Consider the following 62,428-nt stretch of genomic DNA (forward strand, 5'->3'; position numbering starts at 1 on the left):
AGAACCCTTTCCTAATTGGAAAGAAAACACAACAAACACACAGTAAAATAAAAGAAGTAATAAAAACAAAAGAGCCTATCAGTAAAATCACATCATGTGAACTGCATGGCTATCAGGAAAGATCGTAATGTCATTATTGAATGTCAAGGTGAGGGTAATGTTGATACAAATAAATTAGAATAGAATCTAAAGAAAAATACTAGGACAGAAAATTATACAGTCACATCTATTAATGACATTTAGTCACTGGTAAATGTATAGATAGTCTAGAGAAAAATTTGTCATCAACTTCTTGTTGATGACATTGTTAATGCAGGAGACCTGGGTTGGATCCCTGGGTTGGGAAGGTCCCCTGGAGAAGGGAATGGCAACCCAATCCAGTATTCTTGCCTGAAGAATCCCAAGGACAGAGGAGTCTGGTGGGCTACAGTCCAGGGGATCACAAAGAGTCTGGCAGAACTAAGCGTCTAACACATACACACACTCATGTTACTCATGTTACACTCATGTTACTCCTGTGTCTCAGAATTTTTTACAGCAGCTAACCTTAGAGATTAAGGACACAGGGTCAAGCATACTTGTGCATAGTTCTGCTCCCTGCTCAGGAGAAGACCCTGTGGTCCTAGCAATTTCTTGAGAGATCCAGATGTTTTCAAAAGCAAGGAAGCAGTAGCCAAAACAAGGTGATAGTCTAAAAGGCAGCATTAAAAGGGCCTTTGGGAGAGCATCAGGAACATCAAGTCAGGATCTGGAACAAAGTAAAAATTCCAGGCAGGGTTAGGGTTTTGTTCTCTCCCACGGTCTGATTTAAGCCCCTGGAGTGGTCATGAGGGGCTTCCCAGGTGGCACTAGTGGTAAAGAACCCGCCTGCCAATGCAGGAGACGTAAGAGACACGGGCATCTTCCCTGGGTCGGGAAGATCCCCTGGAGGAGGGCATGGCAACCCACTCCAGTATTCTTGTCTGGAAAATCCCATGGACAGAGGAGCCTGGCGGGCTACAGTTCATGGGATCGCAAAGAGTCTAGCACGACTGGAGCAACTTAGTACACAGTGGTCATCAGACAGACTGGAAATCACATATCATGCTCACCCTCAAACAATCTAAAACTTAGACACCATCCAAATAGGTCTAGATTCATGACGTGGGGATAGGGAATGTTTCAGAAACAGCCAGACCATCCAAAGGCAGAACAAAAAAATGTAAGGCATGTCCTCAAAGCAGGCCAGACTGATTCAGGGACAAATAAGTCAATTTGGCAAATAACATTAATGTTCTCATAGATGTTTTCCTGGCTGAAATATGTATGCAAATCAATTTAACAGTGGAAAGTTAAAGGAGGAAATGGAGATTATCCACAATCAGAGTAAATAAAAAGGCTTCACAAAGATGAACAAATTATAATAAGAAATAAACCCCTGAGGAAATGTGAATAATTTCTTGTGTAAGAGGGCTTCTCTCATAGCTTAGTAGGTAAAGAATCTGCCTGCAATGCAGTAGGCCTGGGTTTGATCCCTGGGTCATGAAGATCGCCTGGAGAAGTAAATGGCAACCCAAAAATATGTGTTCCACTTGCCAATGACATGAAAACATGATAGTCGTAGCAAAAGTAATGCAAATATCACTGCAAAGTGGGTTCCCTTTAGCTTCATGGTGTAAAATTCCACGTGGGCTTTACCCAGAGGAAAACAGAGCTTTCTTTTCTCTTGCTAGGATAAATTTCACCCTTCTACCTCAGAACCACTTTTCAGAGTCCTAGGCTGCTTCTTATTTCTTCCAGCTTCCTCTCCTCTCCCTTCTTCCTTCTTTTGACGTCTCAACCTATAAAAGTAGGGACTCCCAGATGGGAGTGTTTGGGGCAGACTCCATTCTTAGGCAAGGGCCTGGATCTTTTCAAAGCTGTTTTCATGGCCCTTCAAAACCACTGAAAGCTCACCGGGATCCAAAAGCTCACGTTAAACGGCTTACCTGGAAAGCCAATAGCAATGGGTGAGAGGGGGACACAGCGGGAAGTGGGTGGCCCCAAGCCAGAGAGGAAGTTTAGCAGGGGATCAGGTTCGTTTGGTTTTTTTTTTTTCAAGTTTAGGGCTTTAATCACATTCCAAGATAGCACCCTACAAGCAAGATGGTGGGAACTCATTAAACTCCTGTTGTTGTTCAGTTGCTCAGTTGTATCCAACTCTTTATGACCCCATGGACTGCAGCACGCCAGGCTTCCCTGTCCTTCACTGTCTCCCAGAGCTTGCTCGAACTCATGTCCATTGAGTCGGTGATGCCATCCAACCATCTCGCCCTCTGTCATCCCCTTCTCCTCCTGCATTCAATATTTTCCAGCATCAGGGTCTTTTTCCAATGAGTCAGCTCTTCGCATCAGGTGGCCAAAGGATTGAAGCTTCATCTTCAGCATCAGTTCTTCCAATGAATATTTAGGATTGACTGGTTTGATCTCCTGACTAGCCCTCAAAGCCACAGATGGAGACCTAATTGCACATTAACTGTAGAATCAGAATTCTAAGTTGGCCCCCAGATCCCTGTCCCATGGTGTTCACAGCCCGTAAAACTCCTCTCCCTTCAGTGTGGGGAGACCTGTTAATATGATAGGATCGGCTTTCTCTTGCTTAGGTTCCACTGTCTGACAAAGCTAGTGAAACAGCACTCCCTTGCTCACATTACATTACACATACCTTCTAGCAGCAGACTGGAGAGAGTTGTCTCCAGGTGACTTTTTATTTCAAGAGTAAATGCTTTTTTTTTTAATTTTTAAAATGTTGTGTTGGTTTCTGCCAGACAATAATGGGAATCAGCTGTAATTATACATAAAAAAAGCTGAGCTCCAAAGAATTGATGCTTTTGAACTGTGGTATTGGAGAAGACTCTTGAGAGTCCCTTGGACTGCAAGGAGATCCAACCAGTCCATCCTAAAGGAAATCAGTCCTGAATATTCATTGGAGGGACTGATACTGAAGCTGAAACTCCAATACTTTGGCCACGTGATGTGAAGAGCTGACTCATTTGAAAAGACCCTGATGCTGGGATTGAAGGCAGGAGGAGAAGGGGACGACAGAGCATGAGACGGTTGGATGGCATCACCGACTCCATGGACATGAGTTTGAGTAGGCTCCGGGAGTTGGTGATGGACAGGGAGGCCTGGCGTGCTGCAGTCCATGGGGTCGCAAAGAGTCGGCACGACTGAGAGACTGAACTGAACTGAACTGATCCCATCCCTCCAGGTCATCACAGGGCGGCAGGCTGGGCTCCCTATGCTACACAGCACCTTCTCACCAGCAATTCATATTACACTTGAGAGTGTATATATGTTGATGTTACTTTATCCATTCATCCTAGTCTCTCCCTCCCCCACTCTGTCCACAAGTCCTTTCTCTACATCCACATCTCCATTCAGGAGGGGATCTTTTATGAAGGAAGAGAAAAAGGCATCAGTGTACCTAGCAGAAATAAATCAGGTTAAATTAGTAAGTGTAAAAGAAACTGCGCAGAACAGCCACACTCTGTAGTGAGAGATAAGAGGTGGGAAAAGGAAGAGGTAAAAAGGAGAACTGGGGAATGCTTTGCATCTGTGACTTCAAAAGTCAGAGGAGGACCTCCCTGGTGGCTGAGACTCTGCGTGCCCAATGCAGGGGGTCCCGGTTCGATCCACACATGCCCACTGCCACTGGCCCTGGTGCCCATCCCCCTTCATTTTGCAGTGGCTTTCTGGTAAGAATAAAACACATTTCAAAGAAGAAAACAGTAATGTAGGTCTAGACTCTGTGCAGGCTAATTGGCTCCATCTTGGATGGGGAGGGCTTTGTACAAGAGAGGAGTCTGCAAGAGTTTGTGCTTTGGGCAAAGAATGAACAGAAGGACTCTGATTTGTGTATGGAAGGGAGAAGTTGGACTTCTGGGGGTTACTGACTTGTTGCTCCTCCCGCTGGTCAACCAGGGAATAAACCGAGTAAACACATCCATATCCCCTCCCAGTTCTACCTGGAAGGCATCATCATCTGGAAACGGTGAATGATCATTCTTTCAGGGTCCTGGGTAATTGCCTTGGGTCAGAAGCAATCCCTACAGGCTGCTGTTAGATTGCACTTTATTCATTAGAAGTTAGCTTGAAGCGATTAGCAAAGAAATAAATGGAAAAAAAGTTAACACTGGCTTCCACAAATTCAAATAAACAACCCAAATTGGGAAGTTTTCTCCACTGTGGCAGGAACGTAGGTTCCCTCTATCTTGTGGTTCTTACCACGTGGAGCCTTGATCTCATGGTCCAAGATGACAGCATCTCCCTTCCAAGCAGCAAGATGAACAAAGGTTCTCAAAATGGGCTGCACAATATTTCCACTTGCACCCGCTGGGCTACATACAGTTTAGTCACAGGTCATACCCAACTGTGAAGGAAGTTGCAAAACGTAGTGTTTATTCCAGTCAGCTAGATGCTGAGCTAAAAATTGAGAGTTCTGTTACCACAGAAGAAGTGAAGTGAGGTGAAGTGAAGTTGCTCAGTCGTGTCCAACTCTTTGCGACCCCATGGACTGTAGCCCACCAGGCTCCTCAGTCCATGGGGTTTTCCAGTCATGAATACTGGAGTGGGTTGCCGTTTCCTTCTCCCCACGGAAGAAGGGGAGCACAAATATTAGGAGAAAATTAGTGATCAGTGCCTTCCTGTCCCTGGCCTTAACATCAACCAGATGGAACGGGGAAGGGAGAACAGGGAATAAACGTAGAGCAGCACAGGTACTGATTTTAGAAACATCACTGCCCAGGTCATTCGAGTTTTGGTCTAATGTATATTTTAATTTAAACAGAAACATCAGTGCCCAGATGGTTAGAGGGGTCCAATGGATATGTTAATTTTAATGACTTAATGCAGACCAAGAACTGACCTTTGAGAAGAAAGGTGTCTCCTGGATGGCCACTGCTACAGCTGCTGGAGAGGAGCAGGAGATTAAACGAGAGGACAGTGGGAAGGTGCGGGAACCTGAGAAGACAGGCCTAGGGCTCCCAGGAGAAGGAGAGGAACTGAGGCGGAGGAGGGAAGGCACACAGACGTCAAAAGCAGCCAGCGTCTCCACGACTGTACCACACTTGGAGTGTCTGATGCCTGGTTAATTTCAAGCTTCACTTCAGGCATTCTTACCTCCCAGAAACAGGCCTCATCTTTGAGAAACGCCAACAAGGATATCATTCTGAAAACAGAAGAGCAAGCCCAGCTTGAAGGAGGCCACCACGGCAGGAGTCTAAGGTGGTGTTCCTATGGCCTCAAACAGCCATGGACCACACACCACACTAGCTCTTGCTCCTGTTTCTACCAATAATGTGCTGTAATCGTCCAGTAAGTCTCCTGGAACCTCTAAACTACCTTTTCCTATTAACGTAAGTAGGAATAATATTCCTGCCCTCTAGCCGTCTCTTAAGAGTCATGGAAAGCGTGAAGAACTGTAAGTGCCTTGGAGAAACACAATTTGTCTATTACATAATTATAATATGCAATAGGTAATCTATAATAATACCTATAACTATACATTAAATAATATAGCAATTATATCATATATCATATAAATAATATATAGTATATAGTATAATATAGCATATGCTAATTATATAATCACACAATATGATTATCATAGTCATATTATGGTAAGTATTGCCACATAATATAATAACATTATTACATAATATAATGTATACTTTTAGATAATTATATAATTTCATAATATATTTATAATAATAAAATAATATGTACTTATGTGACTATATAACTATACAATACAGTATATAGTATATTATATATAACATTTCTATCTAAAAATAGGAAAGTTTAAGAAATCTATATTACTATTTATAATACAGATTTAGATACATATACAATATAAAATAGTCTCATACAATTTACACAGCTTCAACTATGAACTAGAGGTGTGATGGAAAACCTGGAGGTGGAAAAGCAAACTTGCAGGAGCCACTCGCCGACCCTGGATCACCCATGCACCCTCCAGCCGCCGGGAGGCAGCTTTCACAGCCTCCTTCACCGTCCACGCACTCCGGCCCCAAGGCGGACTCTCCGTAGCTCACCCCTGCACGTGCATGCTTTCTGAAGAAAGCCCTAAGCCACTGAAATAAGCTTCCTGCAAAAGGAAGCGCTCGTACAGGGCGCTTTGCAGAGGGAGACCAGCGGTGGAAGAAACCACGCGGGCAGGTTCCGCTGAAAGCCCGTGGCCCGGGTTGCTTCCCCGCCGCTCCGTCCTCCCACCTGCTTCCTCTCCCTCGGCATCCGGGTCCACGACTGTGCTGAGCGATCCAGTACCCCCGAGCTGGCCACGGCCACGGCCTCCGGGAGACCCGGCGCGCCCTGCTTGCCCCTCGCCCCGTCCGCCCAAGGCGTGTGCGCCCACCCTGCGCTGGCCCCCTCTCCCGTCCCGCACGGCCCCGCGTGGGTGCTCCCTCACCCGGTCCCGCTGGGCTGACCCCGCTCGCTGAGACGGCCACTCACTCCTCGCCGTGAACACGGCTCGGCGGCCGGAAGGGCGGCGAGGCCGGGCTATCACGTGCGGGTCTTAACGCAAGACCGCGTTCAGCAGCCGCTGGGTCCCTTCTTCCGGGAGCCGAGGACCCTCGCGCCTCCGCCTTCCCCTGCCGCCCTCTCCTCGGGACCTCCTCGGGGTCTCCAGGTCGCCTTCAACCACCTGGGTCAGAGCCAAGGCCAGCACAGGCTGGCCACGCGGCCAGGGACGCGGTGGAGGAGGTCACGGAGCGGACGCGACTGCGCTGACCCCTGAGCCAGTGGGCAAGTGGAGGCGGGCGTTTGAGATTCTGCCCAATGGTGGATGCTGGGATCCACTCCTCTTGCAGCTGCCCCACGTAAGCCTCTGGGTAAGTTTATCAAACCCACCGCCTACCAGTCCGCCTCTTTCTTGGTCTCTCCTTGCCCTCTGTATTCAGGTCCAGTCTCAGATTCCACCCAGGGAACTCTTGAGATTTTCAACCAACAGGACTGCAATGCCCTGGAGTCATCATTTCTCCCTCTGCCTTCCTCCAGCCTCACATACTCCCCAAACTGAATCCTACAAGGCCCTTCTCTGGTGTCAGAACCCCAGGACCCACACTTCCGGGGGAGGAAGGACCCCTGCAGCAGATGCTTTACAAGAAGGGAGGGAAACGTGCACGGGCATCTGGAAGCATCAAGCCTGACCCCCTCCTGCTTCCCTCACCACATCCTCCTTCCTAGGACCAGCAGCCACCTACCCCTCAGAATCCCCAAGTGTGCCAGACCTTCGGTTGCAAATTACAGATTCTTATTTAAACCTCCTAAGTGAGTAGCAGCTGTACATCCTGAACTTTAGAGAAGGTGGTGGCGTGTTGCCTCCAGAAGCTTACAATCCATTTAGAGAGGGGAGAGTGAGCCGAGTAAAACAGAACCAGAACGAACAGCGTAAGGGCTATGACAGGGCAGAATGGCATGTAAGTCAGTTTCTTCAGCACACAGCACAGCACCTGAAAAACTTATTTAAAACGTATTAAAACGTTTATTTAGAAAAAATAAAAAGCAAATCCAAACCATTAAAAAGAAAAAAAAAAAAAAAACAACTTTGTTAGTAGGTCTGGAATAGGCTTGTGGTCTTTATTTTAAAAAATCCCAGGTGATTTTGATGCTAAGAGGCCAAAGATACAGTTCAGTGATATAGCACAATAGATACCATAGATTAGTTAGCGGTTTACTACGAAAACTGTTAACATTGAAAACTCTGTTTTCTCTACTAGCCAGTTCTGTTACTGTACCATTCACCACTCTAAGCAAAACCAATTACTCCATTTCAAAAAGAAAAATCAAAAACTATAGGAGAAGTGCCGTACTATGTGGAAAATCTCAAACACATTCCTTGACTTACAAAAGCAATCAAAAGAAATAAAAAAGCTCATTTTGTATCTCTGAGCATCAGGCAAAAAAAAAATACATATTCACCTTTTCTTTGGAGGAATTACTAAATTTCATTGCTGTGGGTTGAATGAGGTATCTGGGGCAACTGATGTAAAACTCAAATATTGTTTGCTTAGTCAGGCGTTAGACTCTGAAAGCATCAGTACCAGCCCCATCCTTACCATGTTTTCCTGTGACTTCAACACTTTACCAGCGGGATCCAGCTCAGAATCACTAGAAGGGCAAAGTATTCTGATAAAAGAAAACCATAATTTGATTTCATCTGTATTTCCAGGTCAAACAGGATCTTAATAAATGTTCTTTACTATAGGAGTAACAAAAAACTTTACTGTCAGTTGCCCAAATTATTTTTCCTGTAACTGAAAGACATGTGAAAAGAAAAGGAAAAACTTACTTCTTTTAGGGAGATTCGGATGAATTTTTCCATTGATCCAGAGGTAGAGGAGATTTCTAATTTCTTATAGTCTTGATCAATCTGCTCTGCCTTCAGAGCCATCAACCAGCCAGAAAGGAGGCCAAACTGCTGCCCACACCACCCAGCAAACTCTCCTTCAAGCTCTTACCAATCCCACCTGCTAGAATAGAACTGTGCAATTCAAAGATGGACGAGACTGTGGTCATCCATCTTTTCACCTTTTACCAGCCTCTATTTTACAGGTAAAGAAACAGAGGCCCAGAGATTCATGGTTGCAGAGCTAAGGCCACCTCTCCTGGAAGTGGGAGGGGCCCTCAATCGCCTGGAAGCCCAAACTTGGTTGCTCCAGTGTTCCCCCTTTTGGAAAGAGGGAGGGCTATAGAAATGGGAGTGGGTTCCTCTTGCCACCTAGTCTTGTGTGTTTTGAAATCATCCATTAATCCACTTGGCAGCCTCGCGATGACAATACATTTAGCCCTGCTGGTGGTCCAGCAATACTTCGTCACTAGAGGGGATGGGGCTAAATGACTTGCAGTGAATGGGATGACTCCCCAGGGAGACAGAGGATGTCAGGAAGGAAACCTTCGCTCATGGGGTCGCCATCTCCCTGCACAGAACCTGGAGCTAAAGAAAGGACTCAGGAGAGCACCTGCCCAAGCAAGGGAGTAGATCGAGCTTAGGTTGCAGGCTTTCTCTGTCATGTTGGTTCAGTTCAGTTCAGTTCAGTTCAGTCGCTCAGTGGTGTTCAACTCTGCGACCCCAGGAATCGCAGCACGCCAGGCCTCCCTGTCCATCGCCAACTCCCGGAGTTTACTCAAACTCATGTCCATGGAGTCAGTGATGCCATCCAGCCATCTCATCCTCTGTCGCCCCCTTCTTCTCTGGCCCCCAATCCCTCCCAGCATCAGGGTCTTTTCCAATGAGTCAACTCTTCGCATGAGGTGGCCAAAGTACTGAAGTTTCAGCTTCAGCATCAGTCCTTCCAATGAACACCCAGGACTGATCTCCTTTAGGATGGACTAGGTGGATCTCCCTGCAGCTCAAGGGACTCTCAAGAGTCTTCTCCAACACCACAGTTCAAAAGCATCAATTCTTTGGCGTTCAGCCTTCTTCACAGTGCAACTCTCACATCCATAAATGACCACTGGAAAAACCATAGCCTTGACTAGGCAGACCTTTCTTAGCAAAGTAATGTCTCTGCTTTTTAATATGCTATCTAGGTTAGTCATAACTTTCCTTCCAAAGAGTAAGTGTCTTAATTTTATGGCTGCAGTCACCATCTGCAGTGATTTTGGAGCCCCCAAAAATAAAGTCTGACACTGTTTTCACTGTTTCCCCATCTATTTCCCATGAAGTGATGGGACCGGATGCCATAATCTTAGTTTTCTGAATGTTGAGCTTTAAGCCAACTTTTCACCCTCCTCTTGCACTTTCATCAAGAGTCTTTTTAGTTCCTCTTCACTTTCTGCCATAAGGGTGGTGTCATCTGCATATCTGAGGTTAGTAGAAGCCTGCAAAAAAGGAGGTGATTGGGGAAGGCTCTATTTACACCTTAAAAGTCTGGCAGGCCTGTGTTCTTCTGAGCTCAGGGAAGATGTTCAGCGCCCAGTAGCCTAGAGCCAGCCTGGGAGGTAGGGTGCTGGCAGAGCCAGGAACGGTTGCTGGGCTGCCTCGCCTCCGGGTTCCAGTGCCAGCCGGGTGGACAGGCAAGGAGGAGGAGGCCATTTCCGGCTGACTCACCTCCTACATCCTGCACAGGTGCTCTCCCTCCCCTCTGCCCTCCTCCACACCCACCCTTTTCCTGGTTTGGATTCAGGTGCTCTCCCTCCCCTCTGCCCTCCTCCACACCCACCCTTTTCCTGGTTTGGATTCAAACCTTAGCAACTAGCTCCAGCAGCTAACAACACCTGCTCACTCAAAAACCTGGCGCACCGTCAAGGGACCAGCACAGAATCTACTAGCTTGACACCATCCCTTCCAGCGAAGCCAAGATGCTGGAGGGAAAGAGAGAGGACACGGCTCAGAGCACTGGCCCCTGGCCACGTGGCCGTCTCAGAAGCTCACATTTGCATCGGCTTCTTTGGGCCCTAACACCAGACCCGGTCAGCAGAGTGCCCAGAAAACAGGTGGCATGCGTGCACAGCCTCTGGCGCATGTGCTAAACGCCCACCGCCTATGCAGCGACCCCTTCCTGGCAGGTTTCTTGGCACCTTCCAGCCCTTCCTGAGCCAGAGGCTCCCAGGAGCTGGCTTCCACCATCCAGGATCCATCACTCACCCCCACAGGAACTGGGCGCTGCCTTTTCTAGGTCATGAAAGCCTCTGCCTACACCTCCCTACCCACAGCTCCTTCCAGGTCACAGAGACACCAGGTCCAGGACAGACCCAGGTCATGGAGGCCTCCAGGAGGAAAATCGTCATCCCCGGCCCCTGAGCAGCAAATAGAAGATTCTGGAAACTTCTGGAACACAGGTCTCCAGGTCTAACCACGTACTGGTCCCACCCTGGACCAGTCAAATGATGCCCTATTTTCACAAAGGTCTTCTCACACCTGGAAGTTTGACTTGTTGTTGTTGTGTTGAAATGGCTACTGACTGTTAGCTTTCAAATTTCAAATCACTGGAACTTTCTGAGCATGAGGTTGTTGACTGAAAAAATACAAAAATACATGCATCCTAAAAGTTGAGAGTTATAAAATATGTTTTATTTGGTGGAAATTTTTAGTCTAGGAGGCAGCATCTCATGAAACCCTGAGAGAACTACTCTGGGGCAGGGGGCCATGGGGGTGGATGTTGAAGAGCCAGGATATGTAGAAGTTTTGCAATGAAGGGCAGGTATTCTGAACATCAAAAAGTGTTGCTGTAAATTAAAGAACACCAAATATCTCAAATTAAGGAATATAGGGCTTGTCTCTGTGTGGAAAAATACAAGAGTTAGGGCTTTTCTATGTGCAGAGAAATACAAGAGTCTTGGCTCACTGAAATCCTTCCTTTGATATGCACTCCAGTTATCGGGGCCAGTTCCTTGTGTTTTTCACATCCTGAACTTCCTCAGGCCTCACTGTAGGGAGTGGCTGCAGTTTGAGGGCTGCTAGATGGAGGTATTCTTTCTTTGCTGAGTTCCCTCAGGGCTCACCAGCTCACCTTCCCTGGGGACTGCCAACTGCTGATGACTGTGACATCCTTTATTTACTGATATGACAGAAAATATTCCATCTTTCAAAGTCAAGTGCCTAACCTCAAGGCATCTATGTTCTCACAAGAGAATTCAGGTGAGCAGGTGTAGGTAATGTATGTGTAGCCAGTTTGTACAGCTCCATGACATGAAAGACATTAAAAGTGCCAGTTTCTATATTTTAGTCAGGTGAAATCCATTAAGATTGTCCTTTCCAAAAGTGATGAAGACTCTAGTGTCTGTCATTTCAGAAGGTTCTTTCCATCTCCCATGAGCATAAGAAATCATGGCGCTTATGATTAAAAAAAATAAATAAAACAGGCAGCTTCTGCTTATCACGCCAGGACACAGACGCTGCCTTGTTCCTTATCCAGGCTACATGCTGGGTGTGTTCAGTGGCAAGCACGTTTACCCTCCTTCGTGCCAATTCAACCATGAGGGAGAGTCCTCACTCAGCCCAGCAGCCACAGCTTTTGTATGTCTTTCCACCTCTGAGCTATTGAATTCAAGTGAGCTCAGCTCTTCCCACTTTATGAAACTCACAAGCCTATTTCCAGCCCAGGGGGACTTAGCTACTGCCTCCCCATCCTTCCAGGCCTCAGTTCAACAGCTGTTCCTGGCGTTCTACAGCCCACAGCCCAGTCACAGCTTCTTCATAGCACAGATCAGTATCTGAAACCACTTGATTTATGGACTTTGTGTTGATTTTCTGTGTTCTTTGGAAGAACATAAACTCCCTGAGAGCCAAATCCTACTTTCTGGTATGTATCCAATGCCTGGGCTCTCCAGGTGGTTCAGCGGTAAAGGGCCCATCAGCCAATGCAGGAGACGTGAGTTTGAGCCCTGGGTGGGGAAAATCCCCTGGAACTGGAAATGGCAACCCACTCCAGTATAATTGCCAGGAGAATCCCATGGATAGAGGAGCCTGGCAGGCTGAAGTCCATGGGGTCACAGAAGAATCGGACATGACTGAGCAACTAAAACAAGAACAATCCATTGCCTAGAAAAGTGCCTGGCACATGTCAGTGACAGATATCTGTTGAATGAATAATGGAATATGCCAGGTCTCCATTCTCCTCCTTTCCTTATACCATCCGTCCAACATTCTTCTGCCAACAGACCCCTCCCCTAATGGATCTAGGTCTTCAAAAACAACATAACTCAGGAGTAGAAAATGGAAGTGTTTTTCGTTCTTTCTAGCTCACTCCACAACAGAAGGAAACAAGTTATTAATTTTCCAATTACTATCACACACATGTATACACAGATGTATCGTTAATGTCAGGATTATTTTAAGGAAATAGTTGATTATAGTCTGAGTTGGACCACATCACAAAACTGATCTCAATTCAGTGATTTTTCAGAATGATGATTTGGGCTTAGTTTAAGGTTGTTTGTGCTTTTGCTTGGTACTCAACCACCCAATGAGCAGTGAAGTGAATATATACAAGAACAAAGCTATAGATGAGTAGACTACTTCCTCAATTCAGTTCAGTCGCTCAGTCATGTCTGACTCTTTGTGACCCCATGGACTGCAGCATGCCAGGCCTCCCTGTCCATCACCAACTCCCAAAGTTTACTCAAACTCACGTCCATTGAGTCGGTGATGCCATCCACCCATCTCATCCTCTGTCATCCCCTTCTCTTCCCACCTTGAATCTTCCCCAGCATCAGGGTCTTTTCTAGTGAGTCAGTTCTTCACATCAGGTGGCGAAAGTATTGGAGTTTCAGCTTCAACATCAGCCCCTCCAATGAATATTCAGGACTGATTTCCTTTAAGATGGACTAGTTGGATCTCCTTGCAGTCCAAGGGACTCTCAAGAGTCTTCTCAAACACCACAGTTCAAAAGCATCAATTCTTCGGCGCTCAGCTTTCTTTATAATCTAACTCTCACATCCACACATGACTACTGGAAAAACCATAGCCTTGACTAGATGGATCTTTGTTGGCAAAGTGATGTCTCTGCTTTTTAATATGCTGTCTAGGATGATGACTACTTCCTGATTGCTCCTAATTCCACATGGAGAGGCTCCCAGAATTGAGTGGTTTCATCAGATCAAGTAGAGTAAGGAATCCACCAAACTGGAAGAGCCCAGAATCTCAGGTTGTCCACTTTCATAGGAACTTCCTAAGCCATATGAGCAACTCCTGGCTGCACAGAGGGACATACTGTCTGCTATCTCCAACAGAACCAGTGGGCCAGCTTCAGGTGTGGAGAACTAGGCTTGGTCACCACCCTCCATAGAAATTATGGTAGAAGATAGCTTAGTGTCATCAAAAAATAATAATAAATTATTGGGTTGAGTCTTCTTGTTTAGTCGCTAAGTCATGCCTGACTCTTTGCAACACCATGACCTGTAGCCCGCCAGGCCCTCCTGTCCATGGAATTTCCCAAGGAAGAATACTGGAGTGGGTTGCCATTACTTCTCCAGTAGTTTAAACAAGGAGAGTATTGTACCATGGAAGACAGAAAGAAGAGGCTTTCAAGCCTATGAAATGGTTTTCTTTAAAGACTTGGAGGAGTCGAAATTGATCGTGCAGAGGGGAGTAACCCACAAAAGCAAGCCTGCCTCAACAGCCGGCTGTAGGCAGGGTTTACATTGAGAGACTAGAGCCACCTGGTGGAGAATATTGAAAGCAACCAAGAAAAAGAAATGAAATCCACTAAAGGTAGTTAAGCAGAAAAGGAACTTGCTGAAGGATATTTAGACAGCCATGAGAATTCCTGGGAGGGGTAGAAAGCCAGCCAATGAAGCTAGGCGAGCAGGAACAACACCCAACCACATTGCAGAAACTTCTAGCCAGCCACCTTTGCTGTCTTGCTCGGTCTATGGCTCTCGACGCTAAATGTTCTAAAGCTCCACCATTGCTTCCCCCAAGAAACCAGCCATCTGTCACCATGCTAGTCAAAAGAGTAATTTCACCACGTAGTTGAACTCCTATGCACTCACCAAAACCCATGACCAGATTATATTTCTGTTGCTGCTAGGTGTGGTATGTGCCTGAGTCCTGGCCAACAGGATATATCAAGAAGCAAAGCACTTCCAAGAAGAGCCCATAAAATCTTCCTGCAAATGGTTCTCTGTTGCTTCTTCCAGTACCTGAGTTTCTGAGAGCCCATGTGGAAGTCTGCTCCACCAAGAACTCCAGCATCAGACTTTGTTATGAGAAGTAAGTGTATATTGAGTTTCAGTGCTGAGGATGAGGTTTTTTTAACAGCAGCTACTGTTTTACCCTAAGGAAATCACTCAAATCGTTCACTTCTAAACAAAGTCTTCTATGGGACGAATCTAGGCTAGACACTGCACTCCCGTTACAAGAGAGCCTGGCATGATTTTGTTCTCTGACATCATCCTTGTGTAAGAAGGATCCCACATATGGACAGTCATCAAGATATAGAGAGAATACTTAGAGCAGTGATAAATGAAGCAAGATCCCTACAGAAAAGAATAAACAGTAAATGAAACAATGGTCAGTAAATATGTGAAAGGATTGTCAGTTTCACTAGTCATCATGGAAATGCAAACTTATAACAAAAATAGACTACTTTATACACAATAGATTGCTTTTTTTTCTTTTTTTGGCCAATTTGCCACATGATTTGTAGGATTTTAGTGCCTCAATCAGATATTAAACCCAGTCCCACAACAGTGAAAACTCAGAGTCCTAATTGCTAGACCACCAGGAAATTTTGGCAAAATACTTAAAATTTTTCAGAACTTGGGTGATGATGTGGAGAAATGGCCCTTTCTTATCACCTGGGGCAAAATGTCAATTATTGCAACTGGTACAAAGAGCAAAAGTAGACATTATATAATACAATATGAGTTGAAGTTGTATGTGACAACACAACCCAGCAAGTCTGCTTCTAAATATTAGCTAATGGAGTGTCTCATACAAATGGATAAATGGTGCAGCCCAGAAGTGACAAGAATTGCTTTTATTCACATTTCATTGGCCATAACTAGTCACATGAAAGAGAAAAGAGTATTCCTTCCACTTGTCCAGAAGGGGTTAGAAAACTGGAGATCACTTAGCACTGGAAATCTCTGCCAAGCTTTTTCAAAAAACGTCAATGTTGAAGTCTTTCTTGCATGAATCACCCATGAAAGCGTCAACTACAAATTGGCACTTACCAACAGCATTGCCAACAACTGAACAACAAAGCCGTTTGCCAAATGCCTCTACGGAGATTGAACCCTATGCTGCGGTAGCCACTGACCTTCAACAACCCCTGAGGGAGTTCAGGGTCGAGTGAGGCACTCTGTGCTCCAGGGCATCTTGTGGGACAGCTCTTTAGATAGTTGGATGTTTTTAGGAACAGACTTTATGATCTCAATCCTTGTATCTCCTCATATCTAGAGAAGCACTAAATCCCTTCATGGTGACATCATATTCTCATGACTAACATGAAAACCTTTCGTAAAATGAGTATTGAACTCCCCCTTCACCAAAACCTTATATATTGACTTTCCCCCGCTACCGCTTTGGAGCAGTCTCTCAGAGCTATCTGAGATTCTGCCTTCCAGGCTGCAGTCCTCACTTTGCCCCAAATAAAACTTAACTCACAACTCTCAAGTTGTACATCTTTTTTTAGTCAACAAAAGCCTGACTACAATAATGAAGTAAAAAATTCAGTATCATCAGTCATTAAGTAAATGAGACTCAAAACCACACTGAGATGACACTTCACACCCAATAGGATGGCTGTAATTTTAAAAAACTGGAACCCTCATACATTGCAGGTAGAAATGTAAAATGCTGCAGCCACTATGAAAAACAGTTTGGTGGCTCTTCAAAAAGTTAAGTCACCATACAACCAGCATATCTACTCCTAGGTATTACCTAACATCTGAGCCCCCAGGGAAGCCCAGACACTACGGAAGAGAGTTGAAATAAAAACTGTACAGTGTTTAGAGTAGCATTCTTTAGAGCAGTTATTATAATGGCTGAAATTTTCCACCAAAAGGCAAAAGCAAATCGAATATCATTAACTAATGAATGGATAAGCCAAATGTGGCATATCCATACAACGGAATATTATTCTGGCATTAAAAGGCATGAAGTGCTGATCATGCTACATGATAAGCCTTGAAAACAACTGAAAGAAGCCAATCACAAAAGACCACTTATTGTGTGATTCTGTCTTTATGAAACGTCTGTGTGTGCTTAGTCGCTCAGTTGTGCCTGACTCTTTGCGACCCCTGGGACTGTAGCCCTCCAGGCTCCTCTGTCCGTGGGATTCTCCAGGCAAAAATCCTGCAGTGGGTTGCCATGCCCTCCTCCAGGGGATCTTCCCAACCCAGGATCAAATCCAGGTCTCCCGCACTGCAGGTGGATTCTTTACCATCTGAGCCACCAGGGAAGTCCATACGAAATGTCTAGAACAGAGAAATTCACAGAGACAGAAGGACAATGAATGGTTGCAGAAAGCTGGTGGGAAGAGAAGACAGGAAATGACTCTAATGAGCATAGAGTTTGTTTTTGCAAGGATGAAGTGGTCAGCTAGACAGTGGTGATGGTCACAAAGCCTTGTGAATGTACTAAAAGCCACTGAATAATATACACTAAAATGCTTAAAATGGTGAATGTATGTGTGTGAATTTTATCTCAATTTTTTAAATGTGTGTGTGTATGTGCACACACACAACTCAAGTGGCGCTAGTGGTAAAGAACCCACCTACCTATGCGGGAGACAAGAGACGTGAGTTCCAGTCTTTTTGCCTGGAGAGTCCCGTGGACAGAGGAGCCTGGCGGGCTACGGCTACAGTCCGTAGGATCGCAAAGAGTCGGACACTGCTGAAGTGACTTAGCACGCATGCACAACCCGTAGCACACACATGTACATGCACGCGCCTACCATAGAATTAGGTTACTCAAGCTCTGGTTAGTCTATAGTCTAGGCTGTGTTTGACACTCAGCTCTACCAGGTAGGTGAATGAAAGCAAAACACTTAACCTCTCCAAGTCTCAGTTTCCTGTGTAAAAAATGGGGATGGTGATAATGCCTGCCTCAGAGTTGTCATGAGGATTGAATGAGCTAATGAAAGTAATGGGACTAGAACATAGTAAGCCCTCAGTAAAACATAACTAATAGTGCAAAACATAACTAAATGCACAGATAATGATACCTGTATAGAGAGATAGAGAGAAAGAAAGAAATAGACTGGGAAGAATGTGCTGATTAGCCCACAGGAACTTTCTTGTCTTGAAACTTTACCAGTAGGACTTTTGTAATTTATCACACATTCTTTTTTAGATTTGCCTAGAATGACTCAGTCCCCTAAAGGCAAAGTACCTATAAAATGACAAATGGAAGTCATTGAATTAAAATGTCAGGATCCTGTACACACACACACACACACACACACACACACACACCCCTTTGAGAGCCTGTCTGACATAACAAACTAGTTATGTTCCTATAAATCAGCAATGACTGAGGAAAGCTATTCATTGCAAAGGAAAGCAAATGTGAATTTTCACTGTTAGATGCGTTCACCAAAATTACAGCTCCACATAACTTGCAGCTTCTTTGCTCATACAAGTCTTTCCAGAAAGTGAAAGTGAAAGTCGCTCAGTCATGTCCGATTCTTTGCGACCCCATGGACTATACATAGAGTCCATAGAATTCTCCAGGCCAGAATACTGGAGTGGGTAGCCTGTCTCTTCTCCAGGGGATCTTCCCATCGAACCGGGGTCTCCTGCATTGCAGGTGGATTCTTTACTAACTGATCTATCAGGGAAGCCCCACAAATCTTTCCAAGGCCAACTCAAATCTCACCTCATTGAGCCTTTCCAATCACTCTGAAGAACTATACTTCCTCTTCCACTGAGCTACTCAGTAAAAGGAAGGACCTGAGGAAGGAAGGGAGGGAGGGGATGAGTTAAAGGCACTAATTCAAAAGCCTAATCTCCTACCATAACCTTTGTCTTCACATCATTTTCTTAAGTTCCTCCCTTCCCAAGACCAGAGTTCTTTGACCTCATCAATGTCACCGACACACCGACACTTCCTAACATTTTATCAGTCAAGTCCCTCCTCATCTAGCTGCAGTTCCAGAGTCTAACACTGCATTTGCAAACACCTTCAGTTCCTTGATCTTCTCCTTCCAAATCAAAACCCTAACTATGCATGGATCTGAGACCACCCACCGCCTCTGGGCCTCAACCCGAAGCCCTAGTTATTGCTGGAGAAAACCCCCAGCTAGGCAGGATGCTACCAGGTCAAATTCATAGTGACCGAGCCCAAACTGACACTCAATGATGGAGCAAGTCTTCCGAACTTCCTGTGCTAAGCCCCTCTCCCGTTTTATGATTTCTTACCTCTCCCCTCCACTGAAACTCTGACTTCCTCCTCTCCGTTGTCCGCTGGTGCTCGTTCCTGAGGACTCCAGAGCCCCCATGCCTCGTCCCTCGTATTTCAGCCACAAAGCCTCTATTCACGACTACTATCTTGTTCTTTCTATTACATAGAGAAGTGCCTTTCCCTTAGTGAAACTCACTTTTCTCCATGTGTACTCCGGACTGAAACTTCTCTCCACTCAGGGCCAGATTGTCCACCCAAGGTGTTCATCAGGCCATGTCTGAGTGATCATGGGGCAACCGACTCTGGTTTTTTCTTTTGTTTTTATCATGGAAGTTATTGCTGATGACTTATGTAATGTTTTAAAAGAAGAATTTAAGAGAAAGGTATGAGCCATTGTCTTCTGGGAGATGTGATAATATCCACTCTGTCATTTGAATCAATATTCAGTCCCCATTCCATTTGAGAGCAGGAATAGATACTAAATCCTGCCAGCCACGAAGCTAGATGGGCCCAAGTCTTGAGGCAGTTTTATTTTTTCTATTTTTTTTGGCCGTGCTGCACAACATGAGGGATCTTAGTTCCCTGACCAGAGATCGAATCCATCCCCCCTGCAGTGGCGGTGAGGTGTGTTAACTGGTTACTGGTCTCTTAACTACTGGAAGTCCTGAGATCATATTAACTGCTACTGAATATACTAACTCTGTCTCTTCCATGGCAGATTTAATTGTCACTAATTGGGTTTCCCAGGTAGCACAGTGGTAAAGAATCCACCTGCCAATGCAGGAAACGCAAGAGACGCAGGTTTGATCCCTGGGTCAGGAAGATCCCCTGGAGGAGGAAATGGCAACCCACTCCAGTATTCTTGCCTGGAAAATTCCATGGACAGAGGAGCCTGGCGGGCTACAATCCATGGGGTCACAAAGAGTCGGACACAACTGAGTGAATGAGCACACACACAATTTTCTAATTTACCTTAATCATAAAAACTGAGTCAGAGAGGTTACCTAATTGCCAGTCTCTGGAAGAGGAGGGAATTCAAAAGGAGTCTGAGAGCATGTGAGGGGCTGGAGTGTGGGAGGGTTTACCTCCACGGAGCCACTTCTCTTGTGTCGGTGAATCACACAGTCAAATTACAGAGCAAGTGACAGGAGCTCGGCTCGACTCCAGCGCCCGCTGTCAGGTTATTCTTCAGCCCTACAGCACTAGCTCTCTGTTTGGCAAGGGATGTTGGTTCTAATTAGGTACTGCTCCCCGTGGGCCACCTGGCAGGACCTTTATTTTCTCCACAATTATTAATCAGCTCTCCAGTGTTAACAAGATCAGATGGAGAAGTATGTAAATTCCGTCTCCATCTTTTGTCCCATCACTCGGCAGGCCACCCTAGGAGCTCACTAATGAGGTCCCTGCCAACTAACTAGCAAGCTGGCCAGCTCCTGTTCCTAATGCTCACTTCCAAAACGGGATTTTTGAAATTTTGAATACGTAAGCCAATCCAACACACTGCGAAATATAATCTTCCTGCAACTTTCTGATAAAATTTTAAACTAGGCCAAGTTAAAATCGAGTAACTAAATTACAATAAAATTGAAGAAATGCCTAGCAATTGAAGGATTAAGGGGGAACAAATTCAACACCTGGGGACTTTTCTGTCTGTCCACAGAGAGGGAGCCCTCATCTGTATTCTATTATCAAAATTTCATCCTTCTGCTGTTTCTTCCTCTCATAATTTCAAAATAGAACTTATACTCTGAAGCAAGTATTAGATGGAACCTTACAAAATTAGCAAATTTTGATGATTTTTGACCTACAGTCATGGCAATTTCATACAGTTCAACACATAATGCATGAGACCTTGGAAGGGTTTTTGAAGGGGACTGAGTTTTTTGAGCATAAAAATAAATAATCATAGGAATAAAATAGAGAGCCCAGAAATAAACCCATGCATATATGGTCAATTTATCTACGAGGGAGGCAAGAATATACAATGAGGAAAAGATAGTCTCTTTCATAAATAATATTGGGAAAACTGGACTACATGTAGAAGAATGAAATTAGAATATTTTCTCATGCCATGTACAAAAGAAACTCAATATAAAGTCCTAAATATAACACCTGAAACCATAAAACTAGAAGAAAATATAGGTTGTACTCTCTTTGACATCAGTCTTAACAATTTTTTTTGGATCTGTCTCCTCAGGTAAGGGAAACAAAAAACAAAAATAAATAATTGGACCTTGTCAAGCTTAAAAGCTTTGGCACAGCAAGTGAAACCAATAATATAATATCCTATATATTAATACTAGTTATGTATATAATTATCATATACATATAGATTGAATACATATATACAATAGATTATAATATCTATTAGATGGATAGATTGAGAGATCTGAAATAGATATGACAAAATTTTGTCATTTGGATGGTAGATACAAGGATATTTGATAAACTTCTCTCCATACTTTTCTCATATTTAATATATTCTGTAATACATTTTAAAATGAATAACTATTCCCGAGAAAATCTAAAACTGACCACAGAGGCTGAATTTGCTGCTTTGATCTCTGCTGATGCCTGACACAGGAGAGAGAACAAGGCATCCATATGTTCCACAGTTTCTCTACAAAATTTCCGTGACATCACTTGCAAGAAAACAGCCTAGCGCCTGGGGTGGGGAGGAAATCGAACTAAGGAAGATGGATATAGTATATACCAAGGCAGAGATTCTCAGTCGTGTTTCCCCTACACCATATCTGAGAAAGAAAAGTCACATTTGAGACACTTTCAAGAAGAGGAACCCAGATGTTGTTTAATAGCTAAGATTAGCTATGGTTCATGAGCAGCATCATAATCTGTTGATTTGCCAGCTGTAAGTTCACTCTTCTCTTCCTTTGATCAGAGAGAACAAAACCCTGACCCAAGGTTTGAAAAAAATAAGGCATTGCCTTTGGATATCTGACCTTCTAACCCGATGGGACCAGAGGACCAGTCAGATTCCTGGCCTGGGGCGTGGCTTGTGAGCGCTGGTGATGCAGCCTCTGGGGCTTCCTGCCTGCTCCCCGTCTCCCCCAGCTGCAGTTTGGAGAGTCAGTCATCACCCCAACGTGAGTCGGGGGAGCAGGGCACATTAGGGACTCTGAGAAAAGGCTGAAGGATTGAAAAAGGATGCCACTCCCCTGTGCTGGGTCCTGCGGTTGAGAGAGGCAGTTGGCAGTGGGGAAGGGGGAGGTGCGGCCAGAAGAGTTGTCCCGTCATCTTTCCTCTTCCTCTCACTACATCTTGGGCTGTCCTACCAACACAGGCTCATTAAACTCCCCCAAGGCACACCCTTTCACAGTATGAAAAGAAAGAGGAGTGGCCGCGGCAGAGAGAAGTGAGGGACCCAGAACGGAAGGCACCACAGACAGGAGAGGAGGTCCCATGCCTGGACCTTTTCCCCGGGGCCGTACAGTGAGCTGGGTCAGTGCAGGGTAGAGGATTGTCAGACACACAAAGCTAGTAGATAGGGAAGAATACACAGGACAGTTGTTTCAAGATACTGATGAAAACTTTATAAAATGGAGATCACATAGCAACAAGGATTTACTGTAAAACACAGGGGACTATACTCAATACCTAGTAATAACCTACAATGTAAAATAACACACATATATATACATACCTGAATCAGTTTGTTGTATACCTGAAACTAACACAATATTATAAATCAATTATACTTCAGTTTCTTTAAATGGAGGTTGGAATTCATACTTTAGATGATGCTTACATTTTTGGGCTTCCCTAGTGACTCAGACCAGGGCTCAGGTAAAGAATCTGCTTGCAATGAGGGAGACTCGAGTTCCATCCCTGGATTGGGAAGATCCTCTGGAGATGGGAATGGCTACCCACTCCAGTATTCTTGCCTGGAGAATTCCATGGACAGAGGAGCCTGGTGAACTATAGTCCATGGGGTCGCAGAGTCGGACACAACTGAGTGACTGATACTTTCACTTTTCTTTCATATATTTTTAAGTGAAGCCAAATGAGGTGTCTTATTTTTAAAAAGCTTGTCCTATTGGAATTCAAAAACCTTAGTCAATAGATGTTTCTGATGTTCTTGAACAGGTGTTCATTAATTTGAGGAAATCTGGCCATTTAAGAATAGTGTGTGATTCTCCGCACACCCTTCCCTTGTGACAGCCACAGCAGAACATGCCAGGAGGAGGCTCCAATCAACCAGAATCCCTGAGAAACTGTGATGAGCAGAAACCCCTACTTGTTTGATTTAAGCTAGTCAGACTTGGGGACTGTTTGTTACCGGTCCACCCTAAGGGATGCGAGCCATCAGCGTAGACCTCACTGAGTGACAGATGATGGTGACTTGAGCCTGAGTGGCAACAGTGAGAAAGAAGAAACGTCATCCGAATCTGGATGTACTTTCTTGTACAGAAAAGAATTAAGTCCTATGTGACTGAAAACGGGAGACCAGTGTCGTTTGTTCTAATAGGTCAGAAACATCTTGTGTGAAAAAACTGTAATATAAGCAACCCTTATATTCTGGTAGCAGGCCGGGAGAAGCTTATCTCCCTAATAGGTCTACAGCAGGTTTACAGCCCACAAAATATTCAGTCACTGCCCACTAACTTTGTATAGTGGAGCATTACTGCCCTCTAGTGATGAAAAGAAAAAAAGAATTTAGGAAAATCTAGGCAGTGGCAACCAATGCTGCAAATATACATTTCGAAGTTTTAGATTCTCTGTGCCATGACAGGTGACTTCTTAGTTTTTGATTAGGAGATACCATGAGCCATTCTATGTCAGAAAAAATACAACCTGGCATTGCTTTCCAAAGTTATCCAATCCAAAATTTTCAAGGAAGCAAGAAGCCTGGAGGAAATTTTAAAAAGCAAGAATCCTGAAACCCACTGGTTAAGGTACAATGACTACTGTAGATACAAAAATTAGTAGTAAGCCACCTGAGGCAAAGAGGCGACTCATTAGAAAAGACCCCAGTGCTGGGCAAGATTGAAGGCAGGAGGAGAAGGGGACAACAGAGGATGAGATGGCTGGATGGCATCGCCGACTCGATGGGCATGAGTTTGAGCAAGTTCTGGGAGTTGGTGACGGACAGAGAAGCCTGACGTGCTGCCGTCCATGGGGTCACAAAGAGTCGGACATGACTGAGCAACTGAACAACAAAAAATAAGGGGAGTTTAACCTTTAAAAATTGTGAGTCACTATACTGTGTATCAACTGTTATCTCAATAAAAGAAAAAAAAAATTTTTTTAATTAGTAGCAGATGTAATGATAATAACAACACAAATCTGTTCCTGTCTTCCACAGCAAAATAATGATGTTTAATGAGTGTAACTGGGAATTCCTGAACTGAGGTTTTGTGTGTGACGGGTAGCTAAAGCAAGACTACCACAGGAAACTACCGTTTAGGGATAAAGGACTTCTGCATGAATCCCTTTTCCTTTGGGAAAAAAGTAACACCGACTTGTGTCGAGGCTGATAGAAAGAACAAAACCCTCTGTTTTTATTTTTTCTGTCATTTTAATGTAAGATTGAAACAGACTGCTACACAACATTTGAGATTCCACAGAAAACTGCATGCTTCTGCTATTAGAAAACTTTGAAGCACTTGAACTTTCCTTCTTTAAAAAATGAACATGGAGGTTTCAAGCATTTTTGTCAGCACAGTCATTCATGACAACCTTCTAGATACTTATTTTCTACCTTTTCCTAAAAAAAGGTAATTCTCATTTACCAGAACCCCACCCACCACTGACAGATTCAAAGCTCCTGAGCTCAGAAGTGATCAAAACATACATGTAAGTATAATTAGCAGTCCAAAGCTTGGTTTAAATGTTTGGAGAACAGCAAACACTCAGTGATACATACCGAATAGCTTATTATCATTTCTATGATATAATGAATCAACAACTAAAACCACCTAAAACTGAAAATTTCTGATTCAGTGTCTACTGGTATAAAGCCTTCATTCTTATTCTTACAGCATCACAGGTTTTAGAAATTACACAATACATTCTTAGCATTCCACAGGAGTCATCACTTTCAAATATAATACACATCTGCGTGTTACACAAACATACAGTTGCCTACATAAGCATTCTGTCATATGTCAACTCTTAGCCTCAAATAACAGAATACAGAAAGCCACACAGGACAAAACACCACAGAACTTTTGCATATTCCCTTTCCCCAGCTGTTAGTAGGAAGCACGTTTTATAAGAGAAAGTGATGAAACATCAGAACTTTTGCATCCAGTGTTTGACCCCAACTTTTAACTTTCTCATCGTCTTCTGGTTCCACCATATCCTAGAAGAAGGAAAATTTCATATTAGTTTTCTGAAATGCACTAGAACTGCTTATAAAATGACAACAGTAATACACATTTACTGTCAGCAAATGAGTAAGAGATACGAGGGAAGAAGAAAAGCAGCTTGTGGCCCAGGGCTGTGCATGACACAGAGCATCCGCCCCGGCCCCCCAACAGCCCTTCCAGTCCTCCCATCAGCATCACAGTTGCTGGGAATAACTTTTAAGCAGGAAACCAAAGATGTGTTCTCTGGGGGCAGCCTGACATAGTACAGGCAATTCTCAAAGTCTAAGCCAAACAGCAGAAAGGCCACTGAAGCCTAGGTCAGGCCCTGCTGCCTCTCATGACTCCAGTGGTAAACAGAAGTAACCTGGGGGAGGGTTATGGACTTTTGATGGTAAATGTTACCTAGTCAACACGCATGCGCGCACTCACACACAGACTAACACGTTACAAGACCACAAGTGTTTCCATCTGTCCTCATTCTTTTTCAGACTTTCCTGTAAGTTATTTGCTAATGTTTATGATTTTCTTCATTTAAGAAGAAAAATTTCTTTTCTAATTGATATATATGGTTTCTTACAATTCTTGTTTCCATGGAGAATGAGTTTTCTACTCTCCTAATTTCAAGAATTATTCACTGTTCTGTAACTTCTACTTTATGCAAAGAGAAGAAAAATCCAACCCAGCAATCTATTACTGCTTCATCATCCACTACCCCCATTCTGCTAATTAGCTGGATGCTTAACCCCAAGTAATTTTTTTATATGTATCTCATCTCTGCTTCTTTACAAAATTTCCTCATAGCAACTGCAATAAACATATTTTTGACAATAATGTAAATGGAAGAATGGCTCAATACATTTTTATTGAGCTTTACTGAACTGAAATGTTCAGCCTTCTACCTAGAAAATGCCCACTTTAGAGCTTAAAGGACCCCTAGAGATTTAACAGAATTAAATATAGATGGATACCAATGTTCGGGAAGGTTTAACTTAAAACCCTGACTAGCAGTAGAAGGGAATCTCTAAACCAAATTCCTGTTTGAGTTTTAAAGAAAGAAGTGGAAGGAAAGAATGAATCTGAATTGTACTTTTATCGCAATTAATTATGCAATTAATATTTCTGGCAGGTATACCACCTAAACCATAACTGCTAAATATATAATCATCGTAAGGTCCAAATTACTTCTGTACTCTACTGAACATGAACTTACTGATTTTTGCTCTCACCTGATGCTGTTCTGGTTTTTGGCTCTGAGCTTGAACATGCTGAATAGCTTCCAGGGCCTCCCCGAAGCGGTGAGTAAGCCCGGCTATTCCACGTGCTGGTGTATGACGGAGGATAGGATGGGTACCACGAGTCTGAAAAGGGGGTTGCTGCTCTAGAAAAAAAAAGCAGAGCAGGCATTTTCCTTGTGACTATGATTTTTAAATCCCTTCCTGCTCCTAAACTATCAGGAAACAAATTTTATCGAGTATTTTTTTCCATAGTGTTTCTGGTACATGAGGATTTGTTGTTGTTATTTAGTCGATAAGTTGTGTTCAACTCTTTGGTAAAGAATCTGCCTGAAATGCAGCAGAGTCCAGTTTGATTCCTGTGTCGGGAAGATCACCTGGAGAAGGGATAGGCTACCCACTCCAGTATTCTGGCCTGGAAAATTTCATGTACTATACAGTCCATGGGGTCGCAAAGAGTTGGACACGACTGAGCAACTTTCACTTCTCACTTTTTCACTTTGCGACCCCATGGACTGTAGTCTGCCAGGCCCCTCTGTCCATGGGATTCTCCAGGCAAGAATACTGGAGTGGGTTGCCATGCCCTCCTCCAGGGGATCTTCCCAACCCAGCATCAAACCCACGTCTCCTGCACTGGAAGGTGGACTCCTTACCACTGAGCCACCAGGGAAGCCCATCATATGAGGATTAACATGAAATAAATAGTTTTATATTTCTGCCCTTGTTATGGTCATTGCTATGAAGGAAGAAAATGACATGAACAAAGGCTCCTTTCTGAATTCACACTCAAATAGAATATAAACTTAAATTACAGTTAACACTGAAGACATTAAAAAAATGGGTCCCAAGCTGTTTCAACCCTTGCTTCTGTCATTCTCCAACTAACAAGAATACCAACTGTGCCCCAAATGCCGTGTTCTTTCCTGCCTTCTCAGACGTCAACATCTCTCTCCTATCTCATATCTGTAAGCATGACAGATGAAAGAAAACAAGACATTTAACACTGGTTGAAGCACAGACAGCATTCCTTCCCCACCCCCAGAGAATCTGATTTAACAGGGTCATGTCACCAGAATTTACTTCCTTAACAAATCTAGTCAAACTTACAAGACAAAGAAGCCTCTAAAGAAAGGCTGAATTGAAGAGGAGCTAAGATAAATGCAAAGCCTACCTGTTGCTGCCAAACAAATATCCTAATATCCCTCCGGTTCCCAAGCCAGTCCAGAACCCAGGTCCTGAACGTTCGTGCCCTTGTTGTCCGGTAAAAGCACTGCCAAAACCAGCAGCTGCACCATGCGGTCCTGGAAATAAAAATGATTTTCTTATGTATCCTCTCTTAAACAAATCATCGCCTACAAAACTAAAGGTAAAATATGACATTTCAATTGCTTCATGTGTATGATTTAATAATACTTTGGTCTCAACTTATAAACAAGTTATATTAAAAAAATGTACTCAAAAATCATTCTTATAACTAAGGAGTGCCTCCCTTTCCCACACACATGGAGGACGAGGGACGTGTTTCAGGTCAGTGGAAGGAGCTTTCTTCCTGAAAGGTCACATCCACCCTGCTCCAGATCAGCTACTGGAAGACGACCACACGTGTCAGTTACTTCCCTTCTACCTCATGGGCATCTCCAGAGGCGCCAGGTGAGAGCTGTACCTGAGTGTCTAGCGGAGGATCCAAGTGGAGGGTATTTGCTAGTTGGGAAGTCAGGTCTTTAAAGAGACCCAAAAAATATCGTCTGTTCAGAGGAAGGTTTTCTTAAACTGCTGTGTGATGCACATAAAAGAAGGCACGAATCCTACGTGTACAGCTCTTACAGATAATCCCGTGTGTAATATATTTGCATGCACTACCCATGCGCGTGACCACCCCCCACATCAGTAAAACCTTTCCAGCACCCAGACACCCTCATGACAACTCCCACGCCAAAGAGAAGCCGACTCTGACTTCTCTCACCACACTTTGGTTTTACCCTGTCTTGAACTTTTTATAAACAGAATCATACAGAGACATTCTTCTGTGTCTGCTATATATTATGTCCATGAGAGTCGACCTTCACCACTGCATCTAACAGTTTTGTTTTCGTTTTTTCTAAATTTTTCTATAGTATTCTAATGTGTGAGGGAAAACAAAAAAAATTTGTCTCATCCTAATGTTTACAGACATTCTATTTCCAGTTTTTGGCTGCTATGAATAAACTGCCCCGAGCATGCCTGTGCACTTCTTTCTGTGCACACGTGTGCATTTCCCTTAGGTGTGCATCTCGGAATGAAACTGCTGGGTCACTGGGTGACGTGTGTCTAGTTTCAATAGATACTAACAGTTTTCCATAGTACTTTATCATTTTAACCTCTTCCAGCAAGTTCCAGTTAACTACATCTTTGCCCTTTTAATGTCAGCCATTATGATTAAATGGTAGTTAATTAAGAACTCGGGTTTTAATCTGCATTTTCCTGAAGATGAATGATGCTAAGCACCTTTTCAAATTTTTACTGGACATCTGGATATCTTCTTTTACTATTTAAAAAAAAAAAAAAAAAGCTGTTCAAATCCTCTGTCCACTAAAAAAATTCAGTTGTCTGTGTTTTCTCTATTTATGGGAGTTCTTTATTGTAGATAAACGTCCTCTGTTGGAAATACGTTTTACAGATACCTTCTCCCAGTCTGTGGCTTGCTTTTTCACTCTCTTAAAGTTGTTTTTAGATGACTAGACATTCTTAATTTAATCTAATTTACCCATCTTTTCTTTTTGGCTGGTATTTTTTGTACTCAAAGACATTTTTGCCTATTGTGACAAACATTTTCCTATGTTTCCTCTGGAAACGTAACTGTTGTACCTTTTATGTTGAACTCTGTAATATTTTAAAAAAAAATTTTGTGTATGGTATGAAACAGATCACACATCCTTAAAATAGTAATCACAATTGACTTAGAAGAGAAAACCAAAGCGGTAAAAAATGTCAAAAGTAAAAAATAAGAAGACAAATCTGCTTTGGTTTCCCAATGTGAACATTTTTCTACTTCAGAAACCCACACAGGATTCATTACCTGACTTCTACCTTACTCACTGCCATTGCCTAGGAAAACATACCTGTGAACTCAGACTTAAAGCCTGCAGGAGGAGGCCCAGCTGAGTTGGTGAATCTCTGATAACGATCGGAATATGGAGGATACTCAGAATATGGTGGAGGTGACACATGACCATCACTGAGGAAGAATTTATAAACTCCAAAGGCAATAGCAAGCAGCACCACGATGGTAACCACTCCACTGATGTTACAAGACTCTGGGGAGTACAACTTATTATAATAGTTAGAGAATGAGTTAAAGCCATGCTCTTTTCCAGACTCTCTCAATTTCTTCAGGCCAAGTTCCGTGTAATCTAACTGATACTCCAAGCCACAGGAACCTCTAAGTACATACTGGTCTTCAGAGGATTCATAGCCTTCGCAGCTCACCACAGTTTTTCCAAATTTGTATGCGACATCTAAATCGGTCTTACATTCCCACTGTGAAGAAAAAGTAGAAATAGGTTATTAGAATCATAAGATTTTTTTCTTCACTCAATATACATCACTTGGGCTGTATGAGTGAATGAAAGTCTCTCAGTCGTGTCCGACTCTTTGAGACCCCATGGACTTCTCCATGGACCCCCCCTGGACTTCTCCAGGTGAGAATACTGGAGTGGGTAACCTTTCCTTTCTTCAGGGGATCACCCCAACCCAGGGATCAAACCCAGGTCTCCTGCATTGCAAGCGGATTCTTTACCAGTTGAGTCACAAGGGAAGCCCAAGAATACTGGAGTGGGTAGCCTATTCCTTCTCCAGCACATCTTCCTGACCCAGGAATCAAACCAGGGTCTCCCGCATTGCAGGCAGATTCTTTACCAACTGAGCTATCAAGGAAGCCCAAACAATAAAATGAAGCAAGGGAATGATAAGCAAAATTCAGAATGAGTGTTTCTGTGCTGGGGGAGGGCAAACTAGGAGCTTCAAAGATATTGGTGATGTTCACATTCTACTGAAGCTGGGTGGTGGGTACAGGAATGCTCATTTATTACTATTCCTTATTTCTTACATATAAATGTGAAGAATTCTTTTGTACATATTAAGCCTTCCCTAATTTACAAATTTTAAGCAAATTTTTTAAAATGTCAACTTTTTAATCACTGTTGTTGAAGCAACTTTCTTTAAAAATAGAGGTTTTTAAAAAACATTAAGGTTCGAAAATCAGCATCATATATGAGTACCTGGTAGCTCCATACAGCATTAGAGATAGTATATAATCTTCTGAGAAAAACTTTCCATACAAATTCTACAAAAACCATGAACTACCATCCCCAAGGTCCAATCCAAGAAGCAATGTGCTTAAAGCTTTTTCTAAAGATACTTTAGAAAAACACAAAAAGAATCTATGCTAGCCTCAAATTTTCCAGCTTAAAAAAAAAAGTCCAGACCTAGTTTGAATTTTCTAACTATTTTCAGCTGAATGATTCTCTAACAACTTTTAATATTTTTATAATAGCCAGGACATGGAAGCAACCTAGATGCCCATCAGCAGATGAATGGATAAGGAAGCTGTGGTACATATACACCATGGAATATTACTCAGCCATTAAAAAGAATTCATTTGAATCAGTTCTAATGAGATGGATGAAACTGGAGCCAATTATACAGAGTGAAGTAAGCCAGAAAGATAAAGAACATTACAGCATACTAACACATATATACGGAATTTAGATAGATGGTAGTGATAACCCTATATGCAAAACAGAAAAAGACACAGAAGTACAGAACAGACTTTTGAACTCTGGGGGAGAACGTGAGGGTGGGATGTTTTGAAAGAACAGCATGTATATTATTTATGGTAAAACAGACCACCAGCCCAGGTGGGATGCATGAGTCAAGTGCTCGGGCCTGGTGCACTGGGAGGACCCTGAGGAGTCGGGTGGAGAGGGAGGTGGGAGCGGGGATCGGGATGGGGAATACGTGTAACTATATGGCTGATTCAAGTCAATGTATGACAAAACCCACTGAAATGTTGTGAAGTGATTGGCCTCCAACTAATAAAATAATATTAAAAAAAAAAAAAACACATAAGCTAAAATAGATCTGATTGGTTCTGTTGCTTTTCTCTTTTTCGGACAATATCTTCCTCTCTCAGACTTCAGATACACTGTCCTTTACTCATATATAATTCACATACTAGACATTCACCCATTTCATTGGTTTGTAGTCTGTTCACAGAACTGTGCAGCCATCACCACAACCAATTCTGGAATGTTCTCATCACCCCCAAAAGAAATCTCATCTCCGTTTCCCCGCCAGTCTCCCAACCTTAGGCAACCACCAATCTGTCTGCAAGGATTCCCCTATTCTGAACATTTCACATAAACAGAAACATACAATATGTGGTCCTATGTGAAGAGCTTCTCTCATTGGCAGAATGTTTTTAAGGTTCACACATGTAGCATGAATCAGCACTTCATTCCTTTTTGTGGCTCAAAAATATTCCATCGTATGGAAATACCCTATTTTGTTTATTCATTCATCACCGATGGACACTTGGGCTATTCCTGCTTTTTGGCTTTTTTGTGAAAAATGCTGCTGCAAACACTTAGTATGCTTCTGTGTGGACACATGTTTCCGGTTCTCTTGGGTGAACACCTACGAGTGGAATGACTGGGGCATACAGGTTTTAAACTTCTGAGAAACTGCCAGTTTTTCAAAGTGGCTCTACCAGTTCACTTTCCCAACAGCAGTGTATGAGCTTCTCACATCCCCACTGACATTTGTTATTGCGTCTTTTTGATGGCGGGCCATCCTGTTGGGTATGAACTGGTATTTTACTGAGGTTTTAACTTCTATTTCCCTGAGAGCTAATGATGTGGAACATTTTTTTTCCACATGTTTATTGACCATTTGTATATCTTCTTTAGAGAAATGTCTAGTTAAACGGGTTATCCACTTTTAAATCTGGTTCTCTATCTTCTGAGTTGTAACAGCTCATCACATACTCTGGACACAAGTTCCCAATCAGATGTATGACTGTAAAAGCTTTCTCCTTTTGTGTACATCCTTTTCACTTTCTGGAAGACTAAAAGTTTTTAATTTGGATGATATAATATGTAATTTTTCTATTGTGCAGTTGTTGCTACCACTACTCCATTTTTTAAATAATTTTATTTGAAGGAAGATTTAAAAGCTTGTCGATTTAGGTAAATAAGACAAACTCAATATCTATTGGTATTTCATGTTAACTGTCATTTCCTTAATAGTATATACTAAAAGTGGTTTTTAATTATTATATTTAAACTCTCAGAGTTAAACGAGGCTCTCTCCCGCTACTAAACATAAATCAATGTATGATGGCCTCTAGATTTCTTTGCTCTGCCATTCACTCCCTTCTCCATCTCTTCAGCTCTAAAAATCTTATCATTCCTTACTAACACAGCATATCATAGTTTTCCTCTTGAAGTCTTTCCCAATCCCCCCAACAACACATGACTTTACAATGCTTTGTTGGCACCTAGATGTAATGTGAGCGCTTGTCTCATCTTTTCTACTAGGAATCCTAGAGAGGTTCTCGGGGGTTGTGACTCCATCATTCATTTTTGTACTACACTATTTAATATACGTTGAGTGAATGACTTTACTGATAGTATCTTTTTTCCATCAAGACTGAAAAGTAATACAAAAGTAATTTCAGCTTTAACCTGAAGATCTCATGGTTCAGTTAGCAAGACTATAAAAAAGTATTGTGAAACAAGTATCACCAAGCAAATAAGAACTCTCTCCCGGAATTGCATAAACTTGGTTAAAGATTATATCAAATAAGACTATCACTCTGATGGAACAGTAAATTGTCAACACAAGTTTCTTGCAAGATGACCAACCATCTTAGGTCCTTTTTGAAAGCAGGTATGATACAAAGTAGAAATCTAATAGTACTGATTTAAACTGAATTCAGTTAATAAAATCTATTTCATTTCTAAAGGATAGTAAATTTTGGAACTTCAAGGAGATGGTCAAGCCTAAGAACAAAATACCTGAGACTTAAAGACAATAAACAGAGCCCAGTGAAATGTTTTCATTCAGAACCATCCTCAGTTCAAAAACAACTTTAAAATCAAACATTTGAAGCATAACAGTGACACATGTAACCCCACTACTTAGAATCTACAATGCCTTAATAATCATTGTTATTTTATTTCTTTTCCATCGTTATTTTTTAAGGGTAGGTTGGTATTCTTTGAGGAATGACAGAAAAATAACAATGAGAAGAAATCTTCCCCCTACCCCCCAAGTATATGAAAAGTTTTAAGAACTTACTAATGTCTTAGAAAAAAGTTATAACATAAAAATTACAATGAATATTTCCAGGCTTTAAAAGCAATCCATTTCTTTTGGAGAAGCTTTCTTCCAGAGAATGGATGACTGATTTATATTTATATATTTTAGCATAACCTTAGATTTTCTATGTGCTTGCCCAAAATACTGAACAACGTCTCAATAAACAGTTTTCTGAAAAAAATTCAATTTAGACTGGCATCGACATAACAATATTACCTGTACATCGTAACCATCCCAGCCTCTGTTCTGACACTGTATGACTTTAGGGGTGTAAGAGTCACATCCAGCTGTGCCTCCCACGCATTTCAGCTGTGGGATGGGATCCAACCTCCGGGAAGTGGTATAGCGGTCATAGTACAGGGTGAGAGCTTTTATGTCCCGCAACAATATTCTGTCTGAAACAGTAAGAACACAGATAAACAGATGGTAAATATTTTGTCCTATAAAAGATTTGTTCTAGTCAAACCCTTGTGGTAGGAAATATTTTCAAAAGTCAGAGTCTTTCCTGCCTTTTGAGGATGACCACGGAAGAGTAGACGAAGGAGTTTCTCAAATCCCAAAGCCATCACAACAACCTTCAGGTCTTTCGCACAAAATTCAGAAAGTCACACCTCTGAGGCCTCCCTTCATTTCAGGATGGATGCCCCCCTAAACGGCTTCTATATTGTAAGTTCTACATAATTTTTGCAAATCAGAGGCAAAAGTACATTACCCTGAAATGCTGTACTACTGTATGACAACATCAATGGTTAATTTAAAAAGCAAAAAATATACACGAATGCTCCTGGAGCATATTTAATGACTTGAATGTCTGTCAAGAGGTAAATGGTTTAATAAAATTTTGGCCTAGTCCCAAAATCTATGGCAGTTAAAATGAGTGAACTAGAATTCGTGTATCACAATAGAAACAGTAAAAACATCTCAAGCAAAATGCAAGTTGTAGAATGTTTAGCAGGATAGCTTTACATGAACCTTGAAAACTGGCAACACAGCACTACGTACTGTTAAAGTCGATACACATATAAAATAATATATGAAAACCACATAGGACTGATTAAATAGCAGAGTATCTCTGAGAAGAGAGGGAGATAAGAGACTTTAGCTCTCTAATGTTCTATTACTTTGCAGGTAGGAAGAGACTTGCTGCAAATACAGTAAAATGTGAAGATTCAATAAAAGTGGGTGGTGAGGATATGGGATTTTCACTGTATACTTCTGTGTGTTTAAATATTTTAAATATTTCAACATTTTAAAAAGTTAGAAACAGCTACATTATCTTACAAGTTAAAAACCACACTGACAAAAGCAGTTTAAAAAGAAGACGTCAAAACAAGGAAATTAAGTCCAGCATTGATGTACATGAATTAGTTCTGAAGTGTTACTGGACAATGAAAAATCTTCTTACTTATCATCTTTGGATTATGATGGAAGATACTGTGGATTGGTTCACTCAATATCCATTTTTTCCCTCAAACTGGTACTACTTCTTGCAAAGCTAAAAGACTCCTAAAACCTCTTAAAGCTACAATTTCCGAAAGTGATCTCAGTTCTGGCAACTGGGGGGACTCAAGCAAGACCCAGAGGGCAGAGCCTCAACTCAGATCACGCTCCGGCAAGCAGGCAGCTATGGGGCTCAGGGGTTTTTTTTGACACTGTCCACTGCCCCATAATTAGCTTTGTGGATGCCAGGAGGCTTGATGGAAGTACCTATTGATCACTGCTACAGATGAAGCAGGCATCACTTTCTACCATTTTGTTAGCACGCAATTCCCTATATCAACCTGTCAAATTAGCAGAATGTGCTGCCTCTCAAATTCCACTGAAAGTACAATAAACGAACTGTCTTGATGATGTGAATAAACAAGGTGAGGCAAAACAGGAAAGGAAATGGCAACAGAATTCTAGAAGGTGAAAGCAGACGGACTAGTGAAAGTCACTCAGTCTTGTCCAACTCTTTGCCACCCCATGACTATATATAGTCCATGGAATTCTCCAGGCCTGAATACTGGAGTGGGTAGCCTTTCCCTTCTTCAGGGGATCTTCCCAACCCTGGGATCGAACCCAGGTCTCCCGCATTGCAGGTGGATTCTCTACCAGCTGAGCCACCAGGGAAGCCCAAGAATTCTGGAGTGGGTAGCCTATCCCTTCTCCAGTGGATTTTCTCAACCCAGGAATCAAACTGGGGTCTCCTGCATTGCAGGTAGATTCTTTACCAGCTGAGCTACCAGGGAAGCCCCGGACTAGCAGTTAGTCCTAAGTATAAGTCAAATGCCAAACCAGCAGGTGGGAAAACTGAGAACCAACCCTACACACACAATGGAATCCTTAAAAGAAACAAGAAATGGCAGTTCTTGAATAGCAGTCCATGGAAAGTATTCTTGAATAGCAGTCCGTGGAACCTTGAGATGAAGCTACATCCCTAGATAGTTTCCCCAAGTCGTGTATAGTTGTGAAATATACATATGTATTTTATAGTTTTTTAAAGTCTGAAAGTAACTCGTTTTTCCTTTAAAATAAGAGATCCACTCTCCCTCCAACTTCGTACTTCTATGATAACCAAAACTAGCAGCCTGGTAAGTAGCTTCTTGCTCACACAAACAGATACATATACAGAGGCTGTTTTGATTCTTGTTTATTTTTATAACATTGAATCATACAGTGAACATGAGTCTTCACATGATTTTCCACCTAATCATAGATATTCCCTGACATCAGCAAATACATATCCTATTTATATTTACCAAAAATAGCTTAATTAATTAGACTAAGCTGAGAATTATTGGCCATATTCTCGTAACAAAACTAAAAATAATATAAAATAATAACATATAAAACAATAGTAAAAAGATAGCCAAAAACCAGTATCAAAAGAAAGGAAAACTTGACTATAGCTAACAAAATATATATGTAATTAAACTTAATGTGGTGGTTTAGTCACCAAGTTGTGTCCGACTCTTTGTGACCCCATGGACTATAGCCCACCAGGCTCCTCTGTCCATGGGATTCTCCAGGCGAGAATACTGGAGTGGGCTGCCATTCCCTTCTCCAGGGGATCGTCCCCACCCAGAGATCGAACCTGGGTCTCCTGCATTGCAGGTGGACTCTTTACCAATTGAACTATCAGGGAAGCCCCAATTAAACCTATAGTAATAAAAACACTACCACAGGATTAGGAAAATTGATCATCCTGTGCACAATGTATAAAAATTAATCCCTGATGGTTAAACACTCACCAAAAAACATACAACCAATTAAAAATACTGGAAGAAAGCCCAACAGAATATGTTTATGATCCTGGGATTAGAAAGATCTTAAGACACCAAAAGCAAGATGGACCAGCAAGACAGTGACTGTACTTCGCAAATCATGTTCAATCTATGAAAAACCCAAGAATCCATAATAACACTCAGAGAGAAAGCCAAAAACTCATTTGTCTATACTTAAAGTGGCTACCAATCAATCACCTCCTTTGAAAATGAGTAATTAAAGATTTTAAATTAAATGTTTATCCTGACTCTCTAGCCAGAACTATAATCTGAAACAGTAGATAATCTCAACTTTACTGAAAAATATCAGTCAATAAAAGCAGAGGAAAGTAATAGGAAAATCATCATTTTACAACCCACTAAAGAACAGATTCAGATTCGGACTAATTAGTTTTAAAATCATTAAGCAAATGGATATTGGTATGGTGCCAAGTAACATTACAGGAGTGCTTTCTAGTCACAAGAGGGGGGAAATGTAACTTCACAAAGGAGAAACAGAGCCACTGTAATCCACTAGCCGAAGGTAGAACAGAGTGTATTACACCATCTCCAGTGATGTAACCTCCCAAAGTATCTAATACGAATCTAATCAATCCTTTGAACCTAGCATTCAGTTTACTAGGTAAATCAATGCCATGAGAAAACAGAATCTAGAAGGTAGGATATGCAGAAGGACAACTGGCCCAATCCCTTCAGCAAAGCAGAGGCATGGAAAAAAAGACCCTTCTACATTTTCAAAAGACTTAAGGGATAATTCAATCACATGCAATGCATGGTCCTAGACTGGGCCCAGGTTTGAACAAACTAGTTAAGACACTTCAGGGATAACTGTGGTATCTGAACATAGAATAAGTAATCAGTTGGTATTAAGAAATTAGGCTTAATTTGATAGATGTAATGTTACTTTTACTATATAGGGAAAAGTTCATTTTAGAAAGGTTTATACTGAAGGATTTACTTATGGCCTGTAATTGATATTAAAATATTTCATCATTTTAAAAAAGAGAGGGTTGAAAGAAAAGAGAAATAAGATTAATAATTTTCCATTAAAACTTAAAGATACTTTCCCCAGAATTCCTCCAGTAGATTGACAAGATCACTTAGTGTCAAGAGATTCAAGTAAAATAAGTATTTGACTTTTCCAGTATGTATATGGAGAAAGACAAGGAGAAGAAAGAAGAGAACAGCTTTTGATAATCATCAAACACTGTCTGTCATGTGTGGTACAGAAAATAAAAGAAATAACATTTTATTTAGAGCTGTTGAACCTACAAAATCCAAGAGAACTTCCCAAAAGACAACTCTGTTATATTAGGAGAATTTGACAAGACAGTTGGATATTCTGTCAGGTTTCCAAAAGACCAAGCTCTTCTTATAACTGTAATGTCTAATTACAGATGAAAATTTAAAGCCTATCTCAAATTACTGACAAATTACTATATTTTTATATGACAAATTACATATATATACTATATATGTGTGTATAATTGCTATATACATCCATAAAATATCTAGAAACAAACTTAAGGTCAATATGTGATCTATATAAGAAAAATATATATATATAAATAAAACCTAAATAAATTTAAGGCACTCGCAACCAAGAACCCAACTGGGCTTCTTTGAAACTAGAAAGAAATTATGTTAAAGGATTTTGGGAAAATTAAGGTCTATAAATAGCCAAAAAATTTTCTGAAAAAGAATACATTGCTTAAACAAGCTAAAAGGATAGACTATACAGTACAAGGAAATAGAGCCATTATTTTGTAACAACTTTAAATGGAAAACAATCTTAAAAAAAACACCAAACATATGTTGACACCTAAAACAAACATTGTCAGTCAATGCATCAATTAAAAAAATAGAAGGCATTGCTTTACCAAGTGATAAAGCTTACTATAAAATTAAAATAAGCAAAATGGTATGAACAGTAACAGAAACAGACTAGTGAATCGTGAAACAAAAGAAAGTCTAGAAATAAATCCAGATATACGTGGAAATTCAATACAAGATAGAGTGGGCTTTTTAATTCAGTAGAAAAAGGATGCCTTCTTTAATAAATGTTTTGTCATAACTGACTATACAATTAGAATAGAACCCACCTACAGAAAGAGAGACAGAAATTTTCACTCAGTCATGTCTGACTCTTTGTGATCCCAAGGACTGTAGCCCACCAGGATCTTTGTCTATGGAATTCTCCAGGCAAGGATACCAGAGTGGGTTGCCATTCCCTTCTCCAGGGGATCTTCCTGACCCAGGGACTGAACCCAGGTCTCCTACATTGCAGGCAAACTCTTTACCATTTGAGCCATCAGGGAAGCCCCAGAATAAAATCCACCTAAGACTATATAAAAACTTAATTCCATGTGAGCCAAAGATCTAAATTTCCCAGAACCACACTAAAATAAACTATTGTATATTAAACCCATGCTACCTCCTACTAAATACAAAATTGTAACAATGAAAATGTTTAATGGTTTAAAAAATCAGAAAGTATTACTAAACTAACAGGAATAATAAACTTGACCTTGTTGCACAAGGGCTGAGATAATGCAAAGAACAATGAACTAAATTCCCACCGCCAACTTGCTATATGACTTTGGCCATTTCACTTTACTTACCTGTATAGAAATTAGCAGTAAAGATAAGATTAACCCAAAAACTGGCTGTGAAACTTAGATATGATTTACTAAAATTATCTAACAGCGTTCTTGACACATAATAGGAGATCAAGTATAAAAAATATTAGCGTTCCCAGGTGGCACTAGTGGTTTAAAAAAAAAAAAAAACACCTCTCCTGTCAATGCAGGAGACTTAAGAGACGCAGCAGGTTCGATCCTCGGGTTGGGAGAATCCCCTGGAGGAGGGCACAGCAACCCACTCCAGCATTCCTGCCTGGAAAATCCCCATGAACAGAGGAGCCTGGCGGGCTGCAGTCCATAGGGTGGCACAGAGTGGACAAGACTGAAGCAACTTAGCACGCACACGCATCCCTATGGGTTTTCATCACCATAAACTCCACAGCATCTTTCCTCCTAGAGATCCTAAACGCTGCTACGTTTTGTGTCCCCCAAAATTCGTATGTGAAGCCCTAATCCCCAAGAGATGGCATTTGGAGACAGGGCCTTGTCTACGGCCATACCACCCTGAATGCGCCCGATCTCGTCTGGAGACAGGGCCTTTGAGGGGCAATAAGTTTTATATGAGGTCATGAGTACTGAGCCCCAGTGATGGGATCGGTGCCCTTGTAAGAATAGGAAGCGACCAGAGCTCCCATCTCCCCACCCCCGCTCTGTAATGTGAGAACGTTAACAAGACAGTCACCTGCAGAGCAGGACGAGGGGCCTCACCAGACACCAAATATGCTGGCATGTTTATCTTGGACTTCTCAGCCTCCAGAATTCTAGGAATAAAAGTTGCTTACCACCCAGTCTATGGTATTTTGTTACAGAAGTTTGAACTAAGACAAGGTCTAAGAACGAAATGCTCACAACCTTACTCAACATCAGTCAAGGGTCACACGGAGTTCCCTGAAATCCAGACTCACAAATCGAAATTTACTCACAGGAGGTCTCAAGCTTAAGGTGAACAAAACCCCAAACTTGATTCTCCCACAATTCCACATCTCAGGAAATGGTAATTCCATCCTTCCAGCCACTCAGACCAAAAACCTTTTAGTCATCTTTGTCTTTTCTCTTCCTTCCACCCCTATGTCTAATCCAGCAGAATTATCTTGTCATTTCTACATTCAAAACAAGTGAGAAGCCAACCATTCTCATCAACTCTACGGCTTCTCCCGCGGCCCAAACCATCGCCTCTCTTGAAACTTCACTGCCCTCCCAGCTTCCCCCCAACCCTCACCCACTATGGTCTGTTTTCCAAGGAGCAGACAGAATGAGCCTCTAAAATACAGGTCATAATAAATACATATAAATACACACACACATATTCACACACATATGTGTGTTGTGTGTCCTGTTCTTTGTGACCCCATGGATTGTAGCCCACCAGGCTCCTCTGTCCATGGGGATTCTCCAGGCAAGAATACTTAAGTGGATTGCCATGCCCTCCTCCAGGGGATCTTCCCAACCCAGGGATGGAACCTAGGTCTTCCACATTGCAGGAAGATTCTTTATCGTCTGAGACACCAGGAAGCCCATGAATAATGGAGTGGGTAGCCTAACCCTTCTCCAAGGGATTCTCCTGACACGACCAGATAGAATAGGGTAGGATAAAATAAAATACAGGTCATAGCACATCTGTCCATTCAGATTTCTCATCAATTATCACCTTAAATGTGACTTCTTCCCTGACTAATGTATATTTTGAAACTCCCTGCTTCTACCTACACACTCTGTCCTCCTTATCCTATTTTTATCAATGTCCACACCACTATTGAGGCTTCCCTGGTGGTGTTAGTGGTAAAGAACCTGCCTGCCAATGCAGGTGATGCAAGTTTGATGCCTTGGGTCAGGAAGATCCCAGAAGGAAGTGGCAACCCACTCCAGTATTCTTGCCTGGAAAATTCCACGGACAGGGACAGAGGAGCCTGGGGGTCTACAGTCCATGGGGTTGCAGAGTCAGACACGACTGAGCAACTGAGTACACATATTTAAATAGTACCACTATTTACAATACAACACGCTTTTTTACCTGATTTGTTTATTGTCTATTTCTCAACAGATGTAAACTCCTTCAGGGCAAAACACTGTTTGTTCACTGCTATGTATCCAACACCCAGAAGAATAACAAATACAAAGTAGCTCAATAAATAATTTTGAAAAATTTTAGGTACTCTCTTCAGAACTGGTACAATTTTTCTTTTCTGGGCATATTATTGCTTTGTTTTAGCTAAGGACAAAGTAAGTACATTCAAAGTCAAACAAAAGATTAACAGTTCCTCAAAAGAAAGTTAAGGCCAAGTAGTTAAGACTGTGTTTACTCTGAAAATATTTCAGTGCCTTTTGTTCCAGAACAATAGTTCTATAGAGCAGGCAGACTAAGAGCTACCAGGAAGCAGTTCACCATTGATTTAAATGTGGTTCCTGTTTTTCATTCCCTTGACTCATCTGTAAACCTCACTTCTTTATTTAAGAAAGGGTTGAAGGTTCAACTAATTAATGTTTTAATCCAGTTTACAAATTATAAATCTAATCAAAGTCTCCTATCTATATAAAACTTTCTAGAAATACATATGTAAAATGTATAAACATTTAAATCCAACTTGACTTTTTAGTAAAACATCAACATCAAAGGAGTAGTCAAAGTCAAGTATTTATAAATAACACCTTCTCTTTTTAGCATTTAAAAATAGAAATAAGAAGCTAAAAAAATAAATCTGTGGCTGAAGTTCAAAACACAGTCATTTCCTATCAGCAAATCACTACAGCAATACTGGTACACTTCTCATGCTTTAATACTCCACAGAGCAAAAATGATGTTTTCATTGTTTGAAAATCATTTTTTATATCACTCCAATTTAACAGCAAGCACCACTAATTGTAAAGACTGTCTGTGTGTATATATACACACATACATTATTAATTATATGGAATATTACCGTTCTCATAAAACGTCGTTAGAAAATTCTAATAACACAGTGATATAAAATAATTTTCTTAAAAATCACTTATTATGTACCATCACCAAAATATATGTATTTTTTTTAATTCAATGAGAAAAGCTGATGTAACGCAATGGACTTCACTGTAATAGTCAGAAGCAGCAGCATTGAGTTGTGCTCACATAAATAGCACAGTCTATTTCTCTGCTAACCTTGAAAGCCCCCTGGACAGCCAGGAGATCAAACCAATCCATCCTAAAAGAAATCAACCCTGATTATTCACTGGAAGGACTGACGCTGAAGCTGAGGCTCCAACACTCTGGCCACCTGATGCAAAGAGTCGACTCATTGAAAAAGACCCTGATGCTGGTAAAGACTGAAGGCAGAAGGAGAAGGGGCAACAGAGGATAATATGGTCGGATGCAACATCGACTCAATAGACACGAGCTTGAGCAAACTCCGGTAGATAGAAGAAAAGAGAAGCCTGGCGTGCTGCAGTCCATGGGGTCACAAACAGTCAGACACGACTGAGCGACTAAACAACAACAACAACAACAATCTACCTCCAATGTCTCCAGCCTGTCCGCTAAATGTGACTCAGACACTGCGGGTGCTGTGGCAACCGCCAGGTATAGCAACAGGCAGCCAAGACAAATGCCAGCGACGATGACGTCAGACAGTCTTGACAACAAAGCAGGACGCGCAAGCGAGGGTCGAGCTTGCCACCCAGACTCAGGGGACAGGGGCTATCGCCCGAGAAAGAAGAAAGTGGGCCAATTCCGGGAGTCCAGGGAGGGGAGAAGAAAATAGTAACCACGCCAGGATCAACCCGCCCCGCCCACTCCCCACAGTCCACCCGTCCCGGAGGACGTCGGGGAAGCGCACGCGCGACAGGCAGGATGACGAAAACGAGAAACTACGGCAGAAGGGCTCAAGGGGCGGCGAGCGGAGATGGTCTTCTGCTGGCTGAAGGCAGCGGGAAGGGGGGAGTGTGGGTGGCACTCACCGCGCTCGTCCCAGCACCGCGCTGTGCCCACGACCAGCAGGAGCAAAAGGAGGCTGGACAGAGCGCAGCGCCCGGTCGCTGCCGGCCCGCCGGCCGCCGCCATGGCGCTGAGCGAAGATGGCGCGCGGCAGCCGGACACTCGCGGGCCAGAGCCGGGGCTGCAGGTGTCCACGCGCCGCTACGCACTGACGCCGGTGGCTCGGGCCGCCGACGAAGATCTGCCGCAGAGCCGCGGCCGCGAGACTCTCCGTGCGCCACTCTGACGTCACTACCGCTGCGCCGCGTGTGGGGACCCGAGTGGTCACCGTTGTGGGCGGGGCGTGGGCGGGGCGCCGTCATTGGGGCGGAGCCAAGGGCGGCCGCTCAGGCTGTGGGCAAGGCGCCGCCGTTGGGGCGGAGCCAAGGGCGGGGACACAGGCTGTGAGCCGGGCTGAGGGCCGGCCACCTGAGGGTTCAGCGCGAAGGTGCTGTGGTTGAAGAATGAAACCATTATTAGGCAAAGTCTTTGTGCTCTGCTATGCTTAATCGCTCAGTCGTGTCCGACTCTCTTCGAGTCTGTTTTGACTGTAGCCTGCCAGGTTTCTCTGTCCGTGGGGATTCTTCAAGCAAGAATATTGGAGTGGGTTGCCATGCCCTCCTCCAGGGGATCTTCCCAACCCAGGGATCAAACCCAGGTCTCCCGCATTACAGGCGGATTCTTTACCGTCTGAGCCACCAGGGAAGCCCAAGAATACTGGAGTGGTGAGCTTATCCCTTCTCCAGGAGATCTTCCCTATCCGGGAATGGAACCGGGGTCTCCTGCATGGCAGGCGGATTCTTTTACCAGATAAGCTACTAGGGAAGTCCCAGGCAAAGTCTAACTGTAGCCAATTATGTATTTATAAAACCTCAATAACCTTCCCGACAGACGTTACTGTGTCTTACTCAACTTTGTATCTTCAGTCCCTAGCATGGTACCTGGCGCAAGATTTGTGTTCCATTAAGTGTTAGTCGCACAGTCTGACTCTGCGACATCATTCAGTGGCTCAGTCGCGTCCAACTCTTTGCGACCCCATGGACTTCAGCACACCATGCTTATCTGTTCATCACCAACTCCCTGAACTTGCTCAACCTCATCTCTATCAAGAACGTGATGCCATCTAACCATTCAATCCTCTGTCATCCCTTTCTCCTCCTGCCTTCAATCTTTCCCAGAATCAGGGTCTTTTACAGTGAGTGCGACACCATTCAGTTCAGTTCAGTTCAGTCGCTAAGTCGTGTCCGACTCTTTGCGACCCCATGAATCGCAGCACGCCAGGCCTCCCTGTCCATCAACAACTCCCGGAGTTTACTCAAACTCATGCCCATCGAGTCGGTGATGCCATCGAGTCAGCGACACCATTACTGTTTGCTAAATACAGAAGGGATTTGAGACAGAGGTGGCCTGGAAATATAGTCTGGTTTCCGAAGCTCAGAAATTTTACATATTTCCTTCTACGTGGAGGCAGTGGCAATTTACAAGATATCTGGAGGAGAAACTACCACCTACATAAAGAACCAGCCAGAGAAAACAGTTATGTGCATAGGCATTGTCTTTGAGGTTTGAGAGGCCTGGGTTTCTCTCCATTCATTCATTCATTCAACAAATACAGGTTGAGTGCCTAATATGTATCTGGTGCTGTTTTAGGCTTAGAGGACACAGACAAGGTCCCTGTTCTCATAGAGTTTACACTGATAAGAAATAGGACAAACAAATAATAAATTAATAAACAAAGATAACAGTGATAGTGCATTGATGAAAATAAAACAGTAATGCAATAGAGATTGGGGCTTCCCTGGTGGCTCAACAGTAAAGAATCTGCCTGCCAATACAGGAGACCCAGGTTCAATCCCTAGGTCAGGAAGATCCCCTGGAGAAGGACATGGCAACCCACTCCAGTATTCTTGCCTGGGAAATTCCATGGACAGAGGAGCGTGGCAGGCTACAGTCCATTGGGTCACAAAAGAGTCCGACACTTAACAACAGCATTAGAGACCTAGGAGGCAACTTCAGGGAGAGCCTTGCTGAGGAGGTGATTTTGAAGCTTTGAGACGCGAATGATGAGAAAATGCAAATATCAAGCAACAGCCTTCACCATATGGGGAAAGGCAGAAACAAAAGCCCTAGCTTTGTGTTTTGAGGCACATCCTTCACTAATTTGATGAGTGCCTTTCTATATTTAGCACCTACTAGTGCATCTACTAGTATCTAACAGTACCTGCAAGGCAGCGTTCTAGGCACTGGGGATATACAGTGAATAAAACAAAACCTGGAGGTTGGGAGAGGCAAACAAAGGCAGTGCAACTGAAGGAAAGTAGGTTTGGGAAAGAAAGGAACAAGAGGAGGCATAACAATGGTAGCAAGGCGTAGGACCAAGCAGGACTGGAATAAAGATAATAGAGAATTCTAGTCTCCGCATAGTAGGCTTTGGGGCGGGGGGGGGGATGGGGGTAAAGTAGAAAAGGACAGCTTTATTGCTTTGTCAGAAAAGGGGGACACAGCAAGCTCATGCCCTTAGAATCATGTGTCTCTGCACATGGTAGGTTTGAGGTGACTGTTAGGAACCCAGATAGACGTGTTAAATAGACACTTAGACAGACAAGTCTAAATTTCCAAGCTAAGGTGAACTTTGTATTTATATTATCAAAATGAAAACAGTATTTAATGTCATAGGAAGAGATACAATTCATAGGGAGAGAATTTCGATATAGCAAAGACAGAGCAAAAGTGTGTTAGTCTCTCACACAGCTCTTTGTGATCCCATGGACTGTAATCTGCCAGGCTCCTCTATCCATGGAACTGTCCAGGCAAGAATACTGCAGTGCAGTGCCATTCCCTTGTCCAGGGGAATCTTCCCAGCCCAGGGATTGAACCGGGGTCCCCTACATTGCAGGCAGATTACTTACACTATGAGCCACCAGGGAAGCCCAACAAAGACACAGGCCCAGGACCAAATTAAGAGAATACGAACATTTGAACTTCTAGCATAAGATCCTGGAAAGAGTCTGAAAAGCAATCTCTAGTGAGGTACGAGAAACAAACAGGAGAGTAGTGGTGTGGTAGTTGAGAGAAAGAATGGCCACCAGTGTCCACTGTTGTTGAAAGGTTGGATCAAAAGGTGACCTTTGGATTTTGCAATGTAGAGGCCACTAATTACCTTAAAAGAATTTCTGTTATTTGAGGTTCCATCATTGGCCACATACACTTCTAGACAGTAGTAAACAAAACATAAAGGACTGTACTAATTTACATTCTAGTGGGAGAGACAGCCAACAAATAATATAGTTCAGATAAATAATAAGTGCCTTCAAGAAGAAAACAAGGTAATATGATGTAAAATGCTAAAATAAAGAGGTTGTCCAGGAAAGGTTCTGAAGAGTTATCATTCAAGCTGAGAGCTATATGATAAAAGGCAGTTTTTAAAAACATCTCTGATTCATAGCAATATATGAAATCAATTTGGACCTTGATTCAAATAAACTATAAGAGACACTTATGCTCCTAAGTGGAAATGTAAGCACTGACTAGATATATAACAATATTAAAGAATTATTGTTTAGGTGTGATAAATGTTCTGTGGTTTTGTTAAGAATCATTTTCAAAACATACTGAGCTATTAAAATCATATCTGGAATTTTCTTCAAAATAACCAAAATAACGTTGGGAAAAATACTATGGGAGGTAAAGGAAAGTGAATGTGAATATAGATAAAACAACATTGTGTGTTAATTGTTGAAGGTAGCTGATGGTACATGGGAGTTCATTAGACACTTCTGATTACTTATTATTTTATTACTTTTTTATATATTAAATTTTTTCTACAACAAAATATTTTTTAAAACTTCTCTGAGATGTCTCTGACTTGATCTGTAAGAGTTAAGAATTCCAAGCTTACAAAAGTGTGGAGAGGATTAAATTAGATCAGTGTTTAAAGCAACAGATAACTGTTTATAGCAGCTGCTCGATAAAAAATAGCTCTCTTCCTCTCATCCCCATCTTTGCAAGTTGATTTTGGAAGATAGGAAACTATCTGAATGAAAAGTTTTTGAAACTATAAATTTATGTAAGAATATTTAAAGGACATTTAAAGGATGTAATATTAATGCCTGAAGTGAAATGAAGTGTGAAAGTCACTCAGTTGTGTCCAACTCTTTGTGACCCCATGGACTGTAGCATGCCAGGCTCCTCTGTCCATGTAATTCTCTAGGCAAGAATACTGGAGAGGGTAGCTGTTCCCTCCTCCAGGGGATCTTCCCACCCAGGGATCGAACACAGGCCTGGGCGTTGCAGGCAGATTCTTTACCATCTGAGCCACCAGGGAAGCCCCATTAATGCTTAGGATTCACTTGGAAAACTGATGACAAGAAAACTCCTGACATTCCACCTTCTTCAGACAATTATTTTCAAGCTTTACTTTGCATAGGAATCCTTTGGGATGCTGGTTAAAATTTCAGATTTCTGGGCTCTGTCCACAAAAGTTCTGAGCCAGAATGTCTGGAGTGGAACTTAGGAATGTGCATTTTTAAGAAGCAGCCCAAAGAATTCTGTTTTAAGTGGTCTTTGAAATACAACACTTGGAAATACTGTTTTTAAGGTCTCAACTGACTCTAAACAACATCTGTAGTCCAAAAAAATAGTCCTTAGGGTAGTGCTTTTTTTTTTAAGCTTGAAACACTGGATCTCATGGAAAAAAATCACAGCATATTCACTTAGGATTTCCTCATGACCACGGATGCAAAAGAATATAGACCCCTCTAATCTGAAGAATAATCCCATTTGCCCACTAATGTCATGGAGAACAAATGTCTGCAATGCCCAACCCTTTTGTATTCACAAAAGCAAATTAGGGAAGATGCACTTTACTCAGTCACCAGGGCTTGTGCCCCAAAAGGATTCCTAAATGTGCTCTTTCCCTTCCTGCAACCCTGCAAACACTATCTTCTCCCCAGGATGGCTTTTCCCTTTTCTCTCCTACTTATGCACGTGTCCATCCTGCTGTTGTCCCTCAGGGAAATAGCTATCTGATGGATCTAAACCATACTTTCATTGGACTAGTTATCCACTTTCCTAGCAATTGTCCTTGTTATTTTACACCTTTTCGTGTTTCTCACTAAACTGCAAGTTCCTTGAGGACAGAAACTGTATCTAGTTTTTGATCACTTCATACATGGTAAATGTTCAATCGATTTGCAGGACGACTTAACTAAATGTATTTGTACCTCTGCTTTCTCCTTTTTTCCTAGCCCTAGTCAAAACCGACTCTCACAGACTCCCAAGAGCTCGAATTTGTATTAAATCCCGTTTGTATTTGTATTAAATCCCACCTGTTACTGGGTTCCGCCGCTCCTACTTCGGGAGGTGGGTCTCACCAGAACCCCGGTTCTGTGTCAGAAAGTAAGAAGCCAAGTGCAAGTCACCCAACTGGCTTTACAGCTCTTTTATTACCAGATGGAGCGGAGAGAGAAGTGGGTGCGCTCTGAAGAAAGCTAAAGGATGCCCCCGAAGGCATCACACCACGTGTCCCAAGGGGACGGCTTCCAGTCGCGTTCCTTCTCCTCAAAGGATGTGAGAGGTTGCGGGATGCCCTTTGGGGGCTTCGGGACAAAGCTGGTGTTTCCACCGCCCCCGAACCGGGACAGGGGCGGAAAGCCTCGGAGAGCGCTGATCCCACAGCAGCGCAGCTGAGGAGGAAGGGGCTTGGAGCCACGGTGCCCAGCCCGGCGCGCCCCCCGCGTCCCCCGCGCCCCCGTCGCCCCCGCGCGAGCGCGAGCCGCCGGCGGAAGTGCTGCGTCGCGCACTTCCGGGTGTTGTCTGGCCGCCGCCGCCGCGCGTCTACGGTCTCCAGGCCGCCGCCGCCGCCTCGGGTCCCGGAGGCAGGAGCGACGTCACCACCATGGCCGGCATCAAAGGTGGGCCTGGGGCGCTGAGCCCGGGCGGGCTGGGCCGCCGCCCCAAGAGAGGGGACGGGGGGCCCACGCGGGGCCCGCACGCCGTCTCCCGGGACCCGGCGCGCGCCGCGGGGCTCCCTGCGTTGGCGGCTGACTCCCGCCTCCCCCAGACCGCGACCCCCGCCTACGGTCTCCGGGCTGCGGTGGGCGCGGCGGCCTCCCGGAAAGGGCTGGGCAGGGTTGGCGGCTCCCGCGTCAGCCCCTGCCCGGTGCTGAGCTCGGCCGCCTACCTCCCGCCCGTCGCCCCCCGGTGCGAAGAATTGAAGTGGCCCCGCCGGGCGTTCGGAGTCCCGCAGCCGCTCGGCTCCACACACACGCGTTTTGCAGGAGTTTGCATCCGAGGGCGAGGCGGCACGGTGTGGTTTTGAGGGGGTTGAGGAGGCCACCAGAGATGCCAGTTATGGAAAATCGGTGTCATTTCCCATTTAAAGGCACAAGTGCGATCTTTTCGGATACTGAGCCGAACCGAGCCCCCAGGAGTGCGCTGGAAGGGCTTTAGGGATGGTTCTTTCCCAGACCTCGGCAATCACGTCCGCGTCAGGACCCGGACTCTGAGCTTCACGCTCTTAAAACGGATGCGTTTTGATTTGTGGTGTTGCTCTGACTAGGTAAAGCCCCTGAGCGACCCCAAAGGGCTCCTTTTCCCTCCTCCCTCCACAGTTGCACCTTGAGGCTTTTACACATTTCAGTGTTTTTATTAAGTTAGGTGTTTTTTTTTTAAGGTAAAAGTTTTTTTTATTAAAACTCAATGAAAAAGTTCCCGTTTTATTTGTCTATTTCCTTTAAAAAAGAAAGGAATGTTGCATTTTTTTTTCTCCAGGTGTTTGGTAGTTTTGTTAGAAAGGTTAGAAGCAAATAACCATCAACAACGTTTTCAACTTAATTCTTGACAACGAATTACATTGATTTCCTGACCTGCGGCTTTGTTTGAAGGGCAGGCAAGCAGGAAGTGAAGAACTTCAATAACAGTGTTTTTTCTGTTTTTTTTTTTTTTTCCTTTAAGGACAGCTTTTGCTGAGCTTCTTCCCCAGAGTCACTTGTTTACTGTTTCTTGTTTATTTATAATGTCTGGAAACATTTCCAGTAGAAAACTTTGTCATTTGAGCAATTGGGATAACTCCAGTCTCCTTTTGAACTATAACACACCTTTTCAAATACCTGTGTGAAAGGTAGTCATGGTAGAAATGTGTTTTTTAAGATGTTGCCAGTTTCCCAGTTCTTCCCCATTTCTGTACTGTCAGTTAATATAGGAGTCTCTCTCCCAGGAAAATAACTCTGTAATTATGGGCTGGGTGAGTATTAATCAGCAGAAAATATCTCAGACGGAATTGTACTTACACTTTTGGTTTCAGTACAGTTTTCTGATTGTTGTGATTGTTATCAGGATGTTTTCTTCCTGTTGACCTGTCTTTATATTAGGTTGATATAATTGAATCCTGGACTGACTTCTTAAGTCATTTGTCTATTGCTTTGTTACATGTTGGATTTTTCTGGTAACTCCCAGCTTAGGTCCCTTCTCCTACTGGAGTCTTTTTGTAATCACAGAAACAAAACCCAGTGTCTTGAGAGTTGAGATAATTGGCCTGTTCCACCCCTAACCTGGAGGCTTTGGGAGTAGAAACCAGACTCATCTAAGCTTTGCCTTCTGAATGTTGCATCACTTAATTACAGTGTAAAATTTTGCAGTGTTGATCTGTCATCTGGGACATCCGTTTATACATAGATGGCGAGATTTGTATATACCTCAGCCTGGTTGTTGAATCATAAGACTGGAGGAACTTTACACTTTGGAGAACTCTTTTTGAGCAGTTTATCTAACCCCGTTGGTATTTATCTTATCCAATATGACCCAGAGGTGAGATGTCACACAAAGTAATCTTTTGATACCTGAATCTTATCTCTTTTCAGTTCCTTGTTTGTTTTTTCTAATAGGTCATCATTAACTTTTTAAGAGCATACTAAAAACAATTTAGACTCTTTTTTGATGATAAGAATGTAAGTAATTTTTCTCTGTCATAGAACAGTGTTAACCACAGCAACCAAGTTCTAAGGTTTCTAACCTCTTGGCCAAGATATCACAAATCTGGTATGCTTTTTGAGATTTTTATGCCTGATTTAACTGGAATTTTTTTTTTTCCAGTTTCTTCCCTCCAGTCAGAGGGCAGTTCTTGTCTGCAGCTCTCCCACCTGTTTCTCATCATTTTCAATATGGGAAGCAAACTAAGCTTACAAAATTTTGTGCTCACACGATAGAGATAACAGTAATTGCTTCCAGGAAAGGAAGGTTACTTTTCACTTTGTTCTGGGTACATGAATTGCCTATTGAAATATATATGTATAAGTGAGCGTAGGTGATTCTTTAAAGTAAAAAGGTTTCATTCCAACATACAACAGTTGTCACAAAAATCAAATAAACAACTTCTGAATAAGAGAGTAAAGATTAAAAAAAAAAGAGGGTAAAAATGTTAGTTTTAACCTGTGGGCTTTGTGACGTCTTGTGTGGTCTCTCTGTTTCCTCCAGGTTTATAAGCTATAGTCTGCATAAATGACTTTTGTATAAATAAGGTGTTACTATAGTGACGAACTGAGCTGTTGGGCAATTACCTTGCAAAAAGCAAAGTTGGGTTTTTTTGTTTGTTTTTTTACTTCTTCAGCATGTCTTGTAACAAGTATCTTAGTGTTCAGAGAATTATTTGCATTTTAGATCTAGTCCACCCCTTATTTTATAGAAGAAAGAACTGATGCTCAGATGATTTACACAGTCAGATAGTAAGTGGCTGTGGGAGCTGGGCCCCAGTGCCTCTTGACTCTCACTTGCAACTCTTTCTGCTCAGCTGCACTGGGCTCTCTTCTCATGTCGTCTTTTTTCCATCTCCCCACCCTCTCTCTTTTCCTTCAGCCTCCTTTTGTTCATTCCACACATAATTATTATGGAGTGTTAAGAGCTGAGGCCTGAGAATCAGTAGAAAACCTCTGTTCTCTGCTCTCTGGTGTGAACAGCTTAGAAGGAAAGACAAACAAATCTGTATAGTATTGCGTAAACATTTATACTGAACCCTTTTCATGTCTGGTTGTCCAAATGTCATGGTAACTTGATAGCTTAAATGTATTCAAAATTGGTTACTCTACTAATCTTTGTTTACCAAACATGTATTTTATTTACACTTCAGTTTAAGGAAATTGTTAATTGATAATGACACATAAAATTATATTTTTTCTGAGAACAAACAAAAAACCTGGCTGCTGTGATCAATGAGCACAGGGGAGGCACCCCAGAGCAAAGAGAGCCTCCACATGTGTGTCCCAGCCAGAAATGTCCCCCCACATGGCCACAAGGTTGATTTGCTGCTTCATTTCACGTAGATCTCTGCCCAGATGTCTCCTCATCAAAGATGGCTTCCAGGCCGATATATCTAGAATAGCACTCCTATGCCCTTAGTTTTTTTTTTTTTTTTTTAATAACATTTGACATTTGTTTACTTAAAAAATCACTTTATTCTCCCACCAGAATGTAAGCATGAGAGCAAGAGTTTTCATTTCTCTTCATTGCCCTATCTCCAGTGTCAAGAACAGTGTGCAGCACTCAGGAGGCACTCTGTAGATATTTGCAGAGTGAAGAAATAAATAAACATAATAGGGGGAATAGGTCTAGTCAGGGGCTTTGTGAAAACTTCACTGAGGAGGAGGTAACTGGGCTGAGATCTGAAGGAAAAGCAGGAGATCATGTGGCAGAAAGAGGCCAGAGTTGGGATAAGAATGCAAGCTCCTGAGTTGTTCACAGCCTTGCCTTGTTCGTTAACACCACCCCAGCACCTGTTAGGTATTTGACTCTCTGTAGACATTTCTTGAATGAAATGAGTGAGTGAAAAATTATCTGAGATAGAAAGGACAGCATGTGCAAAGGGCCTGTGGTTGAGAGAGCCACTGACTTCGAGGGGAGGAAGGCAGGCCAGTACAGACGCAGAGGCCAAGGGGTGCAACCTGGGGTGAATGTATGTCCTCACAAGCAGGTAAGACCAGCTTCTGAGAACCTGTCTTGAACTGAACAAAACATGGTAAACTCGGTATTTACCTCACTGTTGACGTCGCATTCCCTTGGAAACTTAAAGCTCCTCCTTTGCCACAAATTAAAGTGCAGATATTTTTATTTTTCTTTTCCTCATGCAACTGAAAATCTAATGGCATTAAGGACATAAAGTGTTCAGGGTTGACATGACCTACATCAGTGATCAGAATGAAAACTAAATCTGCTCAGTTCCCATGTCTGTGGGTGTCCTTGATTATGACCATTTTAATTCTGAGAAGTATATCTATTTCTGAGCAGCATTTAACCCCTTTAGTGTTAATTTTGGTTTGTATATGTTGGGTCTTGTCTTGCTAACTTGTAGACTTTTGACAGCTCTTTTGAATTTTAATGTTTCTGTTAAGGTTAATAGACTGCATCCTTGGACCAAAAAAGAAAGTTATTCTTTTAGCCACTATTAGTTGCAGAAATAGAGATTATGTGGAGCTCAAATTGATCATTTATTTCTTTGCTTAATTCTAGACTGTTGATTTAAGTATACTTTTTCAAGAACATTGTTTCTACTCACTGTTATATGTGAAAACACTTTATAAAATATATGCTTTGTATAGGGGTGAGTGTGTGTTGTGTGTGTGTGACCTCAGAAACTATTTTGCCTACAGAATGCATATATGGCTTGTGATAATGTCTTAAAATGGGGTACAATTGAAGGATTGTACCTATGATCCTAAACATTTTCTGATGTGTAGCAGCTTAGGGAAAGAAATCTGACTGTAGTTTTGCAAGCTATTTAAACACCTGTAGCAAAATTAATTGAGATTATTGACTATAGGTACCCTTGAGCACTTTTCATCTGTACACTCCGGGGGCATATATGCAAGAAGCAGGCACTGATCAGGAGAGGTTTTCCCATAGATGAGACCTCTAAAGTCCAGTAAAGCTGACTGCAGAGTTTCTCCACAGACTGCTTTTGAAAACTGTAGAGATCTGTGGAGTAAATGTCATATCACACTGGGCTTCCCCCATGCCTCAGCAGTAAAGGATCCGCCTGCAATGCAGGAGACTCGGGTTCAGTCCCTGGGTGGGGAAGATCCCCTGGAGAAGAGAATGGTAACCCACTCCACTTTTCTTGCCTGGAGAATCCCACGGACAGAGGAGCCTGGCGGGCTACAGTCCGTGGGGTCACAAAGAGTTGGACACGACTTAGTGACTAAACTACAACAAATACCATACTAAAGGCTGGAGGAGCATCGATCTTGCAGACTGGGATGGGACTCCTTTGACATGGAACCATTAATTTGGGAATGTGGTAGTGTGCTGGGCATCTGTCAGGGCTTTGAAAATCAGGATCACTGTATTTTGCTTTGAAGATGCCTCAAATAGCTTATTCTGAGACAAGATAACTCCAACTTTTGAAGGTGAGTCGCTAATACATTTGCTTTTTTGGTGTGTTTTGTCTTGCTTTTTGTTTCTGGGATTTCAGGGAATATTCTGACTGCTAATAGTAATGTTAATAAAAATAAATGCTGATTTAATTGCTGTTTCTGTTTGACTTTTTATTTACTCTGCAGCTTTGATTAGCTTGTCCTTTGGAGGAGCAATTGGACTGATGTTTTTAATGCTTGGATGTGCCCTCCCAATATACAAGTATGTAACATTTTTGTCTTTTTGAGTTTAAGTGTAAAATTTTTCTAGTTTTACCCACTGAGCCACCAGGGAAGCCCGAAGTGTAAAATTTTTCTGCTTTTAAAGTTAAAACACTTCTTTTTTTTTTTACTGCAATAGAAGTAAACCTGAGAAATGGTCATTTGCTAAGGATAAACTTTTAAGTCCTCACTTAAAATTTGTTTGAGAGTTTCTTAGGACAGCAGCGTGTAGAAAAGACTTTGGTTATTGTTCCTTGACTACTGCTAAGTTTTTAATGGCCAGATAGCAGAATGGTACCTCATCACTACTGCTTCATCTGGAGAACCAATTGATTAAGTTATAGACACGAAAATGTAAAATGTCTTTTTCAACACAAAAAACTGTAAGCAGAATCAAGAGCAACTGACAAAGAAAAAAGTTATCTAAACAATTACTCTATAGGACAGAGAGAATTTTTTAAATCAATAGGATAAATTAGGAAAATATAGACAGCACAATGGAAAAACGAACAACAAATAGGTAAAAAGGACTGCCGTTTGCTAATAAGAACATGAAAACATACTCAACCTCACTCAAAATTAGCACTTCCCTAGTGGCTCAGTGATAGAGAGTCCTCCTGCCAGTGCAGGAGGTCAGCGCCTGATCCAGGAAGACCCCACGCGCTGCAGAGCAGCTAAGCCCACGTGCCCCGGCTGTTGAGCCTGTGCACTGCAGCAAGAGAAGCCAGGCGCTCGAGAGTGGGCCCCAGCTGCCACAACGGAGAAAGCCTGTGCGCAGCAAGGAAGGCCCAGCACAGCCGTAAATAAGTAATTTTTTTTAATCACATGGAATTAATTGGCAAAGGTAAAAGATACGACAGATAAGCATTGTCATGTACTGTGGGTGGAAGTTCAAACAGGTGCAGGTCTCCTGGGGGACCAGTTTGCCTGTAGCTCTCAAAATGTATCCTTCCACTTCTTAGAATTACTCATACAAATCTACTTGCAGATGTTTACAAAGATATGCGTAGTCAGGGGAGAGTATGGACGTTCATGGCGGCCTTTTTTTTTTTTTTTAATTTTATTAATTGGAGGCTAATTATTTCACAACATTTCAGTGGGTTTTGTCATACATTGACATGAATCAGCCATAGAGTTACACGTATTCCCCATCCCGATCCCCCCCTCCCACCTCCCTCTCCCCCCGACTCCTCTGGGTCTTCCCAGCCCACCAGGCCCGAGCACTTGTCTCATGCATCCCACCTGAGCTGGTGATCTGTTTCACCATAGATAATATACATGCTGTTCTTTTGAAACATCCCACCCTCACCTTCTCCCACAGAGTTCAAAAGTCTGTTCTGTACTTCTGTGTCTCTTTTTCTGTTTTGCATATAGGGTTATCGTTACCATCTTTCTAAATTCCATATATATGTGTTAGTATGCTGTAATGTTCTTTATCTTTCTGGCTTACTTCACTCTGTATAATGGGCTCCAGTTTCATCCATCTCATTAGAACTGATTCAAATGAATTCTTTTTAATGGCTGAGTAGTATTCCATGGTGTATATGTACCACAGCTTCCTTATCCATTCATCTGCTGATGGGTATCTAGGTTGCTTCCATGTCCTGGCTATTATAAACAGTGCTGCGATGAACACTGGGGTGCACATGTCTCTTTCAGATCTGGTTTCCTCAGTGTGTATGCCCAGAAGTGGTATTGCTGGGTCACATGGCAGTTCTATTTCCAGTTTTTTAAGGAATCTCCACACTGTTTTCCATAGTGGCTGTCCTAGTTTGCATTCCCACCAACAGTGTAAGAGGGTTCCCTTTTCTCCACACCCTCTCCAGCATTTATTGCTTGTAGACTTTTGGATAGCAGCCATCCTGACTGGCGTGTAATGGTACCTCATTGTGGTTTTGATTTGCATTTCTCTGATGATGAGTGATGTTGAGCATCTTTTCATGTGTTTGTTAGCCATCTGTATGTCTTCTTTGGAGAAATGTCTGTTTAGTTCTTTGGCCCATTTTTTCATTGGGTCATTTATTTTTCTGGAAGTGAGCTTCAGGAGTTGCTTGTATATTTTTGAGATTAATCCTTTGTCTGTTGCTTCATTTGCTATTATTTTCTCCCAATCTTAGGGCTGTCTTTTCACCTTACTTATAGTTTCCTTTGTAGTGCAGAAGCTTTTAAGTTTCATTAGGTCCCATTTGTTTAGTTTTGCTTTTATTTCCAATATTCTGGGAGGTGCGTCATAGAGGATCTTGCTGAGATTTATGTCGGAGAGTGTTTTGCATAGCGGCCTTGTTTACAATACCAACAACAACAAGAAAACTGGAAGCATCCTAAAGGTCTAGCAAAAGAAAAATGTTAAATTAGTACATCCACTGATGGAAATACTGGGTCGTCTTATAAGAGACGAGAAAGAGCTGTGTTTGCTAATCTGTTAAACAGGCAATCTTGTTAAATTTAAAAGTGCAGTGATTCATTTGTATCTCTAAAGTTTATCCATTGGGAATCTGGAAGTACCCACACCAGCAGGAATGGGAAAGAGAAGACGGAAGACTTGGGCAACCTTGCTTTTTCACTTTTTGTCCTTTTGTGTTTTTTGCATGTGTTTTCCCTTAAACTTACGCCCATTTGTAATTTTTTGTTGTCGTTCTCAAAATATTCAGCAAAAGATTTTTAGAAGAAACACATAGATAAATCTTTGCTTGTCATGAGCCTCTAAGTACAAGCAAATCTCCATTATGATATGTATTTAATGGCAGTTTTAAAAGCCATCTATTTCATTTTAACATTTTATTTTGAAATGGTGATGGACTGTCAAGAAGTTGCAAAAATAGCACAAAGAAGTTCCCGGCACCCTTCACACATCTTCTCCCAGTGGTAATATCTTACATAAGTGTTTTATATTATCCAGACCAGGAAAGGACATGGCACAATACAATAGCTAGATGAGTTTTATTGTGATAACGTTGACATTCTGATTGAAAGTCTTCAGTATTACTTTCAGTTCATTTTCTGTATGCAGCATATTGGGAGTTCCTAGTGACCCAAGGAAGGTTTAGGGATGTTCCAGCTTCATACCAAAGCAGGATTTTAGAAGTCAAGGGCTTGAATCTTGAATTTTAAAAATTACTCTGTTAACAATCCCATATTTCATATGCCTTTTTATTCATAGCATAAAATAAAATATTTTTAATTTGGGGCCTTAATTCCAACTGTTACGAATCATAAAGCGTTTTCTTTTCATTTAAGAAATATTTAATCACTGTATCATAGTTGACTTTAGGAATACTGTGACTCAAAATGTTTCTCTTTTTCGGTGTTCAGCTTATATTTAAACTGTATCATATTTGTACCTTGCAGCATATTTTGGTCCTTTTTTTTAAAAAAAGAGTATATACTCTATGTAGGAAAATGACAAAGCAAAAACTACATTAACTTATTTTTCCTTTTCTAGCCAATACTGGCCCCTTTTTGTTCTGTTCTTCTATATCCTTTCACCTATTCCATACTGCATAGCAAGAAGACTAGTAGACGATACGGATGCTATGAGTAACGCCTGTAAGGAACTCGCCATATTTCTTACAACAGGCATTGTGGTCTCAGCTTTTGGCCTTCCTATCGTGTTTGCCAGAGCACATCTGGTAAGTGACCGCATTCTCCTACTCAAGATTTTGCAGTACACTATGTTCAGTTTTTCTCAGAAAAAAAAAAGTCTGTTAAATGACATGAAAAAGAGATGAGAAACATAGGAACCTAGACGGTCAGAGAAGAATCTTTTTTGTTGTTAATTGGCAAAAATACTGGAATGCATTGGCAGCAGCGGTTGGCATGTCAGTACTTCATTCTCAGAACTGGGTACATGGGGACTTCCCTGGTGGTCCAGTGGTTAAGACTCCATGCTCCCGATACAGGGGCCCAAGTTCAGAGCCTGTTCAGGGAACTAGGATCCCACATAGCACGTGGTGTGGTCAAGAACTTAGATAGATAGGTAACAATTGGGAACATGGACTTGCCCCGTGCTGCACAACCGCAGGCCTACCCTGTTACAGCTTAAAACACTGAAGACCCAAAGAAATCTCTGCAGGTGGAAGGGAACCAAAGATAGAAGAGACCTCCCTGACTCACCAGTCAGATTCGCTCCTCTGTGTCTGGGAAGATCGAGACGGCAAAGAAGACAGGCTGGCCACCCTTCCACACAGAGAGGGCAGTGACTCCCCCTGCCCCTTTAGTGGACCATACACGAGTACATTTGCATCTCTGATGCTCTAATATAATCTGCTCTCTAGGTAAAATGTTTAGATTCACTAAGGAAGATTTGAAGCAAACTTCTCTGAAAACAGAAAAGCGTAGAATTCCATGCTACCTCTTCATAACCCAGAAGTCAAGCCTGTTTTTCGAAAATGATCATCTTCCATGCCTTTCTGTCACTTTAAAGGAATCACAGGTCTACAAGAACAGCCAGGTCTACAGGAAGAGCCATTACATGGTCAGCAGGGAGAGAGTCATTATTACATGTCTTTGTTTGGGATCGTGGTTGGCGTATAACTGGAGCCTTGATCGCTTCTCGTCTTGTGTCTTTCGCATCTGTTAACTGAGCATTTCTGTCTTGCATCTTTAGATCGAGTGGGGAGCTTGTGCACTCGTCCTCACGGGAAACACCGTCATCTTTGCAACTATCCTGGGCTTTTTCTTGGTCTTTGGAAGCAATGATGACTTCAGCTGGCAGCAGTGGTGAAAGGAATCACTGAACTCTTGTCACATGGACTTCTTGTCATTTCTCGGCCGTCCGCGCACACAGGAGACAGGGCAGTGATGCTGAGCGGTGGAGAGGCCTCTCGGGGTGTCCCGGGTGCTCCCTTCTCACTGTATTGTAAGCAGACTATTTTCACAGAGACTTGCTGAAGGATTAAACGGATTTTCTCTTTTGGAGGAGCTTGACTGATTTCACACTTATCTCTAGTATGCTTTTTGTGGTGTCCTGCTGAATTTAAAATATTTATGTGTTTTTCCTGTTTGTTTTTTTTTAATCAATATGCAATGTTAAACATTTTTTAAATGTAATAACCATTTACATTGGTTAGGCATTAGAGTTCTGCTAGCTATTACTCTGCTAAATACATTTTTTTTCCCTTAAAATTGTTTAACCTCCATTACTACACATAGTTATAAAAATAAATTTTTCAATCAGTCAGGATGACACTCCCAATTTTATGCAAACATGCAGACCATTAGTATACCTTATAGACTGTGTACTCAGTGCAAATCTAGCTGCATTTATACCTCAGAGGGGCCAAGTGTTAATGCCGTGCCCTCCATAATAGTTGCTGGTTTTGCCAGAAAGCAGGTGTTTTGTGAATTGAAAATTGTTTTATGGGATTGTTGCAAAGGAGTGCTTTTATTCTCAGTTGCTCGAAGGACTTATGGTTAAAGGTAAGAGTGTAAAAACAGATTTTTGAGACATGGTTTTTATTTATTATAGTTAGAGTGAGTTGCATGGCAGGAAGAAAGGAGGTTGAAATTCCATTTTTTAAAAATTTTGTTTCTATTTATAAGTGAAATTTTTGATCTTTGAGGCTCTCATGTTTTGCATGGGTAGAGGGACACACGTGGAGCTGCTGCTGACACGGAAACGTGGATGCTCGCACCTACACACTGGAGTACCTCTGCCTGCCTCCTCCTCGTGGCTTAGTTTATACACTGTATATATTCAGTGAAATAAATTTTCCCATACAGTTTAGTGACAGCTTAAATTGGAGCTGAGTGCTCTGCCATGCATTCAGAGTGTCCCTGCCCCACACAGAAGGCCTTGAGGTGATTAACGAGTGACTTAGTCTTGCCAGTCATATATTAACAACTCAAGATCTAGAACATGGGAATGGTAGTACTCACTCCCTCAGGTTATATCATACGTGATTTTAAAATACTAAAGACGAGTTTCCTGTGTACTTCTCAACATTTTTTTTCTTTCACCCTCAGAGACACGCTGTTTCCTTTTATAAATGGCCTTGATATGTGAATTCATGCAAAGCAGCCAAATCCAGCTATGTGGCAGCTTCAGACACAAACCTGACCCGCAGATTCCCAGTAACCAGTCATGATCAAGTTATCGTGGTCATTCGCCTCTCCCACAATGATCAATGTTTGTTTCAGGAGTTTTGAAAATCGTCCAGGTCTGACAGTGTTTTGCTATGGACATTTGTTTGTGTGTTTCTTCAGTATACTTACTTAAAAATCTGTTTCGCCTTCAGATGAAACAGTAATCACGACAACTATCTCATTCTGTGAAGTTGATTTCTCCCAAAACATGGGAACAGACTGTGGGTTTGTTCAGCTTTCTACTAGAGATGCCTCAAGGCTTCTTTACCCAACCCAAATTGTTACTTTGAGCTGTGAGATGGGCCGCAGGATGAAACACCCACGTGTGGCTGTCACGTCTACCCACAAGCCAAAGGCGGCTTGCGGTGTCACGAGGTAGGCCTGAGGACGAAGGGACAGCTGCTCACGGGGCAGGCAGCTGGGGGTAGAGTTGGGGACTCAGTGCCTGTGATCTACTCAAGTTTTTCTTTTTGCCAAAAGTACAGTCTCTGGTCCTTCCCTGTTTTCTGTTCTAGAATGCCAGTGCGGTGCACTGCTCCTGTCTTATTTACTTGGCCGTAGACTCTTTCTCGCAGCTGCGGATCTCTTCTGTATAATAATCGCCCTGGCGGCATTGTGTCTTTGACCTTGCACACTAGCTTGACATAGTGCTGTCTCTGATTTCTAGGCTAAAATTACTTGAGGGCTGAATTTTCCATAGAATATGCACTGACCCTGCATTGCCATTCTTCTATGGAAAGAGAACTTTTGATGATGAAACAATAAAGATTTTAAATATCTGCTTTAGTTTGTGGGTGTTTTTGAAATGAAAATGTACAACACACTTCAGTTGCTGAAGTGCATTATGCATTTTAAGAATGTGATATAAAGCAGGGAGGACGTTAGTAGTTAATCTTGCAGAAATTTCACTTCCAAAATAAAAGTGAAACTGTAGTAATAAATACTACAGTGAAGCCATATGATATTGAGCTATAGTCAAAGGACTGGTAATTTGGAGGAGTGGAACTTTTACCTAACCTTTTAAAAAAACAGCCATAGGTTTTGTTGACATAACAAGGCTCCTAACCATGTAATGTCAAGGTTGTACTTGTTCTTAATTTTCAGAACTCTTTTTTAT

At 42.4% G+C, this 62,428-nt stretch overlaps 2 protein-coding genes across 2 annotated transcripts; one reads left to right on the top strand and one right to left on the bottom strand.

The window, feature by feature from the left end:
- Positions 1-22,402: 22,402 nt before the first annotated feature.
- Positions 22,403-43,867, bottom strand: SARAF (store-operated calcium entry associated regulatory factor). Its single transcript, XM_065947106.1, has 6 exons — positions 43,591-43,867; positions 33,972-34,150; positions 29,495-29,912; positions 27,568-27,697; positions 26,391-26,542; positions 22,403-25,157 (listed from the first exon to the last, which is right to left on the bottom strand). Exons 1-6 carry the CDS (start codon positions 43,691-43,693, stop codon positions 25,132-25,134), a joined length of 1,008 nt encoding a protein of 335 aa, XP_065803178.1. The 5' UTR covers positions 43,694-43,867; the 3' UTR covers positions 22,403-25,131.
- Positions 43,868-49,390: 5,523 nt separating this feature from the next.
- On the top strand, positions 49,391-60,141 carry LEPROTL1 (leptin receptor overlapping transcript like 1). The gene is made up of 4 exons (XM_065946804.1): positions 49,391-49,518; positions 55,153-55,228; positions 58,670-58,856; positions 59,834-60,141. The coding sequence occupies exons 1-4, from the start codon at positions 49,503-49,505 to the stop codon at positions 59,948-59,950; spliced, it is 396 nt and encodes a 131-aa protein (XP_065802876.1). The 5' UTR covers positions 49,391-49,502; the 3' UTR covers positions 59,951-60,141.
- Positions 60,142-62,428: the final 2,287 nt, after the last annotated feature.

The sequence above is a fragment of the Muntiacus reevesi genome, chromosome 10, assembly GCF_963930625.1.
Source record: "Muntiacus reevesi chromosome 10, mMunRee1.1, whole genome shotgun sequence".
Lineage (NCBI taxonomy): Eukaryota > Metazoa > Chordata > Mammalia > Artiodactyla > Cervidae > Muntiacus > Muntiacus reevesi.

Excerpts from the sequence above, each read along its gene's own strand:
- LEPROTL1 (XM_065946804.1), top strand. Across the intron at positions 55,229-58,669 it reads TGTGCCCTCCCAATATACAA|CCAATACTGGCCCCTTTTTG; the intron begins GTATGTAACATT and ends TTCCTTTTCTAG. Across the intron at positions 58,857-59,833 it reads TGTTTGCCAGAGCACATCTG|ATCGAGTGGGGAGCTTGTGC; the intron begins GTAAGTGACCGC and ends TTGCATCTTTAG.
- SARAF (XM_065947106.1), bottom strand. The coding sequence starts at position 43,693 with ATGGCGGCGGCCGGCGGGCCGGCAGCGACCGGGCGCTGCGCTCTGTCC. Across the intron at positions 27,698-29,494 it reads CTTTAAGTCTGAGTTCACAG|GACCGCATGGTGCAGCTGCT; the intron begins GTATGTTTTCCT and ends TTTTATTTCCAG. Across the intron at positions 25,158-26,390 it reads AAAAACCAGAACAGCATCAG|GATATGGTGGAACCAGAAGA; the intron begins GTGAGAGCAAAA and ends TCCTTCTTCTAG.